Source organism: Amaranthus tricolor, chromosome 9, assembly GCF_026212465.1.
Source record: "Amaranthus tricolor cultivar Red isolate AtriRed21 chromosome 9, ASM2621246v1, whole genome shotgun sequence".
NCBI classification, from domain to species: domain Eukaryota; kingdom Viridiplantae; phylum Streptophyta; class Magnoliopsida; order Caryophyllales; family Amaranthaceae; genus Amaranthus; species Amaranthus tricolor.
In genome coordinates this window covers 20,676,372-20,748,460 of record NC_080055.1, presented here as the reverse complement: position 1 = coordinate 20,748,460, position 72,089 = coordinate 20,676,372, and the positions used below count along the sequence as shown (strand labels likewise).

Below are 72,089 nucleotides of genomic sequence, written 5' to 3'. Positions count from 1 at the left end.
ATGATTAGCTGGCATGACTCAACTGGATTAATCCGGTTGATTTAATAGTCCCCTAGGTGAGATCCGACAGGACCACCGTATGGGGGGTATGAGCATACTTTTGTCATTGGGCGCCGGGTGGCCGATACCGCCCCTTAACCGAGGTGTTACCATGCAGGCTTTGCAAACCCCAATATGGTGGCCTCTTCACTGGATTAGTACCCCAGTGTGTTAGTTTTTCCTGAGGTAGGACCCGAGAGGGTCAGTGGTAGGTGGTATGAGCTCATACTTTGCCATGGGTGTCGGGTAGCCGATAACGCCCTTGGCCGTGTCACTATGCCATGAGGTAGAGAAAAGATCCACTGATAGGATGTTACTCATTGATAGAAAGTTTATTCATTCATAGAAAGCTTACACATTAATAGAACGTTTACTCATTGATAGAAAATTTATTCAATGATATAGTAGTTTATGCTAGTGAGAAGTGCGCCTAAGTTAAATTACCTCAAGGGAGTTACCAGTCCCAAAGATAGACTATGATCACACTTACTTTAAGATAGACAAGCTTTATAGGGTATGTGTTAGGTAGTCTGTTAATGCCTTGGTTGAGTTGATACTACGCGTGTTTTACAAAAGTTTATGTTTTGAGAAGAGGAGTGTGAAGACCTGCATTCTACCCAAGAACACATGGTTCGGATTGGAAAGGACGTAATGAGATTAAGAAGTATAGGTGGATGATAAACGGTTACGATTTGTGCTTGTGTCTCATGAAATCATCTTATGTTGTTGTATAACATAATGTTATCTAGTAGTTGGCCTTATTATATTTGATGCTAGTCACTGACGTATATGTGTTTGTGTTTATGTTTGATTGTTTGATGACTTTTGATGATTGTCCTGCTATGACAAATTGGCCTTTAGTCTGATGTCGAGTAGCAGGAGGATCATAGACAAACATAGCAGGAATTGGAGCTTCTCTTGCATTGCATTGGAGAAGAGTGATGAGGGCGAAGCATTACCTGTGTCATACCTTTATCTTTTGATTTTGTAGTTCTTATTTATCTTTTTAAAACTTTGGTTGTATACGTTTTGTTATGAGGCCTGGTGTCCTCCTTTGTATATTTGTATTTCCGCTGCGTAGTTTATGACTTCGTATAGTTTTATAGAGTTAAGTCATTTTAAAATGCAAGTGTTGACATTGAATCACGATCCATGCTTGGCATGTTGATTTGAGAAGCCGAGGATGAATCATTCTGCCGTGGTGTGAGATTTTAAAGGCAATGATGCCTTAGATTAGTTTAATGTTTTTATTGTGCTAATTGCTCTACCACATGTTCGAGTTTTAGTAGAGATGTTGCCGAAATTTCCATTTACCTTTTTAAAGTTAATCTTTAACGTTTATCTAAATTCTTTTCCTTTTCTTTTTATGTAACACCCGAATTTCCTCCCATCCTTCAGAATTTTGGTTTCTTTTAAGTGGTTCAAAATTCTAGGATGTTACAGTGGGCTTCATTCCAATGGCTTTGTCCCTTTCCCAAGGTTTTTTATACCGACGGTCTTAGTATCGTCTATTTTAGTGTTTGGTTCTTCTTTCTTCTATGAAATACTTTGGAATTTTGTAAAAAAAAACGTTGTGATGCATATTCTGAATTTTTTATGTGGTTGATGATATTGTTTATTACAGGTTGTGGGCCTCATTTTCATTGGTAGTATCTTCTACTTTATGAAGTTTGGCTAGAGATTCTTCGAGAATCAAAGAATGCCATGAATACCTCTTGTTGCTTAAGAAACAATGTATGTTTGTTCTTTATTATCGCTCATGATTATGTGTTTACCTAATTTCAATGTGATGCATAACTTATGATTAGCTTTACTATTTTGGCGGTTAGATATGATTTCTAATTTTGATAAGGTAGTTATAATGCTCTATATTTAAGATATTGATTGAAGTTTGATTGACTTTTGGAGGGTATTCTTTTTTTTTTTTAACTTCTTTTGAACCCTTTTTGTCTGTTGTTTCCCATCTTCTTACTTCTCTCTTCTACCTAATTTTTCCCATCTTCTTGCTTCCCTCTTAATTGGTTCATCTCCAATTCCTTACTTCAAATGGAAATTATTGATCTTCAATTTTATTTTTCTGCTGATTTGTGCTGATTTTTTTGGTGAATCTGCAACTGTTTTGAATTTTCTGCAGACTGTGATGTTGTTTCTGATCTGTATATGGTCATATTGTGTTGTTTCTGATATAGGTAATGTTGTAAATGGTTAAATTTGATATTGTTTATCTATTTCATAAGTAGATTTAGGTTTTCGAACCAATTATTTTGTTTTTTCAGTTTTAGGCTTCACTTTTATTTTAAGGTTTTTGATCTAATCTGCTACTGTTTTAAATTTTCTACTGACTGTGATGTTGTTTCTTATTTGTTGATGGTCATATTGTTCTGTTTCTGATATAGGTAATGTTGTAAATGGTTAAATTCGAATTATGCTATTTTTTCCTTAATTTTGGAGAATTAATGAAAGGACAGTGATATATATTTTTATACTGAAACCCCTTTCTTTGATTATTGTGCAGATTCTTACTTCCTCATGTTGGTTGAAACTACTTTTTTAAAGATTTAGGATTCTTTTCAATTTGGAGATTAAGGTCAAATTCAGGGTTTTTAAAGTCAATTTTATAACAAATTCGATTTTCGAATTAGGTCTTTCTGTTACACTTATTCTTGCTTCCTCATGTTGGTTGAAACTATTTCTTCAGAGATTTAGGGTTCTTTTCAATTGGAGTTTAAGGTCAGATTTAGGGTTTTTTAAGTCATTTTTGTAACGAATTGGGTCTTCTAATTGGATCTTTCAAATAATAAGACTAAAAATATCAAAAACGTCAATCATGGCAAAAAAAAAAAAGAAAAACCAACAGTTAGAGCTTGACTTGTTGCATTGGTGTATCATTGGTATTATAACATTTTGGAAGAGTGAAGCATCATGGAAGCTCAAAAAAATTTTCTTGAAGGATCACAGGCATTGATGAAAGAAGTAATCTTGAAGAATTTGGAAGCAAAAAACCAATAAGGAGACCAAAGGTAGGCACATTCAAGGATGCAACAGATGTAGACAACTCATAATCAAGATCACTAATCACTTGATTTCTATTGAGTTATGATTGATTTTGATGATAATAAACAAATGATGATTATCAAACTAATATGTGTGTTAAGATGTGCAACAAGTTATAGGTTATGAATATGAAAGTTCCCAAGAACATCAATAACTTGAAGAGTTATTTCAAAGCATACAACAAAATAAATAAACAATTTGTTTTTAAGAGATCGTACAAGAAAGATATCTGATCCGGAGTAAGATTATTGATGAGAATACGTAAAGACTTGGTCAAGAAAGTTGTGATAATCTGTGATATCCAGAAAAGCTGAAATATGTTGAGGATGTTAAAGGGTAGACAAGAGGTCTACTATTCCTGGGTAATAGTCTGTTGTTTTCGTGTTGATAAGTCAGAGACAATGCAATGTTCCCAGAAATCAAGTCTGAAAGCTTAAAGCCAAACTGAGAAATTCTGAAGAGAAGCTTGGGAGTCGAAACCAATCACCAGAGACATGAAGATTCAAGTATGAGTATATTAGGCTTCATGTAAGTATGATGAAACATAGAATATGTTAATATACGTGAAGTTACAAGAGTCTGTCCTTGAACAAGTCGGTTTAGGAATGAGTCAGTTTAGGAACATGTCACTATCCCTAACAGAATGAGTATAAGTCAGTTTAGGAACACCTTAATATATGACTAACAGATCTGCGTAAAACACAATAAGGTATAAAATGATAAAAATCAGTAATTTAATAATTTATTTATTAATAAAATGATTTTTTTAAATAAGAAGTTAAAATGATAAAATTTGCTACAAATAGGCCACGTTTTATTAAGAGGTTTTTTATTTGGAATAATCAATTCCTTTAGAAAAACCGTCCCTTAAAAAGTGGAGTGAAAATAGGAGATTTTTACTCTATGTTTTACTAAGAGGTTTTTGTTTGAAATAATCAACTCCTTTAGTAAAATAATTCCTTAAAAAGTGGAGTGAAAATAGGAGAGTTTTACTCCACTAGAGAAAACGCGTGTGACTTGTTTAATGGAAATGTTTTAATTTTAGTTTGCTACTTTTTAGGAGAAAATATCTCATCTTTTTAATAGCTATTTTATCTAATTGTTTTATAAGAAAAAATATATCTTTTCAAATATGATTTTATTAAATATTTTTATGGGATTATTTGAAAAGAATTTATGTAAAACAAAATTATATTTTACGACGAAAAGATTTCTTATAAAACAAATTATGTTTTACGTAAATTAAAAAGCGGTTATTGGAAAAGTAAAAGTCATAAACACAACCCTTAAATTTAGGAAGATGGGTGTTAAGGGGAATTAATTAACCGACATTATATTTCCACTTTCTTAAATATTAGGGTCATAGAAGTTATATAACTAATGGGAAGTAGTGGGAAGTTAACTTGCCGAAAATAGCTTTTCTCATTCTTATATAAAGACTTCCTTAAATCAATTAGAAAGAGAGTCTCCACAACTCCACCATGGGGTTTCATTCTTCAAGAGCGTTTACTTCATTAAAGGATGCGCTTCATAAATATTGAATTTCACGTATTATCCTAAATACATATTTGAAGTCTATTTCTAAAGTTCTTGTCATGTAATGGTATGCTCCGTTTCACAAGTATATTAATATAATCTAAAGTACCGTTATACGTAGAGTTTTATGCTCATCCAACGATGAGTTTGTACTTTGACAGAAGTGTTGAGAGTTTGAGTGAACTCTTATAATTTGAAGAAGAGGGTTTTTGAGAAAATTATTGTAATTAAACATGGGGAAGTCTAGAGGAGAAGAGAGAAGCTTGAACATAAAGGAGACATACATTAATATTTCTAAAGACATAAATTATGTCTTGATATAACACAACCAGTATTGACCTTATTCTTCATTCTTGTATCTTTTATTAGGGGTTTGAAAATAAGTGTAAGATCATTTGTAAAGGCTTTTAGACATATTGTGTCGCTTAAGCTGTTGTCTTTTCTGATCAATCTCAATAGAATTTGGCATAATAAGTAAGCAAGGAACTTTCAATCTTCATACGCCAACGTTGCAGAAAATCAAGACAAAAACAGTTTTTTAAAGAGAATGCATATATTCACACAACAGAGGAAAATAAAATGAGACATAATCATGGAAGGTATTGCTAATGGAAGAAGATAAAAGAATAACATAGCAAGCTTATTTACATCCTTGATGATCTTAATACCGGCCTGTTGTGATTATGAGTGACTTATGTTCACCACGTAAAAAAGAACATGATTAAGGAAATTAATCATGTGTATTAGTGAAGGTTAAAAGAGGATAATATATCACATATTGGTGATTTGGTTTGTTGGGAATCAATAGTACATGGTACTATTGATCGGATTAGAGTGCAAAAATCAATCCTAGGTTCAAGTATAAGGGACACTGGAGACCGTGGGTATGGAAAGCAAGCAGCAGAGCTACACCACACTGCTGCCTTCTCTTTCTGATTTTTTGTAGTGGGCTTTTTTAAAGCCTTAGCTGCTGTCCCATAGTGTCTTTGAAGCCCTTATTTCCCTTATATATACACTTGTCTTAGGCCATAGTTTAATGCACCAAAGTCTCATTATAGTGGGCTACTTTCTTGCTTAAGAATACTCCCAATTTTAGCTCCTCTCTTCCCCACACACTTATACTCCATTGTAATTCCTTCAAGTTTGTATTTTCTCTTTTAAACACATTAATATAAATCTTAGGCTAGATGGTGGATGTAGCCAAAGATTGTTAAATCACCTTAAATCTTTGTTATTTATTTATTATTGTCATTCATCATTATATTGTATTATTTAATTCCTATACTTGATACAACACAAACACACGCTTAAACCTTAATTTAGTAATTCACGGCCTAACAGTAAGGCTGTCAAGGGTATGTTGTCTCAAATAAGTCAGATTAGTCTAAGCTACATCTACACGAATGGCGGCAAAAACAACAAGTATTCTACAATAGGAAGAAACATCTAGTGTATCTGTACAAAATATACTGCTATTTCTTAATGTTGATCGTTATGCATTATTTCCTAATAAACGAAAGTACTCGAACCTTCCTTTGAAAAGCACAATCAAGTGGCAAAGTAATCTTTTTTATTATCAAGTTTACTGGCGCATTGACACCACTCTATTCTATGTTGCTTCGTTATCCTCCTCACTGTAAGGGTAAGCCTGTTCCTACACGAATCCATCATACCACTAATTTTTTGTGTGCCCATAAAAAAAAGTGCAATAAAAAGAAAGAAAGTAGTTTATAAAACTACATGCCATTACCCGATGCTATTAAGTAATATATCATTGAAAAAAATGATCCAAGCACTTTAAGGGATGGGTTCTGTTAGAGTATATAACATATCTTGGGGCCTCAACCATCAGCTAAGCTTTTGGTTGAGTTGGTTCCTTGACATGTATCAGAAGCCAACGTGAAAGGTCACGGGTTTGAATCTCAACCACCCCTCATTTAAAGTGGAATATTCAGCGCCTATGCGCATCCACACTTCTAGCCCAATGGGGTCTCGTGTGAGGGGGCGTGTTAGAGTATATAACATATCTTGGGGCCTCAACCATCAGCTTAAGCTTTTGGTTGAGTTGGTTCCTTGACAGGTTCAAACTTCTGAAAAACCACTTGATGAAGTAGATAAACTTACAGTCATAGTTAGCCCATCCAATCCTCTGATGTGTTAGATCATAGACAATGATTTTATCTTTCAATAGCCAATATAGTGCTCCCGAGTAAAATTCAATCCATAGATATGTAATGAAGAAGAATGTAATGAGCTTGTTGACATTTATTCTTTTGGTATGTGTATGCTGAAGATGGCAACCAATAAAAGTGAAGAGTTGGATAACTCTCAGTTCAGGGTTTAATTTGTGTTTTTTATTTCTTCAGTTCATCTAATTACATAGAAATTAGTCCTTTTAAAGGACATTGGTTGCCATATTTACAGAGATTCAAATCCCTAATGAAAACGATGCTATTCGAACAATGTGTTTCAAACTCCAATATTGCCAATATCGAATGTATAAGATTTTGTGACAAACAAATTAAGCTATCAATGATATCGATATTGATATCGATATTTGTAGGAGAAAGTAATGCAATAAAACGACACAAACATTTAACGAGGTTCACCCAACTTAGGCTACGTCCTCCGGTGAGTAGTATCTCTTATATTATCAAAGGAGTTCAAAGAACTCTTAAATATGGAGAATTACAATAGAGAAGAGATATAGGCTAGTGTTTGGTTTGGGGTGTATTTTTGTGGATGATTACAATGTGTGATTGATAGCTCTCTATTTATAGGAGAGATCTCACTAAGTAACATTAAGTACATTAAAACTATGAATAAATGATAATGAAACATCCCCAAGAACTTGAAAAGTCAAAAATAGCATCCTAGGAGCATCAGTGACATCGCTCGACCAAAGCAGAGGGTCGCTCGGTCGAGCGGGCTATATGAAGTTTCTGGTTACATTCTGTCTGCTCGCTCGACCCATTCTGAAGCTCGCTCGATCGAGTGAGCTGGTTGAGCGGCACTTCAGTGAGCTTCTGACAGTTTTGCTCGACTTTGCATTGTAGAGCATCTTGAATTAAACATTTACACTTCTTCATTAGGTCCCATAACTCCCATGATTACTCATTAATTCATACTTTAATCATCATCATAAAACACAAATATTAAGACAAAACTTAATACACCCATTCATGACATACTTGTGGGATTCCATCCCAAGAGTCACCACATGAATGCACCCATCAAATGTGCACTCAAGTCACACCATTCATAACACCTAATATCCTCCTAATTATCTCCTAAATATTTGCTATATATAAATAAAATATACTGATTTTATTCTAATTTTATTCTTTCCTTCACTCCCCCTTCAGTTGGGTAGTGGGATCGCAAACTCCCAACTTGCATAGTGTCTCTTGAAATTGTTCTGTCCCAACAGCCTTGGTTGGAATATCTACAAGTTGCTCTCTGTACTTGACATGCGGAATATGAATAATCTTCTTTTCGAGCTTTTCCTATATGAAGTGTCGATGACTTCTAGATGTTTTGTTCTGTCATGTTGGACTGGATTCTCTGATATGTTAATTGCAACTTTATTATCACAATTTTGTTCACAACTGTTCTGTTCGAATCCAAGCTCTGTGAGTAACTTTCGAATCCATAGAACCTTTGTGATCCCCTTAGCTATTCTTCGAAACTCAGCTTCTGCACTGGATAAGGCCACCACTTTCTGTTTCTTACTTTTCCATGTTACCAGATTTCCTCCCACAAAAGTAAAGTATCCCAAAGTTGACTTCCTCTCATCTCTATCACCTGCCAAATCGGCATCTATGTAAGCCTGTAAATCAAGATGTCCGTTTCTTTGGAAGACTATGCCCCTTCTTGGTGTGCCTTTGAGATATCTCAGAATTCTGTTAACAACTTTCATATGTTGGGTCTGTGGTTGATGCATAAACCTGCTCACAATCCCAACAGCATAGGCAATATCTAGACGAGTATGTGAGAGGTAGATTAGCTTTCCCACCAGTTTTTGATATTGTTCTCGATTAGCTGCTCCATCTCCTTCTAATGTGGTGCATCACTCTATTGTTTATTGTCATAGTTAATTGGGGTGTTAAAAGTGCTTTATGGTGAGTAATTGAGAGGTTCTAAGAATGATACTCACCTTCCACTATAAAAGGGAGTATCATTCATAACAAACACACATATTGTTGAGAGGGCTATTATATTGTTAGAAACTTGAGAGTGTTCTTACTTTGCTTTAGTATTTGTAATCTTGAGATATTGTTCTCAAGAGAAGGGGGGTTTATTATACTTGTAATTTTTGAATTCAATATAATAAACTACATTTGAGGAGGGAGGTATCCAAGATACCTCATAAAACACTTGTGTTCATCTTTGCATTATATTTTTCATTTGTTTTTCATTATTGAATCTCTTTAAGGCTTTCATTTCACAAGTCAGAGTAATGGGTTCATTATACACACCCAAAAGAACACAATCAAAATATAAACAAAACGATGCAAGGTAAATAAAAGCAAACGACTAACTGATATTTATTCTCTCTATCCCATGAAATTTGCAACATTTTCCTTAGTTTCTCAAATGGAATTTGCTATGATTTTACTTTTGGCTATGGCCCCACACCCTCTATTATATTATCATTCATAGTCTTTTCATCTCATCCACACAGTTTCCCCTACTCTAATAAAGTACAACTTTTTCCCCAAAAAAGTTTACGCTTGGGACAAAGTAGTAACCTGTTTTTTCCTTGCACAAACTTGATCAAAACCTGTTTCTTTATGTTTAAATACTAAGTTCAGCTTTCTCAATGACTATTAACGGCAAAGCAGTAAAATTAATCTTTAACTTTCCTCTAAATCTGTGGAACTGAGGGTGGTTTGATCCAGGTCAAGTAATAGTGTTTTATGATCTATGGTTAAAACTTAATTATACAACCTGTTCCAAGTAAATATTCCACTTTTAATTTCTGAAGCAAGTCTTGTTAACTTCAAAATTTTCTTAAGAATGTGACCATAGAAATTGTTTCCTATCTTTACTTAGATCAGTTTTTTGTCCCAAAAATGCAATGCATACCTCTGCGTTGAATCTCTGGACTGCTGTTAAAGGAAAATATCGCCCACCATTCAGTTTTTTCTGCACAATATGCAAGTCACATCACATAGTGAACATGTATGTAATAATGGAACAACAATATTTTGTTCTGCCAATGTCAAGTGGCTCTCGCCTGAGCAAGGTTTGAAGGGTTATATCTATACAACCTTACCCTCGTAATAACAGAAGTTTTGGATTGACCCATATAATCTACTTCACATTAAAATTTAAAAAAAAAATAGGGAAATTGACTATATGAGTGATTTTACTGTAATCAACTAAAGTAAGAAACAACAACTATGAATCTTTCGCTAGATCTAAAAATAAACGACACAATGATGCAAGAGTAGTAACATGTAGTTAGAGTGGAACAGAGGACCCATATAATCTACTCTGAAGCTGTTTTTTCTTGGCCATCAGGATGTAGCTTCTAGGATCATGTCATTCTCTCAAAGTGGTCCAAGGGCTATCTGCATTCTTTCTGCAATTGGTATTATATCAAACGTGACCTTCGTCAGTCGGCGACCTGTGGAGGATCTGTGACATATGAGGTTTCATAATGCTTTTATACGCTTTCATTGTATTATATGGACCGGTATAGCATTAAACATGTTCGTAAACTTGTTAATTTCTCAAATTGTGCTCTCCATCATTTGGAAAATGGTTGTGGATGCTTTGTGAATTTAGATAATAGAAAAGCATGATCACGGTTATGATTGCAATAGTAGCCGTATTGTTGAAGAGGCATCTTGCTGGGTTATAACACTCTTCTTGTTAGATTACCAACTTAATAAAGATCTGTTTTCCACTGTAATTCAAGGTTTTTTGTGAAGTCTTTCTAGATTTCAGCTTCAATTTTACCTTTTAGAAGCTTACTTGGTTCAAATAACGGATTATATTGGGTAATATGGTAAAATAATTGCTTATAACAGATGTTATATACTGTTTTTAAAGTTGCAGTAATCCTTTTTGGAAGTGATGTTGTATGATAGAATTGCTTCATTTTTCATTCCATGATTGAGCTGAAGAATCTTCATTTTGAACCAAAATTGTATAACTATTTCACATAATAAACAAGTTGGACACTTGAACATGTACTGTAGTCGGATGCAAGTACCGAAGTCTGAGTAACATAGGCTGGATATCATAACTTCTGCACATTGACAAATGACAATATCTGAGCTGCTTTTAAGATTTTCTACAGTTTGAATGGTGTGAGCTTCATATGTTCTCTATTCATCTTCACCAGCTTCGGGGTCACACATACGCGAAGTATAGGCATTATGCAGAAGGGTGTAGATGCTGAAATCAAGGACCTGCAGATCATCATCGATGCTCATTGACAAAGCTGCACACTCACCAATCTGCTGCACAGATACACACTCAGCTGCTCAACACAAGATACTTGCACAAACCAGAACAACAGCATAGCTTGCATAACATATTTCAACAACAACCAAACATCTCTAGTTCTTTAAAATTTACTCTGCCATCCATTTTTATATATCCCCTAAGATATACTTTTGGATTAAAAGCTTCAGTCCATGCATTCTTCATCTCTTCTGACCACATCTCCGGTACCCCCTCTTTTATCATTTCCAAAAGCGCGAATCTTGTCACCTATCAGCCATTCACACAAACACCGATTAATTTAATAAGAGAATCGGGTCATGTTTTAGTTGAAACATGTACAAGCCACTTTCATCAGAGGAACCTGAATTCAATTCTTGATTACCCAATAAAAAGAAGAGTCCATGATTGCTTAATTACCTCAAAATGTTCATCAACAACTCCATATTTTAAGTGTTCATCAACAACTCCATATTTTAAGTGTGTAGCACCCAAATGCTTCAGAAACACAAATTTCAGAGTGAGACATACAACTGGAGTAGCAAGCAAAGTGTGCTGCTGCCAAGACTTCTTCACGGTCATCATCCGATTCACCTGAAAAAGAACACAAAAGCATGTCAATCATACAGTAAAAATGCTGCAAGCATCTTGCGAATTCTGATCATGATAAGGAAAAATGCAACCATGACACATTTGATATCTAAGTTACTCAATTGACTTATTTAAATCAGCAGCCTACTGCAATAGCTGCACACACTAACATGCTACTGATCTACACACGTTACTGATCTAATGATGCTTCCTGTCATTGCAGAAGCAAATAAATAACCAGAGCAACTAACAAGCTTAATTACACAACTTATTTGTAAATCACAGGTTAGTGACCAAGGAGAAACGTACCTGCTTACATAAAAACCAGATAGAAGAGACAGCTTGTCTAGTGAAATTCAGAACATCAAGAAAAATTACTGAAAAAATAATCTGAAATAAGTCTATGTTCCCTTACAAACATCAAAACCCACAAAAGTTCATAATCACTTCAAAAAAACCTTGATCTTTTGCCTACACAAACTTCATGCAGCACTAAAGAAAACCTGCCAAAACAATAAGAAAACAATATAAGAATCTTTCTTTGAACAATGAATGTAAATCAAAAATTAAAAAGAAATATAATTCAATTATATCACACAAAATCAGAGGGTTTTGATTTTGGTTTCTTTGAAAAAGTTGATAAGCAATGTTGATCAAGAATTACAATTGGTTTAGTGCATTATATAAGCAACTACATGCAAAAACACAATAGAAAAGGTAACCTACATGCAATCTATAACATGTGTAACCCCAAATGAAGATGACTAAGCAAAAACACTAACATACGTGCAAAAGCAACCTACATGCAATTCACTACATGTGTGTAACCCCAAATGAAGATGACTAAGCAAAAACACTAACATACGTGCAAAAGCAACCTACATGCAATCCACTACATGTGTGTAACCCCAAATGAAGATGACTAAGCAAAAACATGCAATCCACCATATGTGTAACACCAAAGATGAATTGGAAGATGACTAAGCAAAAACACTAGTCATTTCCAAATTGTGAATAGTAAAGAAGACTTAGACTCTTTATTTATAATGGATAAATCAATTCCAATGTATTTAGGCATTATTGAGAAAATTAACCAATTTAATGTATAAATTATTCAAATTACAATCTATAAACTGATCATAACAATTAATTAGAAACATAAAATGTTCTTGAAACTGTTCAAGTTACAATCTATAAACTGATCATAACAAGTAATTAGAAACATACAAGTGAACAGTATACTGCATTTGTACAAATACACCTAATGATTACGCTGGATTTTTAGGCGCCTTTTCAAGCAAACCCTTACCTCTTAAGCCTATCATAAATTGTACCTTCTTACTCCTTCTATTTCTTTCAGTCTTATTACTATCACCCTTCATATCTCTTCATCTTTCCTGCCTTTTTCATAAGTTCTTAAAATTTTTGAGTTTGGGTCAACTCATTAGTACTCGCCTTATAATGAGGTGGTCTCTTATCAGTTTTTGCTTTGTGTTTTTCTTTAAAAAAAATTAGCTATATTACATAGGTTTGTAAATAGATTTTATGTAATTTTCTTTTTTTTGTAAATAACTCAATATAATAACGGCAAAACGAGCGAGTGATATCTTACCTATACCCACCCACTAACCACCAACCTCATACCCATACCCGCTATAATTGAAATGGATACAATCAAAGGTGTCTAATAGGGCGGGACCCAACGGGTCAAGGGTTGGGTCACATATTAACGGGTCGAGTCAATAATAAGTCGAGCAGGATAATTATGGGAATTGGTTGTGAAAAAAAGTTTACTACTTTTTTTAGATTTTTATATGCTACTCCCTCCAATTCTTTTTAGTTGTCTCATTTTCTTATTTGGGCAATTTACCATTATTATCTCATTTCTTTTTTAATACCTACACTTAAAGGTGGTCTCTTTATTTTCTTAATATTAAAAATATCCAATATTGCATATAGATCTACTATTTTAGGTGATCTCTTTAATTCTTAAAATTAAAAACACCCAATATTGCACATGAGTCTACTATTTTAGATGGTCCCCTTATTTTCTTAATAATTGTGCCCAAACCAAATGGGACAACTAAATTGTATTGGAGGGAGTATTATTATATAAATAGGTGGAGCGACCAAACGGACCATAAAGCAGAATAAAAAAGCTATTTTATAAACTTTTAAAAAACAGTTTAAATAGGCTTTAAACGGCTTCGACTTGTTTAAATTTAACATGACTCACCTAACCTGGCACATTTTTTCTTTTACCGGGCCCGACCCGTTGAACACTCCAGATGCACCAGCACTACCAAACCCACTAAATAATCCCGGGCTGTCATCCGTTGATGTGATGGTCTATCATACTTCATGATGAAAAATAATGGGCAACGGCATAGAGTGGGACAGCATCCAAAAAGATAACATAAAATATGTTGTGATAGGTACTAATAGTAATACTAAGTGACATCAGCAACCAGCTCAAAACCGCACGAATTCCACATTTTATTGAATTATTTGTATTTCCTGTAAACAGTATTCACCAGTTATAGCTCTCCACGTTTCTGGGCTGAGGAATACCCATAAGTTCTAATGGGGATTCCTCCTGCTAATTCTATTTCAGACACTGAAAATCCACTTCTGGGAATTCATAAAAATGATACTCCTATTCCATTTCCCAAGCCTAAAAGGGCCAAATTTGTCATTTTATTTGCTTTCCTCATTCTTACAGGTTAGTTTTTGCAAATTTCTTGTATTTTTCCTGAATTTTTATTTTTGTTTGTTGGTTAGATTTTGAATTAAATATTGAAAATTTTATCTGTTTGGAGTTCAAGACAAACTTTTTGATTACTGTTTTAGAAGATTCAATTCAATTTGATTCTAACACAGGATTCAGCTTTGATCTTTTTGATCCTTATGGTTATATATATTCAACTTTTTTGACAATATATTTATTCTACTTTCTATTTATATTAAGGAAGTTATTAAACATTACCACCTCTTTTCATTTTATCGTCAATTTAAAAAAATTACAACTTTACTGCCCCTTAAAATTTCTTATTTATAATAATAATAATAATAATAATAATAATATAAATGAAATTAATAATAATTTTTAAAAAAACGAAAAAAAAACCCGGTTGCAGGAAAATATCAGTCCATGGTACACATTTTTAATATTTTTTTAATATTTATCTCTTTTTTTCATCCATAAAATTTATATCCTCTATCCAAAAAATTTTATTTTTTGTGAAAATTCCTTGTGAAAATTTGTTAGGAATAGAGGAAGTATTTTTTTCAGGTTGAGGCTGATAAAAGTTGGTCTACTAGCTCATTAGCATTGTCAAACTTTTTTCAATTTTATACAAGTTTCACAAGTAGGTGTGAAACATTTAACAAGTTGCAAACTTCAAATTGTTAAGCTTTATAGAGTTTGTATACACAGAGTATCTTTCAACCACTTCCTTGCCCCTCTGGAATTTTGTTCTTCGAATCAACCCACATTTATTATTGAAAGGAAATCCTATGACCTTCCACTAATCCATCACCAATAAAAGATCTCTCTAACAATAATGAAAATGAAATCTTTGGCCAATTTTTCAAAATGAGATTTTTATGTATAAATACATTTGTTTACTGACTAGTAATCATAACTTAAATCTATTTTCACCAAATAATGAAAGTTCCCATAATTGTAATCCTTCTTTTTTGGGAATGCCTAACCGTAGGCCTTGCTTTTGGGAGCAGCAAGACTTCTTGGTTGTCAAAAACACAGCAGAATTTCAATGGGGAAGTACATATTGGTGACCCTGAGATTGTGGAGTCAGCTAAAGGGGTTGTTGCAGCTGATGATGCCCGCTGCTCGAAGGTTGGAGCATCGATGCTGCGACGAGGAGGACACGCTATTGATGCTGCAGTTGCAACTGCATTATGTGTTGGAGTTGTGAATCCAATGGCAAGTGGGATTGGTGGGGGAGCTTTCATGGTTGTTAGGTCTGCTTCAACTTCTGAAGCTTTAGCTTTTGATATGAGAGAAACTGCTCCTGCAGCTGCATCTGAGGTTCCTTCTTATTCTTCTCTTATTATCTTTGTATTGTATTTTATGCTTTTGAAGAACTTGGGAGATTTAAAACGTGGGCGAGGAAGACCAAATAGGATATGAAAATTTTAGATTTAGAGGAGGAGATAGCAGAAAACCGAAATAAATTGGGAATTGATATTATTCACCAGTTAGTTCGCTTTTTTGATTCGCGATTCATAAGGAGATTAGTGAATCATGTGACAGTGATGTGGACCATCATTGGAATTGATATGTTAGTTCATATAACTTATCCCGATATTTTGGAATTTAGACTCTGACATTTTTATTGTTGTTGTTTTGATGATGTTGGAAACAACCTTTTGTAGAAACGTAAGGCATATATAGAGTATATAATATATATTAGGTTAAGGTTTTGGTTATAGTCGTAGTTTATGTTATATACTCTATCCAAGTTTGCCTACATTACACCTTTGTTATGAGATTCTTCGGCGGATCCTCTTCATGGGGATATCAAGCTCCAAAATAAAACCAAAAAAGGGAAATTCTATGTAATAACTTTGAATTTTCGGCTTTTCCACATGGTAGACAAACATTTTTTATAATTCATGTGGTGACCTTGACCTTCCACTTTTTCAATGTGGTAAACAAAATGGAAGTTTTTTATTAATTTTACACCATTTTTACCCAATATAATGACATTTTTTTCAGAAAACAAGCATCATGATCACCCTAATTCGCCATATATATTTCGAAATTTAGTTGAAATAAGTATTTATTTTAACCAAAACTTAACATTTTGTCTACCACATGGAAAAATTGAAAGCTTAAGGTCACCATGCAGATTTTTAAAAAATTATGGAAAAGCCAAAAACTCAGGTTACCACACAGAATTTCCCAAAAAATAAATTGATGGTCTTGGCTGTGTGCATTTCACCTAAGAGTTTGATCATCCGAACTTATTTTAGTTGATAGAACTTACTAGGACTTATACTGTTATACATATAGACACCTACTCTGAAAGATGATTGCATGCAAACTTGAAATCAATTTTGTGTTACATTTTGTTGGTCATGAACAGTCAGACGTAGATTAGCGTGTTAATTCTCACCACCCGCAAGTTGATTAATTCTCCCTTTCCCTCTTGTCTGTCGGGGATTTACCTTATCGTGAAATCAAAAAGTTGCTGTAACTTAGATAAGAATTGGCAGAAACTTGTGCAGTCTTAATCAAAATCAGAATAACTATAAGGGTGTTCTTGTATCTGTTTTGAAAAATTGATTGCCCAATAGTGATCTTGTGTCTATTTTTAACAAGTACAGAACATGTACAAGAATGATCCTAAGACAAAGGTTTCAGGCCCCTTGTCAATGGGTGTACCTGGAGAGCTAGCAGGTCTGCACGAAGCATGGAAAAAGTATGGCCGATTGCCATGGAAAACTCTTTTCCAACCTGCCATACAGTTAGCTAAAAACGGCTTCAAAATTCATGGCTATCTCGGGAATGACATCATTAAACACCAGAATACTATTAAGGCAGATCCAGGCTTGAGGCAAGTGTTTGCACCAAATGGGAAACTCTTGCAGACAGGAGATATATGCTACAATCTAAAGCTTGCTGAAAGCTTAGAGGCTGTAGCAGAACAAGGACCGGAAGTTTTCTACAATGGGACTGTTGGTGAAAGGTTGGTGAAGGATGTGAAAAAGGCTGGTGGGATTCTAACAATGGATGATCTCAGGAATTACAAAGTGAGAGTAAACAATGCTTTAACAGTTGATGTAATGGGTTATAGAATCCTCGGAATGCCACCTCCTTCAAGCGGAACATTGGGAATCGCCATGGTTAGTCCTCTTAGCTTTCTTGTGACGTTTGTGTGCGTTAAGTTATTGGGGTGTTTGGCAAAATAGCTTATTGGACAATTTCAGCTTATTTTGGTACAAATAGAGGGTTGGGTGGTCAAAGTATTTAACGCTAATGTTTGGTAAAACAGTTGGTTGAAACAACTTATTGTTAGGAATAAGTTGTTTTTCAACAAGTTGCTCATAGTAGCGGGTTTAAAATCAGTTAGTCAAACTTAGCCATTGTAATTTTCTATCAACTATTAGCTATTAGGTATCAACCATCTGCCAAACACCCCTTTATCTTTTGCAAAAGAAAATTCTTCCATTGAGTTATATGTCATGAATGAATTAAAATTTGCGGTTAGTAGGAAATTTGTGGGACAAAACTCTTAATAGAGTGGTTTTAGACGCTTAATTTGTTGAAAATTTGAGAACTTCTCTTTTCTTTTGCTGGTGTAATACAGATTTTAAACATACTTAGTAACTATGGAAGCACCAATGCGATTGAAGGACCTTTAGGTTTACATAGACTGATTGAGGCAATGAAGCATATGCTTGCTATCCGAATGAACTTGGGTGACCCTGCTTTTGTTAACGTAACTAAGTATATGTCCGACATGACTTCACCGTCTTTTGCAAAGGAAATTTGGCATAAGATATATGATAAGACAACTTTCCCTCCTGAGTACTACCTTAGCAGGTAAACAAGGAAGGATATTTCATTTGGCCCACAAATTGGTATACTAAAACAGAAAAAACTAAGGCAAGAAAGTCAGTCTTATGATTATATATTCTTGGATATTGTAGGTGGAATCAAGTACAAGATAATGGAACGAGCCATTTTTGCATTGTTGATGCAGAGAGAAATGCAGTATCAGTTACAACAACCGTAAACTATCCTTTTGGAGGCGGAGTACTGTCGCCTTCTACTGGGATCGTATTAAATAATGAAATGGATGATTTTTCGACTCCTACAGAAGATAGTCCTGACACTCTCCCACCCGCTCCAGCAAATTTTATACAACCAGGGAAAAGACCATTGTCTTCCATGACTCCCCTTGTTATTCTCAAGGTAAAATATATGATGACTTTATACATCAAATATTTTCCTCCTTTCATACTTTCGGATATTTTGATGTTGTTTTTGATTTTGTTAAAGAACCAACTCAATTAAAAGGTTAAGCTTATGATTGAGGCCCTAGTATAAGTTATATACACGCGCCCTTTCACATGAGAGCCCTTTGCGTTAGAAGTGTGGATGCAGCTAATGCCCTGCTTACGCCCGGCACTGAATATTCCACTTTTAATGAGGAGTGGTTGAGATTTGAATGCGTTACCTCTTGTCATGCTGGAGTCAATTAAAAGTTTAAGCTTATAGTTGAGGCCCCAAAATATGTTATATACTCTAACAAGTTTGTTTGATTGACAGGATGATCAATTGGCTGGAGTCATTGGTGGTAGTGGTGGGATGAACATAATTCCAGCAGTGATCCAGGTTTTCCTCAACCATTTTATTCAGGGAATGGATCCTCTTACGGCTGTTCAAAGTGCAAGAGTCTATCATAAGGTTTCGAATATCTTTTTTTCCTCAAGTATTAGTAAATTAGGTTAGATTTATTATGAATACCAGTTGCACACACTCCATAAGCCAAAGAGATACCATTTCAAAACCATGACAATGAGAGAAATAACTTTGATGACTTATAAAGTGTGTGCACCATCTTTAATTCATCGATATAAAATAAACCATCCCAAGATCTTTTGCTAAAATTTCCAACTTTGTGTTGTGCAGCTTATTCCAAATGTAGTGTCATATGAGAATGTGACTGTCCTTGACGGGGAGCACATCGAACTCCCCGAACAAACAAGATTGTTCTTGGAAAAGAGGGGTCATCAAGTGAAGCCTATAGGAATTGCAGCAATCTGCCAGCTTATTGTACAAACATTTGAAAGTTCTGTTGATTTGGGCCACAAAACGGGAAGGAAGTTTATTGGTGATACATATTTAGGAACTCTTACTGCAGTAAGTGATCCCAGAAAAGATGGAAGACCTGCAGCCATCTGATATATCATCATCATCGTATTCAGTGTATCCCATTCATATGAAACTAACACCTGAAGCCATGTGATATATGAAATCTATATCAGTGTTCTAAGGTTTCCTCTCTGTATTTGTGAATTTTGCTTAGTTTAATACTTCATGTTTTGTCCTCTGATTCAATGTTCTTTGGTTCAATTATTTCGATCATTGTAAAATGACCCATTGAATTGAATTACGTGTATTTCTTATTAATGTGAATTTGCAGATCATTGTTTGTTATTGAATGTCAATTAAGCCGTTTAAAAGGCAATTTAAATACTATATAGATTCGTGCTAATCGAAAATGATAAATTTATTATTGAGCTTGTATATGACAAGACTCACACTATAAGAGAATTAACGGCACATAAAATTGATAGGCTTTCATCCTAACACGGATTGGTGTATAGGACTAGTCCATCAAGATTATACATATATATTAGTCGATTTTTCTAATTTTTTTATGTAAGATCATATGTGAATTATTTTCCAACAGAGAATACATTTGAAATCTTGAACTCATTATGAAAAATTAGGTAAGGTATTAATCAAATTTAGAGTTTTTTGGCGCAGTCAAGGAATAATTTTTTTAATTCTTAAATGTAAAATCTTTAAATTATTTTTTCCTAAAAAATTTCAAAGTTTTATCAGAATGCTATATAAAATTACAATATAGTCCTTAACTTAATCAAGTTAATTTTTATTTAGGATTATATCTTTACCAAAAAAATAGTAAAAGTTTAGGTATTTAAAAAATATTTAAAACATCACAAATTCTTGTGAAAGATGTTATTTTTGAGAGACCATTTCTAATTTAGTAAGTCCATTATTATTTTTTAGTTTAATAATATTTAATAAATTGGGCGTGAGAGACTTCTTTAAAAAATTCAAAATGACAGTCTCTTAAAAGACTAGTTGTTCAAACATTTTTTAAAAATTAAATTACCTATATTATTTATTCATTCATCTATTTTATAGTCTTCTCGATTAAAATACCAATGAATCTAATGAATAACATTTATACCTTTTTTTTGGATAAACGTATATACCTTAAACTGTATCATATTTACAATTTATTTTTTTGTTTGAATTAAAAAGATATAGTATATACTTTCGTTACTTAGGCTTCTTGACTAACCAAACTTAAAATTTGGAGTGCACTTTTTTAGTGTAGAGAATAGAATTTTCTAAGGCTCTTCAAAACCCTAAGATTTATAAACCTAATGAACAAGATTTGATCAGCAATCTCCCAAATCTTGTTATCGACAAGATCCTTAAGTAATAGCCGATATCAGATGTTAGATGACCATGCTATCAAAACATGGAAGCATAATTGGTCTCCACAAATCTTTAAATGGCCCGATCCATTATATATTTTTAAAATATTATAAGTGAGCATTAAGAATGACATAAGTAGACATTTAAGATATTAAAAGTATGCATTAAGGATACAATAAGTAGGCATTAAGAATAATATAAGTAGGCATTAAGGATAATATAAGTAGGCATTAAGGATAATATAAGTAGGCATCAAGATTCGATAAATACGTATTAATCTTTAATGGGTTAGACTTATACGTCTCCTAAAAAATCAGTCTCTCAAAAGACTAGCTCATTGGTCTTTCCTATAGATCTCAGTTCTCAAGCATAAAATAAGAAGTAATCATTATGCGTGCAGCCATGTCATATGATTTCTATATCAGTGTTCTAAGAAAAGGTATTCGATTTTGTGTCAGATATCTCAGATCAATTTACAATTAGATTTTATGTTCATGTTAATTTTTTTATAATTTTAAATTTATTTTGAAGTTAGTGAAAATCAAATTTAATTAATAGATCAGATCTTATGCATGCAATTATGTATTTTTCTTGATTATACTATATGTTTAGCCAATGTTTCAACTTTCAATGTCCATGAAGCCAAATGTTTTTTCTAGTTTGATATTATGGACCATTGTAAAATAATTCAATAAAACAACCTAAAACTGTAGATAATATTAGTTATATTTGTTATTGAGTATCTATTTATTGAGTGTCTATTGTAAATAGGGGTGTTCATTAGCGGATATTCGATTAATTAGGTATCTTTTTTTAACGACCCGTTTTCCGGCCTAATTGATTCAAGTACTCGAATAAGTCGTGGGTACCCGATTTTATTTTTTGTTTTCCTTTGTAGATTTTATTTGTAATTATGTGGCAGGTTTTTGAACATAATTTGGACAGAGTTTAATTGTAAAACTACTATTCTACTAATGCTCAAAACTCAAAAACAACATATAATATCAGTATTGTCCAAAATCCCAAACAAACCGTAGACTAGACCATGTTTGATGGTTGAATGTATATAACATTTCCCATGCAATAACGAATAACTTATTTAACACAAATAACTTACATGAATACAATCATGAAACTTATATTTTTTTGGCATAGAAACCATTTTTAGATACTTATTTTGGTTAGTCGAGAGCATTCCTTGCGATAATCTTGTGGCATCTCCTACACGACCATAAGCATTAAAGAAATACAATCCAAGGTATAAACCGAATTATTCAACTCCGCTGTTACTCAAAACAACGGACATTTCCAAAATCTCGAAAACAAAATTGTAAAAGCCACTTTGTTACTATATAGATCCATTCACACCTGGATGTTGATCATCGACATGATTTTCATTCTCACTCGGCTTTTCAAAAGAATTGGATGGCATTATACTCTCGGTCGGCTTTCCACCGACAACGGTATCCTTGGGAGGATTCATAAAACTCGGTTGATTAGTTGAAGATAAAAGCCTAGCCCACATTCTGTCCGTGATCACAACCTTGTTCGGTTTCTCAATGATGCGCTGCATTTAACAGAAAGATTATAGTAACCATAAGTACTAGTGTTAACTAAGATGTTGCTTGATTTATTAAGAATTTCTGCTCTTTTAGCAAATTCAGTTCAGTAAATCTCAATAACCCAGTTTGGAATGTATTTTTCAAATTGAAATTCAAATGAAAAATACTTACATAGAAAGGTATATAGCATTGCCTTCCATTAACTGGCCCAACAGTGTAACCAGTGTAACCAGCCATGGCCCCATGAATGGCACTTTGAGCGAGAACTGTGCAGTATACATTGTCTGATGCATTTGCGGGAACTGCTCGGATCATATACGTAGGGTCTGAATATAAACCACAAAATCATACTCAATCACTTTACAATCAAGTATTTAGTACATACAACTAGTGGTGTTTAACGGGACTGGTCGACCCAACGGGTCAAGGGTCGGGTCACATTTAAATAGACCATTAGCGTGTCGGATCAATAACGGGTCGGTCCATTATCAGACCTTGGTGTAAAGGGCCGCGCCACACAAAAAAAAAAATTACCACTTCTTTTTTTATATTTTTATATGATATTACTATTATTATATACATAGGTGGATCGATCCAACGGGCCATAAAGTAGAATAAAAAAACTATTATATGAATTTTTAGAAAAGGGGTCAAAGTGGGTCAAGTTTAAACAGGCTTTGACCCGTCCAGTCCCGTTCCGTTTGAATTCGACGTGACACATCCGACCCGGCCCGTTGAGCACCTCTACATCCAACATACAATCTGGAAGCAAAACGAAGGACTGACCTATGTATTTAAGAGTTATGTTCAGATTTGTTTGGGCAAAATGTTCCTGTTACAGAAGATCAGAATCCAGTGAACATTGGTTAGTTTAAATCCACATTTTCACAATTGACTGTAGGCACTGTACATTGGATCAGGCGTAAGCCGAGGAATAAAATACCTTAATCGTGTGAGACAACCAGAGACCAACATCTTTAAAAGCCTTATTTCCAGAAGCATCTCGTTCTTCAAGCTTCTCACCAGCGCCTTCAGCTACGACAATAACCATGTGACCGTTGTCTCTCAGTTTTCTGGCAATGAACTCATAGAGCCCGCCAGGCCCTTCGAGATAGAAGGGTGATTCCGGGATCAAACAACAGTCAACATCTCGACTAGCAAGGGTTGCATACATTGCAATGAATCCTATAGCATGGATCTCCCGTTATTTCAAAAGTTTTTCCTATGATACTCTAGGGTAATGAGAAACCACTTCCAAGGATTTTTCTAAACTTGTAAGCTTACCGCTATCACGACCCATTAACTTGACAAGACCGATACCATTCTCAACACTTTCGGCTTCAGTGTGTGCTGCATTTATAGCACGTTGTGCCTCCTCCACAGCTGTATCAAACCCAAAAGATTTGTCGATGATCTAGAAAAAGAATATAAATTCATCAGGACAAGCAATTTCACTACAACAATTATACTACTACCGTTGTGATATCAAAAATGAGGGATGTCAAAGAAAAGCGGTATATACCGGGATGTCATTGTCAATAGTTTTGGGGATTCCTATGACCGAGACCTTAAGACCCCGTTTTCGTACTTCCTAATAAGCAAGAATGGAAAATATTAGTCATACTTTCCCTGTTACCATCTATAAGTTTAAGCACTGAAAGACTTTTTCAAACTAAGTACCTGATATATAACTGACGCACCCTTTTGAGTTCCATCTCCTCCAATTATGTACACCTAATCACATAAAACAGAGAACGTCATATCCTTACTGATCTTGATTTTCTCGATTCTGAGCATAGTCGCACTCGCGCACATTAAATCTCTACCTAATAACCCGATATTACCTGATTAATACGCCGGTCCTGTATGCTATCAACTATTTTGGAAAGCACATAGCCACCTCTTGATGAACCGAGGATAGTTCCACCCCGTTTATGGATACTGTCGACAGACTTAGGCGTCAATGTTATGGTATTTCGAGCGTAGAACCCTTGGTAGCCACCCTAGATATCCGAATTTAACCAAAATCCATCATATTCAAGTGCATAAACTAACAAGAAACAAGCAAATAAACCATGATTCTTGTCATTATACTTCGAATTTTTTTAACAAAAAAACTCACTTGAATTCCCAAGATGTTTTTCACTCCATACATGTAATCCAACCCACAAACTAACTCTCTGATTACAGTGTTAAGGCCCGGGCAAAGACCTCCACATGTAACAATACATGCCGTTACTTCGTCTGGTGAATAATACACCTAAATTATGATTCAGAATCAGAACAAGAAGTTAATAACTACACAATTGCTTATAATTTTCCTTCACACTTTCCAAAAGTTCAAAAATAATAATCAATCACCTTCTGTCGAGGACCTTGACGTCGAAAATGTAAGCCTCTTGGACCATCTTTATGTTGAACAGCCTATAAAATCAGAGAACATAACCTTGTCAATCTCAACAACAACAATCCAGTACCCCCAACGCCATTAAGTGGCTCCCACATACAGTTTGAGGGGGTCGAATGTACCAACCTTACCCTGTTTCCGTATCACCCTTGATAGCAAGTATTATCTGTAACTTTACATAAATAAAAGGTTTATATGATTTAATAAAATCATAACTTATTCGCTATTATGTATAATCCTTGATTTTGCCTATACTTTTATAGTTATAGTACTAAATAAAAACTTATAAAAATTCCTAATAACACAAATAATGGTTTGTGGAAAGGCATAAGCTGCAAAAAGGACTAACCTTTTGAACAACAGTGTCATCATCATCCACAAAGTATTGCCTGATGAGAAAGACATGAAATTCAAGAATTTAATAATTGTATTAAAGAATATGTGGCAAGTCAGCTAAATTTCTTCTCCCTCCTTTTTTTCTCTAAAAAAACCTTAGTTTTCACTGTTAATTTTGGAGCTACTATCAACCTTATGGTTCATGGTAAACCTAAATCTCTTATTTTTGCTTTTTTCGTTTTTAGTTACAAATAATATCCATTATTTCTATATATTAGAGAGTTATCCTATCCATTTATTAGGTTCGATCCAACCCAGGGTTTTAAAGTCTCACAGTGAGGGTTTCGAGTCTTGTCATCAATTTAATAGTAAATTATGACGTTATTACGGTGTCACTTCTGCTAATAAAGACCCCAAAGAGGAGATTGTATCAAATAGCCACGTGATAGAGGGAAGACTGTTAGATCTTTCTACGAAGATCGCAACTTTTTCTATATAAAATTTTATTTGATTAAAATCATTATATATTTCATCGATTTTTTAAGGTCCTTTTAAAAAAATAAATAAAATAAAATGGCAAGTCAACTAAAACAGACATGGCAGTGAAAACAACCCATAAAAATTAAATTAAAGGAGAATAAGTAAGGACTTTGATCAATTAAGCAGATAAAAATTGTTTACTTACTTGGTTACCGAATATGAAGGATTGTTTTGTAGTGGATTTGGGTATGTCTGCAAAATTCAACATAATCATGATACAAAAAAACATAAAAAATCAAACAAAATCATGATATAAAGAAAATTAAGCAATTAAAGATCATGACTTTCATTCACAAGAGTTGGATTCTTACCACCACCAAATAAAATTTAAGCAATTTAAGATCAACTCAAAAAATGCCCAACTAAAAATAAATTAAAAAAAATTAAAGGAGAAAGATTACAGGAAGATTAGAGAGATAATCAGACAAGTGAGGAACATCATCAAGAGTATAACCACCATTTCCAGTAACGATTTTGGGTTCCATTGATTACCCTTTGTAGTGATTGAGAAGATTTAGCGAATAAATCCAAGAAATAATCAAAGCTATAATAATCCAAGAATATGTAACTAGATTTATGGAAGGAATGATAGATCTTAATCTTAAGATTTGGTGGGTTTTCAACCCTTGGACAGTGAGAGTTGATGGTTTTGAATCGGCACAATGTTTTGATCCTTCAAACTTTTTCTCAGCTTTTCGGTTTCGGTTCAGTTAGATTAGAACTTTCTCAAAGGGCCTTAAAATATGATTATATGATTCTCAATATGAATTTCATAAATAAAATGAAACTTACTTATAAAAAATTTCAACTTTTCAAGATTTAATTATAAAATTCCCAATTATGAATTATTATTTAAAAATTTTAATTTTGGACATTTTTTTTAGTTTAAAGTTTAAAGTGACCTTTAAACCTTTAATTAAGTAATGAAAGAGCGGGTCCCAACTATATTTAGTACAACCTTTTTTTTATCAAGTATGTAAGCCTGTCATTTACCCCGATTATTTCACTGTATTTACCTCTTATTTCTCCTTTCCTCATGACCTCTATTGTTGCAACAGTATACGGCTCGAAATAAGGTATGATTATTTATTTTTAATGGTGTTTTTTTTTCATTTTACTATAACTTAAGAGTTATGCAATTTTGTGATTACAACAATTTTTTTACAACATTTTCAAATTTTGTGATTTGATTTTATTTGTTTAAGTTGATGATTGATTCGGATACATTAGAATAATGCTTGATTTTCGTTTTTAATTTTATTGTTTGAATTAAGTTAATCTTTGAAATTTCTAGTATGAAGATGGATATGAATATTTTCTTAAGATTTTGGTATGCTGGAAAGTTTAAAGAGTCTATTCATACTAATATTGAATATGTTAAAAGGGATAAAAAGAACATTTTTAGTTGCATCTGATGCTATATTTTGGAAATTTGTTTGGGAGTTGGGTGAAAAATGTTGTGTTGGTAAGAAAGTATTAGATTTGTGCTACATGATTCTCTGGAATGACATTGAAGGATGGCTTAAAGAAGGTTAGTTATGTAGGTTACATTAGCAATTGAATACAAAACATTGGATTTGTATGTTGTACATCAATTGCCTTCATCAGTTCTAAATATTAAAGCAAATGTCGGGAATGTGAAGGCCCAATCAAAGTTACTTTTCCTACTGCAACCCAAAAAACCAACACCTAAGAGAATCCCACCAACAAATGATTTAATGAGTGCTATAGAAGGTCGGAGTTCATCAAAAGATGAACACTATGTTGCATCTGAACAAGAACCAAGTGAGGACTTTGAGTTAGATGATGAAGAGTTTGATGGTTTAGACGAGGATGTTGATTTCTTCGAATTTAATAAACTAAATGAAGTTGGTGTTAGGAGTCTAGTGATGAAGAATTAGAGAGGACATAGCAAGATTGAAAGATACTTGCAATGAATTGTTTAGAAGCACAATGCAACTACAAAGGAAGGCAACTACTTGTTAGTTTACGGTTGACAATGCAATTCCAACTGTTGATGTTGGAGAAACTATTAACTTTTCTAAGTATGAGAACAGTGAGGATGAGTTAAATACTACTTCAAGTTCTGATGGCGAGGATTGTATAGAAACAAGAAAAACGAAGAGAGCATTATTTGTCGGAGATGCACGGACGGACTTTAAAATATTCACCTGGAATGTTGGTCAACGTTTTTCTTATAAGGAAAAATTTAAGGCAGCACTTGCAAGCTATGATGTATTACAAGGTAGAAATGTAGCCATCATTTCTGGTGACAAGAATAGGCAACAAAGAGCAAATGTTACTAGTGGAAAAAAACGTATCTGCTGCTAATCATTTGTTGCGGTTTTTACATACGCAGCAATAAATAGGAAAAAGAATTAGGAAAAAAAAACACTCAAATGTTGCGATTTTACGCTTGCCCGCAGCATATAAGCTATATTCACATCATATGCTGCGGTTTTTGTCCTGCCAGCAGCAAATAATCCTTCCCAAAAAAATTAAAAACCCGAGTTTTAACGTTTATTTGGTTAAACCCTCATATAAACTACTGTATTCCTAAAACCCACGACTACCTACTGTCTTCTTCTTCAAGTTCCTCAATTTCTTCAAGCTAAGTTTTCAAAAATCTCTGCAAAAATCTCTTCAAGTTCTTCAAAAACAACCCAAGACTACAGCTATTGTGTTCTTCTCTTCAAAAATCTCTACTGTGTTCTTCAATTTCGTTCATGTTAATTTACTGTGTTATACATAAGTAAATTAGTATAACCACCCATTACACGAATTTCCTTCTCCATCTTTTTTTAAGTTATTAAACCCACCATTGTTGTTTTTCCTTCAAAAAGCCACGACATTAGGGCTAAGCTTGTTCTTCTTCAAGGTATAAATTTTTCAATCTTTGTTTAAGTTCTTCAAGAATAGCTTCATTGTGTTTTAATAAGGATTTAGTCTTTTTTTATACTAATTTTGATTTTGTTTTACATTGTAGGTTACATAATCTTATTGTAGAAACAAAATTATCATATCTCATTACCAAGGTATGTATTTTATATTTGAATGTGAATAATTTACTTATGTATGTATTTGAATATTTGAATGTGAGTAATTTACTTATGTATATATGTAGTTGTATATTTGAATGTGAATAATTTACTTATGTATGTAGTTGTATATTATTAGTTTCTTATTATTTTGATTATGTGTATTTGATTAAAGAAAATGGTTTTTTTTTAGTTATATATGTTTTGTAATTTAAAAATAAAGAATTTGATTACTTTAAATAATATAAAGGTTATATAGGGTTAAATAGGGTTAATTTGGTTTAATTATATATGTTAAAAATTGTGTATTAATTTTGTTTTGAATTAATTTATCACACTAATTAGTATGACAAAAGATCGTTCTTGGATGTATGGAAGCATTGAATCGTCAGAATTTATTGATGGCGTATTAGAATTTTGTAGTATTGCGGTTGAACATCAAGTTAGGACGGGGGGAGTGGGTTTTTATTGCCCATGTGTCACTTGTGGCAATGTATCAAAGGTAGATAGTGTTGATATCCTTAGGGAGCACATACTTCGACGCGGGTTTAGGCCTCAATATCATGTTTGGGTTTGGCATGGTGAGGAGAGAGTTTACAAAGAGAAAAGTGTTGTTGAGGACGTCAATAATGTGGCTGATGTCAATGAGGATGTAGTAGATCATGTTAATGGGTATGAGAAAGATGAAGAGAATGTCGATGAGAATGTGGATCGTGTTGATGAGATGATGGAGGGAGTCGAGCATGAGTTAAGAAAACGTCCTCGTGTTTTGACTTGTTGACAGAGGCTTCTCAAAAGCCTTTGTACCCTGGATGTACAAAGTTCACCAAACTAACAGCAGTGTTGACAATTTTCAACATTAAGTCAAAGTTCAATTGGAGTGACGCTAGTTTCACAATGTTATTAGAAGCGTTAGGTGAGATGCTTCCTCAGGGAAATGAACTTCCAAAGTCGACATATTAAGCCAAAAAGCTCATGTATCCTTTCGGCTTAGAGTACCAGAAGATTCATGCATGTCCGAATGATTGTGTATTGTATCGGAATGAAAACGAGAACTTAGAAGAGTGTCCTAGGTGTGGGTTAACGCGCTACAAGCGTAAAAGGGGCTTGGGATGCTAAAGGGCCCCCGGCTAAGGTATTGTGGTATCTTCCAATAATACCTAGATTCAAGATGTGGATTTAAGAAAGATGTGGGATGAAGGCATTTTCGTGTTTGATGCATATGCTAATGAGGAGTTCACCTTGCGTGCAATGCTTTTATGCACCGTTAATGATTTTCCGACATATGACAACTTATTGGGGTATAAGAAAAAGCATGCCCAATATGTATCGATGACATGGAATCCAAGTGGATTCCTAAGTGCAAACACATATTCATGCACCATCGAAAGTTCCTCCCACGAGATCACCAATATCGTAAGAAGAAGAAGATGTTCAACAGGGAGGTTGAGGACCGTGTAGCTAGTCGACCGTTGACTGGTTATGAGGTTTATGAACAGGTTAAGGGAGTTGAGACTGTATTTGGTAAAACAGGGCAAGTGCAAGGGGGTGAAGATCGATTATGGAAAAAAAGAATCAATCTTTTAGAAGCTTCCATATTGGAGAGATCTACAGGTTAGGCATTGTCTTGACGTTATGCATATAGAGAAAAATGTTTGCGATGCCATACTCGGGACTCTCATGAACATTCCGGGTAAGACAAAGGATGTTACGGCCGTGCGAGATTGGTTTGAATCTAAGGGTCTTCGTCCAGAGTTGTGGGCACATGTTAAGGTGAGTAAGAAAAGAAATAGAGCTGATGAAGTTGGTGGCAGTAACAAGAGAAAGGGCGGTAAGAAGATGAGTAATGACAAAGTTTATTTGCCTTCAGCTTGCTACACATTGTCCAAAGCAGAGAAGCAGACATTTTGTGAGTCTTTGTATGGCATTAAGGTTCCGTCCGGGTACTCATCCAACATGAAGAGATTTGTGACCCTAAATGGTGAGCTGAAGTTGGGAAGCATGAAATCTCACGATTGCCATGTAATGATGCAAGTGTTCTTACCAATTGCAATCCGTGGAATACTGCCAAAACATGTAAGATATGCTATTACCAAGCTATGTTCGTTCTTCAACACAATTTGTAGTAAAGTTCTTGATCCCTTTAAACTTGATGCTCTTCAAGTCGACGTGATTGTAACTTTATGCAAGTTTGAGATGTATGATCCACCTTCTTTCTTTGACATAATGGTTCATCTTATTGTCCATCTCGTTCGTGAGATCAAGCTTTTGGGTCCAGTTTTTTTAAAGTGGTGTTATCCTTTTGAAAGACACATGGGTGTTTTACAAAACATGGTGAGGAATCCAGCACAACCCGAGGGGAGTATGATTCAAGGCACTGTGAGCGATGAGATTAGTAACTTTATAGCCGAGTATTTAGCCATGGCAAAGCCTATTGGACTTCCCACCTCTCGACATGAAGGAAGGCTTGAGGGAAAAGGAACAATTGGCTCCAAATTGATCACACTTCCTCGAGACAGTCTTCTACAAGCACACTTGTATGTGTTGCATCATATTCCTGAAGTCCATCCTTTTTTGAGTGAACATTTAGATATATTGCGCGCAAAATATCCTTGTAAAGGGGATAGGGGATTGATACAGTTGCATAACAAGACGTTTATTGATTGGTTTCATAATCGAGTAATAAGTGAAGAACTCAAGGGTGTATCAGAAATTGTTAAGTGGTTAGCTTTTGGTCCTCGAGATGATTTCAATAAATATGAGGGTTACGATGTCAATGGCTTCACATTTTTGACTGAGGTTCAAGATAAGAAACCATCTTATCTACAGAATAGTGGGGTTTTTATTTTGGCGTCATCTACATTTTACGCGAGTGCCAAGGATCAAGCGCCGGTTGATGCTAAATTGATATACCATGGTAATAATCATTTGTATCTTATTTATTTTTATTTTTTTAATTGCATGTAATTATATAAGTTGAAATAGCAAAAGAGTCCAAAGGGCTCTAGGAGAGAGATCGATTCTTTATCAAAGGTGTCGACTGGGTCAAAGTCGATGGCAATCACTCCAATTTTGACTGATGCGGAGCTAAAAGATCTCTCTCAAGATTGCAAATGGCTGCACACATGTGCATCTCGCCTGCATGAGGAGGACCCAATCGTTCTAACCCTGCAGAAGGAACAATTCTGCTTTGTTGAGAGCCCATTTGTAATTATTGGTCCTAGTGACATTGGGCAATTTTTGAGAGGAGAAATGTTGAATGTAGCTCTTATCATGTCTACATGAGGTGATGTTCATCATCTTACAATTTAGGCATTATTGTTTAATTGTATCAACAACCGAATTACTGACAAAATTTTCTTATTCGTGAGTTTAGTGCGGCGTACGAGGAGCTAAATTCTTGCGAACCTCCAATAAAAATTGGATGGTTTTGTCCTGAGTCGATTTCGGGTACTAAAAGCGTAAATGATCCAGATGACGTCAAAGCATACATTGAGACTACTTTGAATAATTCCCTTGCATCTACACACATGTTCATTTTGGCTCTATATGTGGAAGAGTAAGTTTTATTTTTGAAATTTAACTTATCTTTTGATTTTTAAGTTCACATAATCTCTAATTTGTTGATTTTAAATTTGCGTTTGTAGTTTGCATTGGATAATTTTGGTCATATGTCCTTTAACGAACGCTGTGCACGTCTTCGACTCATTACAAAAACCTCAAAGCCCGCCTCGCAACACAAAATTCAAAGCCTTGTTGAATGCGTACGTAATTTTATAAATTTTACCAATTTTTATTTAATTAAAGTGTTATATATATATATATATATATATATATATATATATATATATATATATATATATATATATATATATATATATATATATATATATATATATATATATATATATATATATATATATATATATATATATATATAATATATATATATATATATATATATATATATATATATATATATATATATATATGTATATATATATATATGTATATATATATATATGTATATATATATATATATATATATATATATATATATATGTATATATATATATATATATATATATATATATATATATATATATATATATATATATATATATATATATATATATATATATATATATATATATATAGTTATACTTTTCCGATGCATTTCAGCACAATGAAGAAAGTGTGTGGAGAAATGGGATCTATATCCAGAGCCACATTTCCGAATGGACAGCAGTAAAGATACACAACACTATTTGATTTTATGGGTTTTTAAGCTTTTTTTGGACTTTCGCGCATAAAGTAGCTCAAACTTGCTTTCTTTTGCACAAAACTTCTCACACAACACTATTTGGTATATATTATTGTGTTGAAGTGGTTAGAATTGAAAATAATAGTCGTATGCTAGAAATTACGTGCTAAGTTGTGATTTTATGGGTTTTTAAGCTTTTTTGGACTTTCGCGCATAAAGTAGCTCAAACTTGGTTTGTTTTGCACGAAACTTGGCACACAACACTATTTGGTATATATTATTGTGTTGAAGTGGTTAGAGTTGAAAATAATAGTCATATGCTAGAAATGACGTGCTAAGTTGCGATTTTATGGGTTTTTAAGCTTTTTTGGCACTAACATCTATTTTCTGTTAGTACTTTCGACAAGCTGATAATATTGTTGATTGTGGCTACTATACTCTCAAATACATGGACGATATCTTACAATCCGTGAAGGAGGTTGGAGTCGAAAACATTGACGCCGTAAGTATTTGTTACGTTCTTAAATTATAATATTATATATTTACTATTGGTAAAATCTAATAATGTTTATGTATCATTTAATTTAATATTATATTATAGGTTTTATACGACATTCCAAGGGAAACACGCCCTTTGAGAGATGGAGAAATGCGCCAATTGAAAGACAAGATTGACGCGTATCTCGCTAATTTTTGTTCTTGGTAAATAATGTAATTAGTTTAGATTTAGGACTTTAATTTGTATATATACATATTATTATATATACGATCGAGAGTTTACAAAGAGATAATTGGTGATTATCATTGGATTATTGGATTAATCATTATTTATATTGTACATTATTGGATTATTTATTAGTATTAAACGAAAAAAGCAAAAAAAAAAAAATATATGTGCTGCGGTTTCCATAAAACCGCAGCATATAGTACAAAACTATATGCTGCGATTTTGTGGAGGCCCGCAACATATAGTCTTGCACTAGATGCTGCGGTTTTAGGGAGGCCCGCAGCATATAGTGCACTTTTCTGCTGTGGTTTTAAACCGCAACATTTATAATAGGCCATCTGCTGCTATCACTAATGCTTAGGGCCAAAACCGCAGCATATTATGGCCAAAAAACCGCAGCAAATGAGGTTTTTTCCACTAGTGGGTGAAGTGTGTCCTCAAATGTCCCTTTTATTTGTATGTTTCATGAGATAGGAGGAGAGCTGCTTACGTGGTGAAGTCAGTGGATAGCGAACACGTGTGCACAAGAAACATGGAGAAGAATAAACTACTATAAGCTAAATGGGTGGCACGACAATTCTTGGATGTTTTAAAGACAAGACCTCACTTGCCTACTAAGGAAATAAGTGACTCAGTGAAAAAGGCTTATGATTATCTTGTTAAAAAGCCTTTTGCTTACCATGTAATGTACAATGCCTATAAAATGTTACATGGGAGTATGCTTGATTACTATAATAACCTTGGGAAATAAGTGACACAGTGAAGAAGACTGTGGTTATCTCATGCATTTCTTTTTTACATTTGGAAGTTGAAGACTATTCGCTCTACAGAAAAAAGAATTATCTTAAAAGTTACTCAAGCTCAATTCCACCAATTGATGGTCAAAGGTTCTGGCCATGATCAGATGACCCTCTTACTCCACCACCAATTAAAATAGGTTCAAGAAGACCATGACTGAATAGAAGAAAGGATCCACATAAAAAAACTAAGAAGCCAGGGAGATTGACAAAGCATGGTATTGTGATGACTTGTGGCTTATGAAAGTCTCAGGGGCATAATAAGAAGGGATGTCCCAATAAGGACAACATTCTTGTACAAATAAGAGAAACCTCTAAGAAAGAGGGGAAGACCTAGGAAGGATGGACAACCTCCAAGATCTTCACAACCAATGCAAAAATAAAAAAACATGACAACAGAACATAGGGCACCTCTAGTTCAAGTTTCACAATCACAACAACACTTAAAAGCTATAGCACAACCATCAGAATTGGAAGGAATGGTAGATAAATAAGAAGTGGGTAGGTTTTAGGGGAGGAAGAGGCGTAAATAAAATATGAGGTAAAGGTTCTATAGCAAGAGGAAGGGTGAGTAGTAAAGATTACAATGTTTTCATTACACCACTGAATTGAATAATCTTATAACTCTTTCTTATTTTAACATTGCACAAATTCCACGAGATTTTGATGTCATCATTACACAAGATGGTAATGTTATAGAAAATTTAAGTTCTCATAAATTTGATATGAGTAATCAAAACTTGTCTTAAAAGTACCTTGCAACTAATTTGTTATTTATATATGTAGCTGTTAGGACAAAGGGATGGAGCAAAGTTTATTGGTTCTAACACTAACCCTCTTTGAAGAACAACCTGCCAAGTCAAGAACAAGACTATTATTTTGTCTTTTTTATAGTGTAGTTCTAAATATGTTTAATTAAGAACTTAAGTTACACCACTGAATTGAATACTATCTATATGTTAGTGTTTCTCCTTGTAAAGAGAAACCATTTTTTTGCCTCTTAACAATGTGTTGTTATGAAGTTATAAACAAGAAACAAATTTATTTATGGAAGTTATGTGGTGTAGTTGTGAATCTTATTTCAGGAACACATATTATGCACAAATGTTGACATTTCATTCATCGTTAAAAGTCACAAAATTTACAAGAGTTTAGGTGCTCTTCACCTATTTGATCAAGGTTACTAATAGTTGCCACTAACAAATAGCATAACATTTAACATTGCCTACATTCGATATATAAGGATACAAACAAATAGGACGTAAGAAATCAACATTGAAATTAGTAATGAACCATCCCTCTAAATTGTTACCATCCTTCTCCCACTCAAAAAAAAACCATTCACAATTCTTCACAAATAATAAAACATGACATTAGTAATGAACACACATAAATAAAAAAAAAAAAAAGAAGAAGGTAATTTCAGCTTACGTACAGGCCAATACGGACAAGACCATAACTTTTATCCAAATTTGGGCCTTTTCTCATTGTACAACAACTTAGCCTGCAATTTATGATGACATTCAACCACCTCAGAGTTCACTATGTTCCCACGATTAAATAAAGAGCCAGAATTAGGATGTTGCATCTTAATTGTTGAAGACCAAGGAAAGAATAAGAGGAAAGAAGAAAATGTGAGTTTAAATAAGAATGAATGGAGAGAGAGGGAAAGAAACATGAAGACTGAGGAGAGAGAAAGAGAAGTAAAAGAAGAGGGTTCTTGAAGAAAAAGACGACAATAAATAGATACAGAAATGGTCAAAAGTCTTAACTAAGTAATAAAGATGAATTTTCTTTTTTTTTTAAAGAAAAAATTACAAATTACAATGCTTTAAATTTAAAAAGTGTCTAAAATTGAGAGTTTTAATGATGATCCATAGTTGGCAAAAGTTAAGATTTTTTATAGTAAATTTTTCATAAAATAAAATAAGAAACATTTCACAAAATAATGCTCAAAAGAAAATTAATTTTCACTTTGCAATCTAAAGACTTAATTCCCCTTATAGATTATGACTTTTTATTTTTTTCTTCTAAAGTTCACATAAACTGCTATGTCACATAGTGATTTACTGTAGATAAAAAAACGCTTTGTGACATAACGATTTACATTGTATTTGAAAAAGATATTACACTACTACATTAACGAGCAATGGCGACGCTCTATTGCGACGGTTAGTTTTGAACCGTAGCAATAGATACTCTATTGCGACAGTTAGGACCCTATTGCTACGGTTATTTTTAAACCGTCGTAATAGACCACTTATTGCTATGGGACGGATACCTATTACTACGGTTGTGTATAAACCGTCGCAATAGACCTTCAATTGATGAAATTATATTAGGGCAGTGTTTGCCGGGAAATGAAAAATAAAAATTTCATTTACTTTCAACTTTCCCACCTTCACTTACGAGGATCTGAATTTGATTTCACAAAACCCTATTCACCGTCCCACCTTCAGCTATCTATTCATTCACTCTTACTTCTCAAAAAACCCTATTTCACAAACTAAATTGTAATTTCCTCTGAAACTGAATTTGATTTCCTCATTCTTCTTTGCGAATTTCGATCTACTGTTCATTGGTTGCTGCGGGCTGCCGTAAGTGGTTGTTGTTGCTGCTGTTGGGTCGTTGTTGCTGCTGCTGTTGGACGGTTCTGTTGGGTCGTGGGACGGTGCTGTTGCGTCGTGGGTAGCTGCTGGTTGGTCGTGGGACGGTGCTGCCGCTGTCATTCTATCAATTGCTGCTCTGTTGTTGGCCGTCCTGGAGGTTGTTTGCATCGCTACTGCTGTTCATTTTTTTGCTTACGATTACAAACCATTTAATCCTTGTATTTACTGTATAGATAGTGTGCTGTTCGCTGGATTCTTGTCAACTAAATCCGTTACACCCTCAAAATAAAGGTACTAAAATTTGCCTTTTCATTCTTAATTCATTTCAGTTCTTAATTTTGCTTGATCCTGTTATACCTGATCTTTTTATTTTTCCTAACTGTGAGGATTTCGTTGTTTCTCTTAATATACTGTTCATGTACTGCTGATTCTTGAAGTCTGCGTTATTTTTTTTTTTTGATTGAATCATTGGTTATTTAGATTGCCCATGTATCATTTTCCTGCCACAATGTGTTCATTTAGTAGTTGTTGTTTTTGGTTGTATTTGTAAGTACTTGTTTATTATATCTGGCCTCTGGGTAAGTTTTCATATTGCAATTTCTTTAGAATGGAGTTTGAAGGTGTTCCTGTCTTGTTTAATCCGCCCTCTTTGTTTTTGTTTTTAGAATTGGTATAAGAGATTAGGTAGTATTTCTATTTTCAATTGTTAATTATTTTTTATTTGACTTATTGTTAGTAATATAATCATAATTCAAATCTCTGATTTCTTGATACAAGTTGATTAATTGTTAATTGATCTAGTGTTTTTGCCTTTAGTATAAAATCTTATAATACTTACTTTTAGGAAATGGATAAGTGGTGGGAATTTCCTAGATGGAGTTATGATTATCAAAAAGGAGCGGATGAATACATTGAAAAAGCTTTTGCTACAAGGTCCCAAGGAAATCAAATTAGTTGCCCATGTTGTATGTGTTATCATCGATATTGGTATGGTCGGAATGACGTGAAAGATCATATCATTTGCAATGGTTTTGTACCAAGAAGTGATGAATTTTCTAGGTTTGGGAAGATGGGTGATGAAACAGAATTAGAGGCACATGATGAACCATTGAACATGAATGATGGTATACAAGAAATGTTTAACGTTACTCTGAGAGAAGGGCCAAATGATGAGGCAAAGAAGTTTCTTAGTCTAATAGAAGAAGGCCAACAAGAATTATATCCTGGTTGCAAAAAATTCTCTAGACTTGCGTTTACAATTCGCCTTTATATATACAAGTGTGATCATAAGTTGAGTAATGTTGCATTTTCTGCTTTGCTAGCATTGTTGAAGGAAGTTCTACCCGATGATTCTGTATTGCCAACATCGTTGAATGAGGCAAAAAAAGTGTTGAAAGTTTTAGGTTTAGATTATAAAAAAATCGATGCGTGCCCTAATGACTGCATGCTATATTGGGAGGAGCATGCAACTACAACAAGTTGTCATGTTTGTAGGGCCTCAAGGTGGAAATCGAAGGAAAATGATCACACTGAATATACCTCAGAAAAGGCACATAAAATTCCAGCAAAAATTCTAAGATACTTTCCACTTAAGAAAAGGTTGCAAAGGTTATATATGTGTGCCGAAACTGCTAATTACATGAAATGGCATGCAAATGGTCAAGGAAAAGACGGACTTGACTTTTGCAACATCCGGTGGACGGTGAAGCTTGGAAGAACTTTGACAAATTGTATCCAAAATTTGCTCAAGATCCTCGTAATGTGAGGCTTGCATTAGCCACAGATGGGTTTAACCCATTTAATTCAATGAGTATTGTGCATAGTACATGGCCAGTAATTTTGGTCAACTATAACTTGCCTCCATGGTTGGCCACAAAGTTAGAGTTTCTAATTTTGTCATTACTTATTCCCGGCCCATTGTCTCCTGGAAAAGATATTGATATCTACTTGCAACCACTTATCAAAGATCTTAATGATTTGTGGGAGTTTGGCCTAGAAACATATGATGCGTCAACAAATACAAGGTTTGACATGCAAGTAGCTTTGGCGTCTACTATTAGCGATTTTCCTGCTTATGCAATGGTATCTGGTTGGAGCACAAAAGGCAAAACAACTTGCCCATATTGTCATTATGAAATTGATTCAGTGTGGTTACCATATAGCCACAAGTATTGCTACATGTGTCATCGCAAATTTTTGGATACTGATCACCCGTGGCGTTTTAATAAAAGAAACTTCAATGGAAAAATTGATGAACGAATTGCACCCATGCCTTTGACGGGAATTGATATTGAGGAATTGCTTTGTGATTTTCCAAATCATTATGAAAAAAAGCAACCTAAGATGAAACAAGCAGAGGATGATCCTAATCCGTGGAGAAAGATGTCCATACTTTTTAAGTTGCCTTATTGGAAACATTATTCTAATCCCCATAATTTGGACGTCATGCACATAGAAAAGAATGTGTTTGATAATATTGTTGCGACATTGTTAGCCATTCCTGGGAAGACAAAATATAATTTAGCTGCTCGTCAAGACCTAAAAGACCTCCGAGAAAAGAAAGACCTACGTTGGGTTCCTGAGTTGGAGATTAAAGAGTTAGAAGATGGAACTGAAGAGGTTCCAACATCAAGGTTTTGGATGAATGTCAATGAAAGACGATTGTTTTGCCAAACCATAAAAAATGCAAAGCTACCACAAGGTTATGCCTCAAACATTGCTCGTTGTGTGCAAGTAAATGAACGAAAAATCACAGGATACAAGAGTCATGATGCACATTTTATGATGCATTACTTGCTCCCAATTGCCGCAAGAGTTACCTTAAATAAAGAAGTTGCAACGCCTTTGATAAGGCTTTCTAATTTTTTCAAGGGTATATGGAAAAAAACAATTAACCCTCAAGATGTTAATAAACTTAATTCTGAGATAGTTGAAACTTTATGTCAATTTGAGGGGATTTTTCCACCAGCTTTTTTTGATGTCATGGTTCATTTGCCGGTTCACTTAGTAGAACAAATTAAGCTTGGTGGACCTGTTGCATTAAGGTGCATGTATACAATTGAGAGATATTTTCGGGAATTGAAGTCAGATGTTCGGAATAAGGGTCGTCCGGAGGCTTCAATGGCTGAAGGCTTCTTGGCCAAGGAATGTGCTAGATTTGTTGCTCGATATCTAATTAGGTCAAAAGGTCCAAGTGCACACGTCAGTGAGCCTTCTATTTCACAAGAATTTCTTCCAAAGCTTGGACATCCTATCAGGGGAAGAGGAAAAACATCAAAGAAGAAACAGGTTGGGTTTGTCATCGATTAAATCACATGGAGTCAAGTGCACCAATATGTCTTGTTCAATTGCAATTGTGCAGAAGTTGAGAGATACATTAAGTATGACTAGTAAACCTTTAAGCTAAGATTTATTATTCATTTTTTATCTCTCGTTTATTGTTTAACGTTTTCTATTCTTCTATCATAGTGAGCACAAAGCAACAGTAGAGACTCATCGAAAGAGAAAATGGGATACGGCTCAAATTCATTGCAAGGATTTCAAAGATTGGTTTAAAGTGGCAATCACATTGAAGGTTGATGAAGGTCAACCTGTCTTAGACCATGTCAGGTGGCTATCAAAAGGACCCTCTTCTAAAGCAAAAATGTACAGTGGGTACTATGTCAATGGTTACAGGTTTTATACTATGAAACGAGAGGCAAATTATGCCACACAAAATAGTGGAGTAACTTTAACGGCGTTAACACATAGTTTTGCTAGTAGTAAGGATAAAAATCCTTCAGTGGGAAACGTCATGTATTATGGTTCTGTGGAAGAGATTATTGAGATATCTTATCATGATCATTTTAGTGTTGTCTTGTTTAGATGTGTTTGGTTTCATTCAGAAATAAATGAACATCAACAATCTTTAGTTAACAAAAATAAAACAATATGTAAAGGAGAACCATATATCTTGGCATCTCAAGCGCATCAAGTTTTTTATGTAGAAGATCCAACCAAAGAAGGTTGGCATTTTGCCATACATAACAATCCAATGGAATTGTCTGATGGTACCCATATATTGTTATTGTATATTATTTTCCTTAGTTCTTATTTGTATGATTGTTTACATGTATTTATCTAACTTGATTGATGTTTTATGACTTGTACATGAAAGGGACTAAAAGAAAAGTTGTTGCACAACAAAGAGAAGTAAATGAATATGAAAGGAAAAGAATGGAGAACATCAAGCAAAATGCAGAATTTATGACAGCTAAAGGATGTGGAACTGTGGCAGCAAAGATTCTTCAAGCTAATGCAAAAACTTTCTCAAAAGATGTTAGAGATGACACATTATCTCATAGTGATGATGAAGACTACATACCTATTGATTATGAGGTTGATAATAATGAGGAAATAACTAGTTCAAAGGTATACAAAATAATGTTGCATCAATTTTAATTATAATGTATCTAATTTTTTATATGTAATGTATGCATCTTATTTTGTTTTTCCAGTTTCCAATGAAAAAATCCACAAAGAAGCGATCATTTTCAAATAGAGGGTGTATGTCTACCTTTTTATCTCCTTCTTGCCAACAACATGAACAACTCACGGAAGTAAAGGTTGCACAACATAACAGACAAAAACATCAAGAGGGTATGGAACAAGAACAACATCACCAACAACATCACCAAGAGCTTTCTGTGCAACAACCTTTGTTGCAGCAGCCTATGCAACAACAAGGTATGCAACCACAACAACCCAAGAAAATGAACACCAAGTTTTGCCCACCAGGGGCATTGTCTGACTATCGTGATCTTCGAAAGAAACAAATGCAAAGAAAGGATCCTGTAAATGAAATTAACAATGCAAATGAACTAATCTTTTCGAGTGAGCATCAACCTTCTCCCACAAATGCAAACGAAGTTGGCTGTACCGTAGATGATATTGAACCAATACATGAAGAACATACAGAACAAGAAGCAGAAGAAAATAGAATTGTGGTTCAAGGTTTGATTTGCAACACAACTTATTTTTTTAAAAAAATATTATTATGCTTCAGTTTTAAAGTCCATCACATGTCAATGTATTTCTATTTTTTTCAGCTCCAAAAAAGAAGAAGCATCGAGGTCCCACAAAGCTAGTTGAGGTTCATGCTCGTACAATGCATGAACGACCAGTGATCGTCCTTAACGCAGTTGGACAACCAATTGGTCCTACAAAAAAATTATCAATGAATACAGTCGATTTCTAGGGACTGTGGCTAGGAATCCTGAGTATGCACCGCTGAATTATTGTGATTGGCCAAGCTTTCCCACACACGACAAAATGTGGATGTATGTCCAAGTAAGTGCATGAAATTATTATTTGCTCAATTCTACTTTAATTTATATGTTGACTAAGTAAAAATTAAATATATAGGAGAAGTATGTGGTACACGATGTTGGCAAAACATGGGCGTTGACCACTATGAATGCCATGTGGAAAGATTGGAAATGTAGGTGTAAGAGATTATACTACTACAATTATAACACTTATGCTGAAAGATGGAATAACCGTCCACCAATAATTAGAAAATCTTATATTAGAAAATCTAAAAAAATATAATGGAATAATTGTTTACAGTAGCGTTGGCAATTATTTTTTCCATCCAATAGAATGAAAGTGAGAAGAATAAATCTAATCGACAAGTGGCTGATGACTTTCACACTATGGGTCCTACATCCTACGCAATGTTGCGTGAAGAATTGGTAATTATTTTTTCAGTTTTTTATCTATTTATACAAAATAACCTTAACTAATGAAATTATTTTGAATAGAAACAACAAGATCCAAATAAGGAAGAACCTTCAAATGCAAAAGTCTACATCACTTCTCGAAAAAGAAAGCCAGGAAAGTCATACAAAACAAGCTTCGATGTTGCAAAACAAAATATTGTATGTTCCCGTACATATTTGCCCTTATTATTTGTGTACGAAAGCCATGATATCATGGCTCGAGTTTTACAGTGTATTTTTGACTTAATTTGCATACACTGGTGTTTTAAAATGTTAATAGGAGAAAATGAAAGCAATAGAGTCGCAAGAACATCAAGGTTCAAACTACAAAGATGCTTATAGTGAAGTGATAAAGAAACCAGAGCATAGTGGACGGGTGCGAATGTATGGAAAAGGTGTGACAAAAACTTCTCTAAGGAAAGTGAGCACTAACTCGAGCTACATATTTCCTCCCGAGTTCTTACAGTACATGCAATCGCAAGTTATGGATCAAGTACTTGAAGCTAATCCCCAACTACAGAAACTACTTGAAGCCAATCCCGAGGTCAATATTGTGCTTCCAGATCTATCAAAAATAGGAAGTATTACTACAACTCCACCTACTGAGTCAAATGGACATTCTTCTGTTGGAGCGCACTCTAACAATCGATCAGTACGTTATTTTCTTCTTCCCATTTTACTACCATTAAATTTAGTGAATCGTCATCAGTTTGCATGTTTGGATCTTGAACTCTCCTTTATCACTCAAAACTTCAAAATGATTGACTTGTACGCTATTGTATTATATAAGAGTTATTGTTGGAAAGCCACCTGTGAATTGTGCTAGTGCTAGTTGTGATGCCTTATATTAGACAACTTGTGAATTGAGTTAAAAGTTCAATGTGCAGGTTTTGTTTGTACGTTACATTTGGGTGGTTTTAATCAATTTACAAAGGAGACTTTGTCGAATTTTTTAGTGCTTGTGCTAGTTGTGATGCCTTATATTAGGCAACTTGTGAATTGAGTTAAAAGTTCAATGTGCAGGTTTTTTTTATACTTTATACCCTATATTTGGGTGGTTTTAATCAATTTACAAAGGAGATTCTGTCAAAATTTTTACTCGAGTTGTTCTTGCTAATTAAAGAGTCTATCTTTAATAATTTTGATCTATTGAAACATTACATTTCAACTTCAATTTTAAATTTCAAAAATAATTGATGTCTTTGTTTATGCAATATTTACATTAATGATATCTTTGTTGTACCTTTTTTATTAACTTTACATAACCTTTCATGTAGGCACTTGATGGAGCTAATGAAGAAGAGGAATTATATCAAAGTTGAAGTTCTTTATTGATGTTGAAGTCCTTTTGCAATGTTGCATGTATCAAAACCACTAATTGAACTAATTAGAGTTGGTGCTTTATTTTGTATTAGAGTTGATGAATTATATCAAATTTAATTATATATATATATATATATATATATATATATATATATATATATATATATATATATATATATATGTATATAATTTATATCTTTATCAAGGCGTTGCAATAGAGAGCCATTACCATCGCCATAGACCCATTGGAACGGATAAAACATGGGGTTGCAATAGGTTGCAATGACCGTCGCAAAAGACTTATTATAACAGTTGCAAAGTGACTGTCGCAATAGGTCTATAGCGACGGTGATAAGAACCTATTGCTACGGTTATAGTGAGACCGTAGCAATAGATCTATAGCGACGGTGATAAGAACCTATTGCTACGGTTAAAGTGAAACCGTCGCAATAGATAGCTGAACCGTTGCAATAGACCTATACCTACGGCCACAAATGCGACGGGTATGGAACCGTCGCTATAGACCTATTGCAACGGTTATTGAACCTATTGCTACGAGTATTTGGGGTAGTAATAGCTCATTAATGTAGTAGTGTTAAAAAATTATATGAATTGCTATCTGACATAGCGACTTATGTTATTTTATAAACTTCTATCTAACATAGTGTTTTATGTTATCGTAAACCGGTATGTCAGATAGCGGTTCATTATGAAACAAAACCGTTATATCATATAGTAGTTTATGTTTTATTATTGAGACGTAATTATAAATTATAACTCCCCAAAATTGCAAAAATTACGTACATGAAACCAAAACAATATCCAATTTTCACTTTATTTCCTACACTTAAAGTGTAATGATAAACCACTAGTCATCTATAACTAAACTCACACAGTAGACAAAATAAATAAAGTTAATATATACATAACACAAAAATAAATTGTTTACAATTTTAAGTAATACATAAAAACCTAAAAGCTAAGGTTAACATTTCCGTTTGCTTGAGCCAATGGGGGAGGAACTCGACGTGGATCCTTCCCTAATCCATTCAAGTGATGGTGCTCAACATCGATATCACAAAAAATGCGGTGCATGAGGTGGAGGAGATACATGTGTAGGCAGAATGAATTAAGGTAAGCATATGGGGACGACATGGATAAGGAACTCGCAATCTGTAAGAGAAGGATTACTTCCTAATGAAATGGATGCTTGCATAGATGTGGTGTAAGGTGGGACAAGATAACCATGTTCAACTTTTTCAGTGCATCTATCATTAGAGCATTCATGCTCTATGTCGTCTGGGCATACATCAGACACCCCATCTATGGTGATAAATAAGCTCACGCATCTCATGCTGTTTGTCCATGTTACACAATATCATCCATTATAAGTGCCTACATAGAAACAAACAAATATTAGATGAGTGCATTAATTATTTGATCGAAGAGAATACAATTTTACAACTATTACCAAAAATAACGTTGGTATGTTGGCTGATAATGAGTCATACGTGGTCAAACATGAAGATTAGTGATATGCTAACCTCATAATGTGGTGGTACCCCCTCATGTACTTGACCAAGGTCTGACCCGTGTATGGATACCTTGAACGATATGTTCCTTATGTTCATTCCAAGCCTACATGTATGCGAACTCGAGAGGGGTAATTTATGTTCCTATGGTGACGATCAATCCCATACAACTCGACGCTCTTGTCGATTAGGTCGGGAAATGACTGCTCGTACATGAACTGGCGCATAAAACAACTAGAAAGATGGAACTCTACAATGTCATAGCACATTAGTGGGCTACATGTGCGCTATGTATTGGTCATCCGTAAGCTGCTATTTTGTTGTTGATCAAGTGCATCTCGATACACGATGATGAACACTGCAACATCTCACCTAGAAAGATGTACTCGTAACCAACTGCACACAAAGCCAATCATTTAATACATGTAGGGATTCGGCTACATATTCCTCATTTTGTACCATGTAAGGAAAGTCACACACCCTAAATACGACGGGTCGACCAATGTGAACATGCTCTCTTGCCTAAATTTGATGGAGCACCACAAATCCCCCTAAATCCTTCTCCCTCATCCGACATGCACAAACACAACTGAGGTAGGCTAACATAGCACTACCCCAAGTATAACTAGATGCAGTCTGTTGTGATTCAACACAATTGTTGTATAAGGCAATTTATCTATGAGATACACCTTATATGAGCTATACAACTTACCTAATACAAAATATAATGATATAAACATTTTATTTTGAAACCGTCTCATTGAATATCAGTCTCTCACAAGAGTAGTCGATAATTCAAAGCAAAGCGAGGTAGTTGGGCCAACAAATTGATCAAACCGCCGAAGCATTCCCTTGAATGAGGCCCAATATACAAACGTCTCCCATTTTGTCTCCCTTCTTTCTTGGACCGCCGAAGTTGTTCCTCTTTCTCCCCAACGATACTCTGATATCTCTAACAAAACGCCGATCAAAGGAGAGGAGAGAGAGTTCAATCCTTCGATCAGAAACTCAGAAATTAATCAGAAGTTTGAGCTTGATTTTCAATTTTTTTCCTCAGCAATCAAATCATGTACAGAATCGCATCTTCTCGTCTTAGAGCCATCAACAAGGTCATTCTTTTCCCCCTCTTTTCTCTTTTTTTTTGTCTTCCATGGAACCCTAATTTTTGACTCATTTCATTATATTAAATTGATGCTTTTACAAGCATAGTGTTAGAAAACTGGATGCAGATAATCGGAAAGTATATTGGTTTTTATTGTAGATCTGTTCGAGGTTCCTTTCTTCATCATAAAGCTTTTTGTTCTTTTCTATTGTATTATGATTGGATTTTGATTTGGGAGAATGAACCACCTTATTTTATTCTTTTGAATGTTAATTGAGCTCAGTTGCGTATAAAGTTGTATTTTTAGTGGGGAATAATCACAGTTTCACAGGAGAAATGCTGCAAATTTCATTGTTATTGGTAGGATACGTGGGGATTTTCATGTTATGTACTGATGTTGACCATTTAATGTTGGCATATGGAATGCGATGCAATGCCGGATTTGTCTTAGAGCTTGTTGTAGAATGTTTGTTGAAAAGTTGTCAATTTCCCCATGATTAATTGATTTTCATTAATCTTCATTATGGAAATGGTTAAAACAAAGTAAGTAAAAACGCCGTAGCTGTTAGTAGTTTGACTTGAGCGGTATGTTGTTCAAGGTTCATCTGTATTGATTTTGATTTGCTAGCAACATTTGTTGTTTGAGGCCGAGTTTTTTTTGTGGCTGTTCTAGTTTTCTTTTTTTCTTTGCTACAGTAATTGTTTCCTTGTTTCGTAATTAAGATTTCTTTTCTTGGAAAGAAAGTTTTTCTTTGTTATTTTGTCAAAATTATTTTGTTAGTCTTTTTAGTTACGATTGAGAGGCATTTTATGAAGAAAAATGACTTTTGAGGCCGAAGAATTATGTTGCTACATAAAAATTGATTTTTGATTGTGTACGAGGGGGTTTAAATCTTTAAATATGGGACTGAGAAATGGAAATTTGTAGTCCTTCTAAGTCTGAAGATATAGTAGGATTGGTTATTGTAAACTGTGCGTAATATAATAGATTCTGATTTTTTGAAGTCAAATTATTGGTGTAGGCTCAGGCAGGGAGCAGGTATCTGGGTAGGTATGCCAGTTCAAGTGCTGTAGCTGCTAAAACTAACTCTTTAGGGGGGTTGTTGAGCTGGATTTTGCCTGGAAAATCCAAATCTCTTCCTCCGCTTGATTTCCCTCTTGAGGGAGTAACAGTGCTCCCACCGTTGCCCGATTTTGTTGAACCTGCAAAAACAAAAATAACTACTCTTTCTAATGGAGTCAAAATTGCATCTGAAGCATCACCTGTAAGTCTTGATGTTCTTTTACTTTGTAAAAACTTCATTTTTTGACACATTCTGTAAAGGGTTTGAATAAAGGTTTTGAGTGATGAAAATCCTTTTTTGGGAACATTTTTGCAGAACCCTGCAGCCTCTATTGGTCTGTATGTAGACTCTGGCTCAATTTACGAGACACCCTTCTCGTTTGGTGCAACACATCTTTTAGAGCGCATGGCTTTTAAAACCACCACAAACCGTAGCCACCTTCGCATTGTACGTGAAGTGGAGGCCATTGGAGGCAATGTGACAGCCTCAGCTTCTCGGGAACAAATGGGTTACACTTTTGATGCTTTGAAGACCTATGTTCCTGAAATGGTTGAACTTCTTGTAGATTGTGTAAGGAACCCTGCATTCTTGGACTGGGAGGTGAATGAGACGGTAATTTCTTGATCTCAGGGCTTGAGTGTACATATTTATTTGTTATTAAAAACAATCATGTTGAATGTCTATTGCACTCCTGCAGCTTCAGAATATGAAGCTTGAGGTAAGTGAAGCTGCTTCCAACAACCCTCAGGCGTTGCTTGTGGAGGCAATGCATTCGGCTGGTTATTCAGGTGCCCTGGCAAATTCTCTAATGGCCCAAGAATCAACTATGTTCAGATTGGATAGTTCTGTTTTGGAGCAGTTTGTTGCTGTAAGTAGACTATTCGTGTAAGCTTTGTGCTCTGTGATATTTATATTTTAAGCTAGTCATGTAGAATTTCACTTCTTTATAATGTTTTTTAAACTCTCCTGATCAAGGATACTTTGAATATATCAGGAGAATTATACTGCTCCTCGTATGGTGCTTGCTGCTTCTGGGGTTGAACACGAAGATCTGCTGTCAATTGCGGAGCCTCTTTTGTCAGATTTACCTCGTGTACCTCGTCCCGAAGAGCCCCAATCAGTTTATGTTGGAGGGGATTACCGTTGCCAAGCAGGATCAGGGGTTTGTGTCTCCATCTTCATGAATTTTTATGTTTCCAGTTGATAATTAGGTTGCTGTTTAAATCTCAAAAAATTTACTTGTTTAGGTGACACATTTTGCTCTTGGTTTCGAACTACCTGGTGGCTGGAAAAAGGAAAAGGATGCAATGATTCTTACTGTTCTTCAGGTAGATTAGTTGGTGAAATATATTTTTGTATCCTGTCTGTTAGGAACTAGAGCCTATGTATACAGTAGGTTGATGATCCTCTTTAGTTCTAGCTTTCTACATATTCATACTGGTTTGTGTTTACTATTGGGAGAACTAATTTGATTTTTAATGTGTTTATTTGTAGATGCTTATGGGAGGTGGTGGATCCTTTTCAGCTGGTGGTCCTGGAAAGGGGATGTATTCACGATTATGTGAGTAATCTTGTGTGAGATGGTTGTACATATTTATTTCCTTTAGTCGTTATGTAGGTCATTTCAGAAAAGAGATTACTTCATTAAAGATTTAAAGTTATGTATATTTCACTGATATTGACTTTCCTATGTTTTGCCAATTATTTGTATAGACCTGAATGTCTTAAATCAGTACCCCCAAGTTCAATCGTTCTCTGCTTTCAACAGCATCTACAACAACTCTGGCATCTTCGGAATTCAAGGGACCACTGTAAGCAGATTTTCACTTTATTTGACTACACCTGTCTTTGTTTTTGCGGGTGTTTTAGATAGACATAAATTTCACTTTGCACGGTCAAATTCGTTATTTTTTGATGAGATCCTAGATCGTGTATGATTTGGCCGTCATGTTTTGAAAAAATTTGTTAGGGAGAACCCACCAACTTTCCAAAAGACGATCTTTAATCTAAGCCTTTTTTTGCGCCTTTTTAGCTTAGCCTTCAAGCCCCATTTGTGCCTTTTTAAATCTAAGCCTTGGCGCCTTTTTGAACTAAGGGAGAGATCAAGGATTTCATAAGACAGATAGTTTAGCTTTGGAGTGTTCACGAGTATATGATTTGTTAGTAAGTTAACACGTGGAATAGAAAGCGTAAAACAAAATGGTGACTTATAAAAGTGTAATGGTTGCAACTCAACGATATTACTTCTTACTTAGATAAGATACAAGAAAAGCTGCCAAAACTCCTTTTTCTCTGTGTCTATATGCAATCAATCTTGTTCAATCTAGGATTAGAAGAATTACATGGTGGAGCCTCAACGAAGGAAATGTTTAATTATTTGGTGCCAAGTTTGACAAACGAGGAGGATGTAGATATAACTTGACCGAAGAGTAAAATTGTATCCATTGTATGGCTAAGGATATCCTATAAAAAGTAAAGTTTTGCATGGTAGTAAAAATGAAGATTAAGAATGCAATTTAGTTTTAGTAAAAATATAAGAGTGAGATAGATATTATAAAATACAATACGAGAAAGCCAAAATGACAACAAAACATGCGCTATGTGAGACGAACCAAATATTAGAAGAAGCAATATACAAGTCAAACTCGAGAGTTGGTGTTAATGATCTTATATGATAGCCATAAGAAGATGGGTGGTTATAAAAGATCTTAGTGGGGTGAAATGTGTCAAGGATAAACAACATAATATTCTTGTCTAAGATAAGCATAGTGATGGCCACGGTCCGGGTTGGGCCGGTTCCGTTCCGGTTCCACCCGGTTTCGGGCGGTTCCAAACGGTTCCTTGGCGGTTCATAAGGCGGTTCCAGCGGTTCCAACTCCCAGGTCGGGTGGGTCGGACCATCCGTTCCATTCTTATTTTTCCTTTAAATATAATATAAAAATACTATAATAATGCGGATGTACTTTTGATGATTACTTGATTATTAGCGAAATTCATTACTTGTCATCGTTATTAAAATATTTACAAAAAAGAAGGAATAAAATAAATTAATAAGAAACGATAAAGATGATTAATAAAAAAAGAGGGAGAAAATGGACTTGAACCTAGTACCTGAAGGAATACTAAGCTGCCTACGTATCCCGAAGGAATCAAAGCCCACGTAGTTCTTTGTCATACCTTTTATTTGTAGTTGTTGAATGTTGATTGATCGTTGTCCGATATTCATGATCCTATTCGTCTTTGTCATCATCATCTTGTTGGTTAGATGCTTCCGCTGACTCTGACGATGATGCAGATGTATCCATCATCATCCATGGATCATCATCGTCTTGATCATCATCTTTCTTGAGTCCTTGTGTTTGGAGCTCCGCTTGATCCCAATCTTTCTTGCAAACACATATTTGAATAGTATGTGGAGCAATACGAGATCTCTTTCATCTAGAACTCTTCTACCTGCACTAAAAGCAGACTCCGACGCAATAGTAGAAGCAGGAATTGCAAGGATATCCTTTGCAATTCTCGATAATATGGGGAATTTAATTGATTTTTTTTCCACCATTCTAAAATATTATAACTACCTTGTTCAATTTCAAAGTGATGTTTAAGATGATTATCTAGTTCTAAATATGAAGTGGAGGGTGAAGAAGAAGATGGTCCTACAAAACTATCATCTTGGCTTATTATGTTGGCTATTATGAGATTATAATAAGTGGGACATGCCGAGACGCTAGCACGCCTAGACGTATCGCCACTTGGGTTATATACACTAGAATAGTAATCATAAAGTTCTGCTAAAAGTTTTTTACAATTTCCAACATAATTATGTACATCACTAGGCGGCCGATCTAATGATTGGTAGTAAAATCCAATTAATTTAGTAAGGTTTTCCATCTTAAAACATGGGTCTAAAATTGTCGCAATTCCATAAATAAAAGAAAAATTAGTAAAATACGTCTTCCACTTGTCCATCTTATCTGCAAGAATCGGCTTTAAAAATATATTAGTATCATTATGCGAATGTTTAAGATGATAAAAAATAGTAATACATTCACTTATTACTAAGTGGATGTTTGGTTCGTAAACATATGAAAAAATCTTAGTTGCGTGGACATACGCTTCTAATATTTTCTGTACACCTATAGCTAGTTCCCATGTTTCATGACTTATATGGCTATCCGTACACTCAATATACAGTTGTGTTATAACCGGACGATAAGCAATAGCCTTTTTTAATAAATCATGGGTTGAGCCCCAACGTGTAGGAGTATCTAATGACCAATATACTTTTTTTAGTTGATAATGGTCACATAATTGCTTATATCTTCTCTTTACCTGTCCTAATCTAAGCGACTTAACTATGTCTCTAATGGGATCTAATAAATCACTTAGTTGTCTAATACTTGCTTGGCCAGATAAGTTAACGATATGAGTACAACAACGTACGTGTAATAATCTACCACCAAGGATAAAACTAAAAGCAGGTTCGTTATACAAAAGTTCGATGCATTTAATGTTGGCGGTGGCAGTATCGGTAGAACAACAAAATATCTTATCTAACAAGTTCCATTCTTTACATATTTCTATTAATCTATATTTTATGTTATCACCTGTTGTCTTTCGAGCATTAACTCAAAAGCAATTATTCTTTTTTGAATAAACCAATTATGATTTATCCAATGTGCTGTTACACACATATAAGGTTCTAAATGTGGGGGAGCAGACCAAATATCAGTTATGCTAACCCTACCATTAAAAGATTTAAACATTTCTACTAATTCAGAGTGCTTTGATTCATATAATTTTATTGTGCGTCGTTTAAGAGTGTTCTTAGGGATTCCTCTATATTGTGGTTGCAAAGTTTTTCTAGTGTAATACTCGCATGCCTTACTTTCACCATGGTTAAATGGCAATTCATCACAAATTACTTATTTAGAAAATTCATCAATCATTTCATTACGATTATATTTAAAAGGCATACCTCCGCCGGGAATGTCCCACTGTCGGCTTCCACTTGTGGTCCCACTGTCACTTGCTGCATGAGTTTCTTTTGTGATTCCATGCTTCTTTGCCAAATGTTTGTTGAAAGATCTCGTACCACCACCTAACACGTATTCACAAAACACAAAAAATGAATTTTTAATATATTCTTTGTTTACGAAGTATAAATATCATGTATAAACTTAAAAAGTATTTACCTCTGCTGAAATTGAATGAAACTAAGGGCTTTACCCCTTGACTTTCACAAATTTGACAAGTGCATAAGAAAACATCCGAATTGTCGGTTGGTTGTTTTGTAAAATATGACCACATATGTGAAATAATTCTACCACTAGGAGGTGGCATTGCCGAAAAAGGTAGTCTTACTGGTTCATGTTCATCTAAATTTAAATATAAAGACATACTCAAATACCACAATATATAAATAAATAATAATTTAAAATTTAATCAATTTGAAGAATAGAATTATAAAACTAACTGATACTTTGATAATTGACTCGTTTACCACGAGCTTGTCTTTGTTGTTGTTGTTGTAGTTGTTCTTCATGTGATCTCGTTGATGACTGTCGAAATATAAGTATCCCAATAGGAGTCATTGGTTCCTCTTCTTCTTCAATTTGTATTTCTCTTTCCACTTCTTCTGCATAATTGTGTAATTCTTGGTCGTACCCTTGTGGATAATTTGGTTCAAAATTATAATTACTAACCGGGGTTGTTATTGATACCGACAAAGTTGAAATGACCTTTCTTTTGGAGCTAGAACTTCTCAATGATTTTGCCATTTTAGTAACTTTTTTAGAGGCTTTTTTCAAAAAAGAAGACATGATAATATTGAGATAATAATGGAATTAAGAAAGAAATAAATAAATAATTAAAAGACTAATTATGTATTTAAGAAATAATTAAAAGACTAATTATGTAATTAAGAGAATAATTGCGTAATTAAGTAGAGAGTAGGAGAAGAGATGAATAGTAAATGAAAATGATTGAAAGTGTGGAGTATTTATACAAAAAATCCCAAACGGCTAGTTTTTTGACTGTTTCCAAAGAACCGTTGGGTCGGGTGAACCGCCCGGTTCCGGTTCCAAGGAACCATTGGGCCAGGTGAATCGTTCCGGTCCGGTTCCCGATTCCGGGTGAACCGGTTCGGACCGAGTGAATCGGCCTGCGGTTCTTTGGTCCGGTTCAAGCGGTTTTTTTCGGCGGTTTCACGGCTCCGACAACTTTTTTTCCTGCGGTTTCACGGTTCCGAGGTTCGGAACCTGTCGTGAACGGTTCCGATTCCGAAACGGTTTCAAGCGGTTCGGGACCGGTTCGGTTCCGGGTAACCCGCTTCGTGGCCATCACTAGATAAACATAAGTTTGATAAGTTGTTAGTTGGATTTTAAGGGAGGCATTACAAGATACATTTTGTTGCAACAAGTGAAAGTGGATTGGGATATTATGAGATGATGAAATGAATAAACGATGTGGAGGTGTAAGAAATTTTAAAGAACATGAAGCAAAATCAAGCACCAGCGTCATGGCTAGGAAATGTTAAGGGTAAATGAGATTGAATTGGTTATCATTCTCTTTAACAAAATATGAAAAAAAAAACGAGATGCCCAAAGACTATGGAATGCATCTTCACAAGATTTTGATTTAGAGATGACATATGTTCGAGTATCAAGGGAAGTAGTTTGATGGTTTGTGACAAAGAAATGTATGCCACTTAAGTATATCAATGTCATCAAGAGATGTATGATGAAGTTTATACCACATTTAAGGTGTGTGAAGGTGAAACTGATGATTTATCCTGTTGTTCTACAATATTAGTTTTGCTTAAATCAATTTTTGTTCACTGATCTTGTATGAGATAATAAGACCTAGGGGATAAGTTTTAGGGGGCATATTTTTTGATAATGACATCATATCATATGAGCATTAAAGTTAGAGGTTAAGTCATGGCTAGTTAGAGATGTTGAGTTTGGTGTTAGAATCAAGATGCTTAAAATTAACTCGGGAGTAAGATGAAGTATATGGAATGTTGTTTTGATTCTACATATACACTGAACATAAGTTTATACTGTTGATCATAGCAAAATCGTTACTTTATCTTACTAGATATTCTGAGGAAGTTTTATGTCCACTCCAAATCGTGGATCGTGATTTGATTGTTATATCTTGTAACTATACAAAGAAATCATCATTATTTCCTTACCAAATATTCAAATATTGTAGAGGTGTTGCTTCTGTTAAGGTTGATGTTAGTAAGGTTTATTTGTTGGAGGATATGTTGGAGATGATGTCAAGCTACGTGTTGAATTAACTTTGTTGTATTCTAAAGATGTGAAAGATGCAATGATTAGTGTTCCACCATATTGCAAACATAGTGGAGAGAAGTGATTCAAAGAGCTAAATTCATTGTGTTAATGTGCTGTTTTTGATCAATGGATATTTTGGAGTTTCTTTGTAGTATGGATTTGATAAGAAATTTGCAACAAAATTTTGCCACTTGGATTGCAAATTTTTTCTTATTAAAATATCATTATTTGAAAATTTCAAATTTAACCCTTAATTATTGATTGGAATTAGTATTCAGTGGTTCCACCAAAGTTACTGTTGATAATAAAATAAGAACCTCACGAACTAATTAATCAATACTCATCTACCTGAGATTCTTTATCTTAATTTCTGCTTGGATTCTATGTGAAATTAATAAAAGGGAATGGAGAGAGTATAAGATTTAGTGCGAGTGGCTCAAATAGAGTTATGATAACAATATTTTGTGAATGATGTGTTCCACCACTAACTAAGCTTTTCATGGAATTTTTATTGAAATATTCAATACATGTAGGGTTCTGACTTTGTATCAAAGGCAATTGAGATTGCTGCTACAGAACTCATTGCAGTTGCAACTCCTGGACAAGGTTTGTGTCATAGTTTGGGATGATATTTGTGATTTTCAATCCTTTTGGTTAAGGAGTGGAATTTAAATCCTTTTTGACCTTTTTTTTGCAGTCACACAGGTGCAGTTGGATCGTGCTAAAGCAGCAACAAAATCAGCTATTCTTATGAATTTGGAATCACGAGTATGTTATTTTAGTGTCTTTTTCCACATTTGTTTTGGTAGTTTATTTTATTTTATTTTTTTTCATTTGTCATTTACTGGATATATATTGTGAAATATCTTACAGATGGTTGCATCTGAAGACATTGGTCGTCAGATTTTGACTTATGGAGACAGGTAGTCCTATGACTTAGTTTTTGTTCCTGAAAGTTTATTCACTCATGCTAATTTTTGTATGAACATGCCTTGTGATTTGCTACTCTCGTTGCAATGTTTTCCTGATGGAAAATATCACTTGTGATTTTCTACTCTCGTTGCAGTGTTATTGTGTCCTAGTATATAATATATCAGTAAAGCCATCTTGTAGATCATACTAAAAATATACATTTTTCAGTTTGCGTTATGCATATTTTAGTCACTAGTCATTACGTATGTTTAGTACCTCTGCTTCCTTTACAAAATAAAAAGATGGGATAACAAGTTGGATTATATATAAACTAATAATAAACCCAGAACTCTAGATTTATAGTGATTTAATAAATGATTCTTATGTTTGAAATTCCAGACAGCAGTGAAGTGCGATTTAACACCTGCAAAAATGTTGCTTATTATGCGACTGCAACATGATTTTTTTGTTCAATGCTGCTAGCCTTTGATTAGCTTTGTTGCCAAGGTTGTGCATCTGATTACTATTGGCAGAAATGATTTGAACACGCAGAATATCATTACTCATTACTCATTAGTGATCAATAGTTGCTGCTTCACTGGTCTTACTCTTCCTCGAGCTTTATCCTCTCCATTTTTCCTCCGCTCATCTGTTCCGTCCTGAAAACTAACGTCATAAGAACTTTTTTCATACCTGCCTAGGTCTGGGGTTGGTAACCTGCCTGGGACCTGATAACTTTATAGATCAAGTTTCCTGATGATTGATTGGCTTGGTAGCCAGATTTCGTCTTGCTTGTCGTCTTGGTTTGTGCTTGCCCTACAACTATCAAGTCTAGTATGACAGTCACATTTATGAACAACATTGTGGAAAAACTTGTATAATAGAAATTTTTGCTTGGTTGGACCGTTTTAGTTGTTCATGAAGTTACTGTGAACATTCTATCCTCATTTTCATGTATTTTACACAAGAATTCGTGTTGTGTTGTTCGTTGATTTTGTTTCCATGTTGCAGAAAACCAGTGGATTATTTCTTGAAATCTATTGATGAAATCACAGTGAAGGACATTGCTACCATCTCCCAAAAGCTTTTGTCTTCTCCTCTTACTATGGCTTCTCATGGCGATGGTAACCTTATTGAAATAGATTTAATTTTTTGATATCCTTGCTTATTCTCAATTTCATGTATGTAACTTTTTTATTGCTCTCACTCACATATGCAGTTCTTTATGTTCCAAGCTATGATGCTGTAAGTAGCATTTTCCGATCAAAGTAGGGAAGTCTCACGGAACTTGGCCATCCTTTACTTCAATTTCCTGGATTTTATACTTCAAGAAGCTTTTACAGGCAGAAGGTATATGTTCAAAATAAAAAGGATATTGAAGACATAATTTTTGGTGTCCTGCATACGCAGTTTTTGAAGAGCGAAATTTCCATGTATTTGTTCTCTGCTGGCGGTGTTTCGCAGCTCAAAGATGACTATTTAAGCAATTTATTGTTGATGTTGTAATCTTGGAGAACTTTGGCTATACAAAATGTTCACATTTCTTGGTATCAGGCAGTTATCAACTTATCATATAGAGAAAATCTATAAACCGGAGTGTAACCATTGCCATGGTTCAGTGCCTTCTTCTAAAGCAATGCTAATAATGGAGTTTTATGATTTCTCCATTGAAGTAGAGCAAGGATAACGTTTGTTCGAATTTCCTTATATTTGGAAATTGAACGAGTATTGTAGGGATGTTCCATGGTTGTGAATTTTATGTTAGGAGAGAGCCACAGAAGGCCGAGTGTAGGTTGATGATGTTTAAACTTTGATTTTGAGTACTATTCCATGGGGCACTTGCGATGTGATTAGGCAGAGCGTAAATGAGATTCAGATTTTGGTCTTTAAGTACCTACTACCTTCCCACAAAACCAACAAGCTATGTGGAACGACCTTATCAATCCTTATGGCATAATTTTGCTTGGAGTTTAAATTCATCCTAAGAATTGTTATCTCAATCAAGAGTATAAATTCATCTTAAAAGTTTGAATATTATTTTTAGGACTTGGGTCTCGGTTGAATCTAATAAAAAATAAATGAATTTGGCTATTAATGAATTTGTTTCCTGTATGAATCTCATATTTGACCTGTTTGGACTTGATAAAGAAACAAACATAAAGGGATTCAATTAATAAATCAATTTTCTGTATGAATCTCATATTTGATCCGTACTAGCTCGAGCTAGTATGATTCATTTGCTCGAAATAAATGAAGTAAGAATATCAAGATCATAACCAATTCATATAATTTGGACTTGATAAAGAAACAAACATAAAGGGATTCAATTAATAAATCAGTTTTCTGTATGAATCTCATATTTGATCCGTACTAGCTCGAGCTAGTATGATTCATTTGCTCGAAATAAATGAAGTAAGAATATCAAGATCATAACCAATTCATATAATTTGGACTTGATAAAGAAACAAACATAAATGGATTCAATTATAAATCAGTTTTCTGTATGAATCTCATATTTGACCCGTACTAGCTCGAGCTAATATGGGTTAAATATGAGATTCATACAAAAAACTGATTCATTTGCTCGAAATAAATGAATTAAGAACATCAAGGTCATAACCAATTCAATTAATTAGGACTTCATAAAGAAACAAACCCTTTAAATAGTGAATAGTCATAACCAATTTTATTTAGAGATATTTTTTATCCATTTAATTTTAGACCCATTTTATCTTCAAACATGACTTGTAAATGAATTTTAGACTCACGAGTTGTTTGGAAAATTATTGTTATTGGTTGTCAATTTATTTAATAAATTTATTTTGTTGGAGGGATAGACTTTTTTGTTGTTTTTTAATCTAATTCTATAGGTTACTTCGTTGTTTATAGAGATACTTTGTAAAATTAGTTTTTCATTGTTGTCACATATTTGATAAAGTAATCCAACAAGCCAAAAGTCATTAAGAAAATTATCCAACTTAGTTAATTTAATTATTTTTTTATTTTGGTATAACTAAACCTTTTAGCAACTATAAAGCAAGTCTAAACAAGTTTTTTTGGCTGTTGAAGCAACCAACAATATATTAGTTAATTTGCTCCAAATAAAAAAGTTTGGTTGAGTCAATCAGACTCTATCTATAATCGATCTATTATTACCTCTGTCCGAGATTAAGCACCTAATTCGCACATTCACCTTTCCTTTCGAATAAGATTTTTAATTTTTGATATTATCTTTGAGAATTGATTGTACCATGAACATGAAGCTTTAATATGAGGTTAACCACTATAACTAGTGTAAAATTGTATTTTGAAAGATATATGAATCAATTATTTGACAAATGTCCGTTGGCTTTTTAATGACTTGTTTGATCCACTGAAAGTGTTGACCGTTAATTTTAAAGCTAATTGGAGAAGTCAATTATACTAATACGCATAGTACTGCACTAATACGACTAATATAATGCTAATACAACTAATACTAAACCAATATGACTAATAATCTACTAATACAACCAATAAAATAATAAAACATCTAATATTATACAAAACAATGCTGAAACAACTAATATTATATTCATACACTGGATACTACACTAATACAATTAATATTATATTAATTTGCCTAATACTACATTAATATGACTAATATTATGCTAATACAACTAATACTACACCAGTACGATAAATAATATACTTATACAACTAATACTATACAAATACAACTACTAATCTAATACAACTAATATTCTAGTAATTATATATTAATACGACTAGTATCATAGTTATACGACTTGTAGTATACTAATATGACTAATACTATACTAGTTATATACCATACAACTAATAGTATACTAATACGATTAATATTATACTAATAATGTACTAATACAACTAATGAAACAATTTTACGACTAATATCATAGTAATAATATACTAATACAACTATTATTTTAATAATGCGATCAATATTATACTAATATTATAATAGTACTACACTAATAATACGAGTAATATAATAATAATACAACTAATAAGAAATCAATAATGCAATAGTATGCTTAATACTAATCTAATAGGACTAATATTAAAGTAAAAGCCATTAGTCTATATGCATATGTAGTTCAAAAAAAATCACTATTTAAACAACTTGTGGCTAGTAGTTAAAGTATAGTATGTTCCTTTTGTTTTAGGATGTTTAGGGTTCAATTTTTAGCTCTTTCCTTCGGGTGTAGCATTAGAAAGTTTTACACGTAGAGGAAAATTGATGTCGTATCTGAGTTTCAAACATGGATTTCAAGTAAGGGTTAGTGGGGTTAGAATGATTTATAATCTTTTTACGAGTAATTTGCCTGATAGTTGTTAAAAAATAAAAAAATTTCAACTTTGGTATGTTTTAAAAATTAATTCCCAAAATGATGTTCATATAATAAAATAGTTTTACTAAGCTACTTTTTTTGATTTGATATTTTCAAACCCGCAAGAGGATAAAGTTGTTTTATCAAGCAAATATAAGCGTTAAACAAATTAAAAAAATCATACAAGTCTTACAGAAAGAGTAAAATATCCAAAAAAATACTTCTACATACAACCAAAAATCTCAATCAAGTCCAAAAGTCAAAATCAATAAAGATGTTTGTCGAAAACAACGTATCCTTATGATCTGTTGTTAGCATCATATATCCTTGTGATCTATCATAGAAAATCAAATGAGTTTTTAATGTAAAAAATAATACATTGAATACTGTAATACATTTAATGTAAAAAACGATTTAAGAGGTTTGGAACTTCCCAAACCACTAGAGTTGTTCAAAAGTGACCTGACTCGAAAATCCGACCCGAAATCGAAAATAAACCGACCAGAAAATGTGTTTCTTTTTTAGGTTTATCAAACCGATATTACTCGAACCGGTTGACAATCGAAAATGAGAAAACTGAACCCGACCTGTAACCAATTTTTCTAACCGACACGTAACTATTAACCGAGATTACCCGAACTTAATAGTGACCGACCCGAGTCATATCTGACTCGAATCATGCTCCAAATCGAACTCGATCCGGCTAAAATCGACTTAAACCGAACGAAGTTTAGATCGAACTGCTGTAAACCTAAACCAATTTTTTACATAGAAGTATGATTGACTCATATTCAATCATCTTATTAGTTATTCTAATAAAGTCATAAATATTTTAATAAAATAAATCTTATAAATACATGGTTTCATATATTTAGAGTTAATAATCAATGGTCAATGTTTATTTATCTACTTTTAATCAAATTATATGAAAATTGATAGAACTTTATAATTTTAATTTCCGGTCAAACAAGTAAAAGTAACAATGTAATAATGATCACTAATTGATTTGCATTTTCACTTTTTTGCTTTAAGTAAAGGAACCTTATCATCAATTAAAAAATGACTAACAACTTAATCTGATACTGACTCGATCAATAGTAATTAGTAATTCGCAATTCGTAGCCGAATTCTACTTGAAAAATACCCGAACCCAATCTGCATCTGGTAAAGCTGAACCAATTATTAACCAATGACAACCCGAGACCGATATAAACTCGACATGAACTTCAACCGACACCGAACTGATGCTAACCCGATAGCTCGAATGACCGATCTTCAACCGAACCGTGACTAACCGAACCGACCTGACCCGACCCGAGTATGACCTGTCGCAACACGCATCCGAAATACATCCGAATCGAATGACACCCGTTCGAAACCGACCCGATTACCCGAATGAACACCTCTACAAACCACAATCAAATTGATTTAATTAATTTTTTTCTTAATGAACACTAGTTTGGAAAATAAATTTTAGTAAACCCTAAATTGAGAATTTTTTTTATTTTCCAACACTACTTAGGCAAATCATTCCTTTTTCATTGATTTATGGCTAGATTGCTACTAAATGTGTTGGTTGCATTAGGTGACCAGACTGTGGTAGCAATCTGGTTGCCATTTAGCTACCATTTTAATACCACATGTTTGGTCGCCAAATGCAACCAAATGGCTATTGGATGTTGCTTGGCCGCCAATTACGACCACATGATTACCATTTTACTGTTGCGATAATCTATTTAGCGACCAGAGTAGAATGATAACAATCGGTCATTTGATCAAATTGCTATCATTTTATCTGGTCGTTATTCTATATTTTTTTTATAGTGAAGTTAAATTAGATTGTCAAAATATTCAATCACGTACACATAAAAACCAAAATTGATCCAATTAAAATAACATGTCCGCATTAAGAGTGGTGAAAAATGGTAATGAACAAATTTTATGGATAGTTATAATAAAAGATTTGAGTCCTTTATATATCTCCTCTTTAATCTCTTCCTTTCAAATCTATCATCATTAAATTTTAATTTCATTTATCCATTATTCTCTCAAACCAAACAAGTCTCAAGACATACATAAAACAAATTCAAAAGGATTTTAATATATGAGATTTTGTTTTGGTGGTTCATCAAAGTACAATGCTCATTTGCCTTGCATATCAAGCAACTCTTTCCTTCTCCTATGTTTTACTCTTATACTCTCTTTTCTTTCTCTCTCTACTCCTTCCTCATTCTCTCTTTCTACTAAAAAAAAAATATTCATAGCAAAAGAATCATGATCACCACACCAACTCAAAACCCATGTGAGTTCCTTTCCTTCTTTTCATCTTTTCATTTTTCCTTCTCTTAATTTCTTAAATTTTGCCCCCAAATCTCTTCTTTCCCTCCTTTTTCTCCTCCGCTCTCTGAAAAAGCTTGATTCTAGGAAAAACAAAGTTTTTAATATGCAAAATAATTTGAATTTTTTTAATTTCCCTTTTTATTTTCTGTTTTTCCTACTTTAGAATTGGGCATTTTGAATTTTACTAGAATTTCCAACACCCCACCAAATATTCCATCAATATTACTACTCTAAGTCTCTAACCCAATTTGCCAAATTCAAAAAAATAAATAGTTGGACATTTTATATTACTTTAAATCCCTACATATTTTTCACTAATTTTATAAAAATAATTTTTAATATTTGTAATTATCATATCTTTTCACTAACTTTCTTTTAATATTATTCTAATATTTATAGTGTCACTTTACTCCATAAAATTTTTTACTTAATAAAATAATATTTTCACCATTTAAAATATTCTATTTTTTTAATTTTGGTCAATATTTCTTATAAATAGTTGTTTATAAAACAGAGTAATTAAGGATCTATCATTCTCCAGCGTATCCACAAATAATATAATTTTTTTTTTCAATTTCCTAATATTTTTTATATCTTTTATAATGGTTAAAGGAGGGGTATGTGTCTCTCTCTAAAGTCTAGAGTGTTTTTTTAGCTGAGTTCCATCAAAACTGTCAATTTCATCCCATTTCCCTCCTCTTCTTATCCCTTATACTCACTCCTCCAACTCTATCGCTCTAGAAATTCCTCTTGGGAAATTTAATCATTTTCCATCTGGGTTTTCATTTTTCTTTCCTGGGTATTAAAAATAATTAGCTATTGAATTAATTTCGTCATCAAATTTCCATCTATTTCATGTTATATATATTGATACAAAAAAACCCTTTTTCTTATTCATGGTGCAGTTTCATATTGGAAGAAATTTCAAGAAATGATTGGTGGTGTATACAGTTTTAATAATAATTAGAAGTATACTACCTCTATTAATTAGTGTTTAGTATATATAATAATATTAACATAATTACAAAAAAGAGCATACAATTAGGGAAAGATCTAATTAATTAATTAAGATTATATTAATTAAGAGTTACTATAATTAGTATAGCCATGAATAGCAGCAAAAAAAGGCACTTAAGCTCCAATAGCAGTGCAAGTGATCTTATAATAGATGCAAAACTTGAAGAACATCAACTTAGTGGATCCAAACACTGCCCTGGATGTGGTCACAAGCTTCAAAGATCCAAACCCGTATGTAATTCTAAACTATTTTTCTCAAATTTGATCATTTTGGGATTAGTTATGTGAATAAGGGTCACAAAAGTCATAATCTTTAATGATTTTAAAGGAATAATTTACTTTTCCCTTTTTACATTCCATTGATGGGTTGAATTTGAAGGTGATTTTGTTTGAAATAATGGGCTTATGACCATCACTATAATCGTTTTTACTCTTCTTGTATGAGACCATCTCACGGTGAGATGACCTCAAAACGAGAAGTCTATAAGCTAAAAGTTTTTATTATTAAGCTATTTAACTTAAATATTAGGCATATTTCATTGTGAAATCATTTCATATAAGAATTTGTTTAATCAATCCCCTTTAAACTTAAAACTCAATATATATATATATATATATATATATATATATATATATATATATATATATAAAGTTTCTGGCATGATAATTTTGTGCATTAATAAAAATCAATAGTTATTGAAAAAACATATATTAAGACAAATCACTTTGGACACAAATATAATTTTTCAAATAGATCGAAAAAATTTAATAGTATTCGAAACACGAATATATGTTTATGTGGTATAAGTAATTTGTTGAGTGTTTTGTGGTAGGATTGGGTAGGTCTACCAGCTGGAGTGAAATTTGATCCAACAGATCAAGAGTTGATAGAACATCTTAACTCAAAAGTGGAAGAAAAATCTTCTAAATCTCATCCTTTAATTGATGTATTTATCCCTACTATTGAAGGAGAAGATGGAATTTGTTATACTCATCCTGAAAAACTCCCAGGTAACAATTTTTTTTTTAAATTTTTTTTTAAAATATATATTTTGTATTATTTTAATCGCAGAAAGAATTAAAAAAAATTATTTCTTTGAAAAAAAATCCATATTGTTTTATAAAAAAGATACCTATAATTTTTTTGTTAATCCCTTTTCTTGGTCTGTACAAAACACCTTGCTTCCTATAGCTTAAACCAAAAACACAAAAAGAAAGTTGTTGTAAACATGTTTCTCAAAGTCTTAACTTGAAACACACTGACCAAACTCACCATCACTACAAGTTAAATTTGGGAAATTTCCTTCTTATCTAATTTTTTTTGTTATCAGTGTTTGAAAAGCACAACAATATCAAATCTATTTCCTATCATCTAGATTTCGTTTCGAGGCGAAATATATACATGGGAATTATTTAAATATAACAAGAAGTTAAATTAGGTTAAAATTTTTGTAAACGTTAGCATTTCACCCTTTTTAATTTATTAACTATCCAATATCTTCCTCACATGCGAACTCCTATTAATTTTGCATGTGGGAGTAATCAATTAAGGTAGCTATGTCATTTCTTCGAACCTATCATTTTAATTTTTTATCGAACCATCGGCTTTAATATCATGTCAAATAAGGATCCACTTATTTTTTAGGGAAACACGAAGTACATACACTCCATAAGCCTAGAATATATCATTTCAAAACCATATGACAATAAAAGAAGAACTCTAATAATTTATCGATTTGGGATAAACTATCCCACACCCGGTACATTTACAATTGTCTAGTTTGTTGCACCTAAGTGAACCTAAATAACGTTGAATATTTTTTATGTACCATTTTATCTCATCATTTCTCAATTTTCCCAAATAAAAAAACAGGAGTAACAAGAGATGGATTGAGCAGACATTTCTTCCACAGGCCATCCAAGGCCTACACAACAGGAACAAGAAAACGAAGAAAAATCCAAACAGAATGTGATCTTCAAGGAGGCGAAACCCGTTGGCACAAAACGGGCAAAACCCGACCCGTAATGGTAAATGGGAAACAAAAGGGGTGTAAAAAGATCCTAGTCCTGTACACAAACTTTGGAAAAAATCGAAAACCCGAAAAGACGAACTGGGTAATGCATCAATATCATTTAGGACAAGATGAAGAAGAAAAGGAAGGTGAACTTGTAGTGTCAAAAATATTTTACCAAACACAACCTAGACAATGTAATTGGTCGTCGGAACGAAGCCCGACGACCGGAGAAGGGAGTGAGGCTAGTGGAACAAGGGAAAGTGGAAGTAATACATCTTCATGTAAAGAAGTGATGATAAATCATGATAATAGAGATTATCAAATGTGTATTTCTGCTGCTTCACTTTCTAGTTTTACTGATTTGGATATGCAACATTTGAGAGCTAGTGGTGATGAACAATTTAGCTTTGTCCCTTTTGGTAGAAAACCCTTTGATGAGGTAATTAAATTCTATTTTTCTCCATATTTTTTGTCATTTATTATATGTCTTTTCTTATTTCTCTTCTTGAATACTTGTTTGTTCTTATTTTGTATCTAGTGTAAATGGGTAAAATTTAATAGAATTGAGAAGTTAGATTGGAAAATGGCATAAAAACAATTGCATTGTAGAAATAAGTGGTTAATATGGGGGGAGGGTATAAGTTTGTGGCTGATATTAAAAAAAACGAGAGTGAGACTATTGTCTTAAGAAAGGGTGCAAAGTCAATAAAATAAATTAAAATGAAAAGTTGTCCAAAATAAAACAATTTTAAAGTTAAGTTTGACTAAAAATTTTATTAATGTACAAAAAAAAAAAACAAATTTATGTAAGATCATAATATATATATATATATATATATATATATATATATATATATATATATATATATTGAGATTTAAAAAAATTAAATGTAAATAACAAAAGAGAATTGACATATTATATTTTGAAATATTTATTTTCTTATTTTACCAAATGGGTGGTATTTCTCTATTTTAATCATTTGGTTTAATGAATTTTGTACATTTTCTTTGCTAACAACAGTACTCAATCAAAAATAAACTTTGTTTAGATGGGAGCTTAATAAGAAATGTTTAAACAAAATTGTGAATATAAGAAATGTTAATATGGACTGCCCTACTATCACCGTCAATTTAACTAATGTTCAACTCTTTGTTTATAACCAATTATTATTTAGAATAGCCAATATAATGATACAAAATCTTTGACAACTTTGTAAAGTGAATTAACTTGGGTCTTATTGGATACAAAGGCAAAACAAAGTAGAAACACCATGTTAAGCTAATCAATAATGATGAATTCTTTTAGAAAAGAATCAATTCATCTGAAAGCTTAATTATTTGTATAAATATAATTCGATTTTTAAATATTTTTTTAACTTAATGTTTAATATGAGAGATAAATGTAATTCGAACCCATAACCAGCATCTAATACCATGTTAAGAAATCAACTCTATCATTATGTAAAGCCCTAGCTTGTTGTATACTTTGGTTTAGGCCGGAATGGGAGATGCTACAATAGTAGTAAGGCGGGAGACAGACGCCATACGAGCTACAAACGACGACGACCATAATGACCAAATGTCGAAACAACAACAGCAACAACATCAACTTCATCAACATCAAAGCCAACATCATCATGTTCATAATCCTCATCCCATGAATGTTTCCCAAGATCATCATCATTATCATATACAACAAGCCAATTGCAATGCCACGAAGGCTGGTTTCAATATTAGTACACCATCACATTCCATCTCCCAAATTATATCTCCACCTCCTCATCATGCCTCTATAATTCTTGATGATCACTCATTTCAACATGTTTCTAGAATCATGCAGCTTCAAAATCAAACTTTAATGCAACAGGTATGAGATCTCCAACTCTATTCTTATATATGTATGATAATTGATTCATGAACAGCTTCGAAGTAGGGATGAACATGGGTAGGATTTAGCTAGATCCAAATCCAGACTTTATATTTTTAATTGGACCCAAATCTTGACCTAGATCTATAAGGTCTGAAAATTTTGGACCCAGACTCTTAGGGTTGGTGGATCTAGGGTCTAGATTTGGGTCCAAAATAATTTTTTTTCCTTAAAAATTTTTTAAAATTTATTATACAATTTTCGTCCAATCAAATTAAATTATTTAAACACTTTCAGCTTACAAGGATCTTCTAATACTTTATACTAATTCAACGATCAAATATATGCAACTTTCTAACATTTTAAGTTCTTAAAATGAAATATTAATCAAGTCTTTTGATTTTAAAAATATAGATACAACGACCATATTTCAAATTACATGTATAGACAAAGTTCCAGATCACATCATGTTCCAAAATATAACAAAGATTCAAATCAAACAATTAAACACACATGATTAGATAATATGTGATTTTGAAAAAAAGATATAAATGAGTCTATGGGTCGAATCTAGGTCTTAAACGTGTGGACCTGAACCTGGACCTTAAGGTCATGGACCCACATCCGACACAGATCCATAGTATTCAAAAACAGGTGGATCAAGACCTTTAAATAGGGTCAGGTTGTGTCTAGAATCTTACGGTCGAAGACCCATATCCATCCCTGCTTTGAAGGCTCTAATACCATGTTAAGGAACCAACTCAATTAAAAATTTAAGTTAATGGTTAAGGTTCCAGAATATGTTAATACAATTAACGTTAGCTGTAAAGTTAATTAGGATCAACTTCTACGCATAACTTGAGCATGGGGCTGGGCATCCATGCACATGCTTATGTTTGAATATGAATTGTCCAAATAATTTGTTCTCACTTGTATTTAATTTAATGGATAATTTTATAGTGATTAACTTTAACTTAATTTTATGAAAATATTACGGTATATAGTCTAGTGTCGTCGTAAAATATTAAAAATGTTATAATATATTATTACACAATGTTATTAAGTGGCATCCAATTAGAATGAGGGTAAAGATCCGATAAATGCAATTTTACTTTAATTAGTGCCAAAATTAAATGTAATATTATTTTGATTAATCTTTAGTAGAAACATACTTTGAGAAGGTCTCATATAATCAAACACAATTACATTAGGAGTAGTTAAACATATAAGATGGACATGCTATACCATTAATCGGATTATTTAGAATAAAGTATGTTTGTAGGCATATTTAGTATCCAAATCCTATTATTCACGGTTATAAATTTAGGATATTAGTATAAGACGTGCTATAAACACATATCTCTGTATCTATGCTAAATTAATTCAAATGTCATACTTCTATATTATGTTTTAATTAATTCATTATGTTAATTAGGTTTTTTAATCAAATAAATCACACCATACCGTAGACATGCCCATCACCCGGGTCTAGATAGATTAGCCCTTAATCGTATATATTGTTCTTTTAAGATTACTATAAATAGTGACATATCGAAAGGAGAATTATAACCATCTAACAATATTCTCAAAGTGAGCTAAATTATAACTTTTCAGATTATATAATAATAGAAAATGATAAATTTGTTTGATAATGGCATGCTCACATATAAACCTTTCCAAAACAAGCTTTTACATTTATTGTGCATAATTATGTTTTAAGCAGGAGCAACAAGAAGAGCAACAACATGATAAATTAGTAGCAAGTTCTGCAGCTGATTTGGAGGAAATCATCATGGCCTGCACTTCTGCTTCTCATTCTGCTGTTGTTACTGATTCTATCAAGGAAGTAAGTTTTACCTTTTTGACTCTGCATTCCATGTCATTTATTTATTTTATTTATTTATTTATTTTATAAAGTTGGAAAAAGAAAAAGGAATAAAAAAGTAAACAGGATTACAAGTTGCAAATATATAAAAAAAAAACCTACATCTTTACTTGGAGTATAATATATACTCACAACATTTCAATGACTTTGTCTCATTTCATTTGGACACGTTTGCCAAGACATATATTGAAGTTTTAATATTTTCGATAATGCATAACTAAAAATTATAAAAAGTTGATATTAATAATCCTTACGATGAGACGCAAATAAGATCCCACTTGATTATGTTTTAACTTATACATTTAGAATAAAATACAAATTAAAAGTAAACTGTTAATATTATAAAAAAAACTAAATGAGACAAAGTCACTAAAATTGAGGGTAGATATCAGTTTTAAGGAGGTGTAGTGAAAGGATTATGCTAGTTAGGATAGTAGTAGGGGAAGAGATAATATCTATTGACAGTGCGTACGGGCCCCAAGTAGGGCTCGATGAGCAGGTGAAGTACGAGTTCTGGGATAACCTAGGAGACCTCATGAGAACTATCTCGGATGATGAGAAAGTTTTTTTAGACGGAGACTTTAAGATGCAGACAACTTTAACTCGGTACATGGAGGGTTTGGTTAGGGGGCAAGAAACGAGAGTGGGGAGAATTTACTGGAGTTTACGCTAGCAAAAGATTTGGTCATAGAAAACTCGATCTTTAGAAAGAAAAACGAGCATTTGACCACTTATAAGAGCGGTGGCCATGCAATCCAAGTTGATTATTTCTTAGTGCGCAAGGGAGATCGGACCTCATGCTTGGATTGTAAGGTGGTGTTGGGTACAGAGATGCCCACCCAACACAGGCTTCTAGTACTGGTTTTCAGGATGAGGAAGAAAATCACATAAAAGAAGGTCAAGTCCAAGGGAAAGATCATGTGGGGAGACTCAAAGGAGATATGGTCACAACCCTAGCAAGCGAGATAAATTTGTTGGGCTTCCCAAGCCAGTCAGAAGATGCAAATGAGATGTGGGTGAACATGGAAAAAACCATAAGAAAAGTGGCAAAAGAGACTTTGGGGGTAGCGTCGGGTAAACCAAAAGTGTTCAAAGAATCATGGTGGTGGAACGATGAGGTGGAAAAGAAGATAAAAGATAAAAACAAAAGATTTAAGGAACTTATGTTATGCACGGAAGAGGAGGATAGGATTGAAAAGAGAGTGATCTGAGCTATAAAGAAGCAAAGTGGGCAGCCAATAAAGCGGTAACGGAGGCAAAAAACCGTGGTAATGAGGACTTATACCGAAAGCTTGATACCAAAGAGGGGGATAAACAAATTTTTAAGTTAGCGAGGACTAGGGCCAAACAGCAGCAAGACTTAGAGGCAGTGAAATACATCAAGGATGAGGGGGGACGAGTTCTCCTGAGTCAAGAGGGGATCAAAACTAGATGGCTCCAGTACTTCTCCCAACTGCTCAATGAGTCTAGGGGACCAAAGGAGGCATATAATCATATTTTTGATGTCCAAAAACCACTGGAATATGAGCCAGCGAGGAATATTACCACAAGAGAAGTAGGAGAAGCTCTCAAAAAGATGGGGAGAACAAAGGCAGTCGGGCCAGATAACATCCCGATTGAGGTGTGGAAGGGTTTAGGAGAAGAGGGCATTTGTTGGTTGACAAACCTTTTTAATGTTATTTTGATGACACATAAGATGCCAGAAGAATGGAGGAATAGCACACTAGCACCTCTGTTTAAGAATAAAGACGATGCGCAAATATGCGCTAACTATAGAGGTATCAAACTTCTAAGCCACACAATGAAATTATGGGAAAGAGTGATAGAGGGGAGACTTAGACAGGAAACGGTGATTAGAGAGCACCAATTCAGTTTTATGCCAGGAAGGTCAACCACTAAGGCAATTCATGTTTTGAGGAGACTAATGCAGAAATATAGGGAGCGAAAGAAAGATCTCCATATGGTGTTCATTGACTTGGAGAAAGCGTATGATAGCATACCACGACGTGTCATCTGGGATAGCCTCAAGGCTAGAGGTATTTCTTCAGTGTACATTGAGGCCATACAGGATATGTATGATAGCATTTCGACTAGCATTCAAACACCGGTGGGAATAACAGAGCCGCTTCTGGTTAAAGTGGGACTACATCAAGGATCGGCTCTAAGCCCTTTCATTTTTACTGTCATAATGGAAGAGATTTCTAAATCTATTTGGGAGACGGTATCGTGGTGCATGATATTCGCGGACGACATAGTGCTGGTAGCAGAAACTAGAGAGGAGGTTAGTAACAAATTGAATGAGTAGAGGGAAGCTTTTAAAAGTAAAGGTTTGCGCATTAGTCGTACGAAGATCGAGTATTTACGTTGTGACTTCAGTGGGACATCATCGGTAGGTGAACCAGAGGTGTCCATCGATGATACAGTTAAGAGCA

General features: G+C 33.7%; 5 protein-coding genes across 8 annotated transcripts in view; 3 read left to right on the top strand and 2 right to left on the bottom strand.

Moving 5' to 3' along the window:
* Positions 1–9,924: 9,924 nt before the first annotated feature.
* On the bottom strand, positions 9,925–13,058 carry LOC130823365 (leghemoglobin 29-like). Its single transcript, XM_057687985.1, has 4 exons — positions 12,986–13,058; positions 11,986–12,086; positions 11,506–11,679; positions 9,925–11,355 (listed from the first exon to the last, which is right to left on the bottom strand). Exons 1-4 carry the CDS (start codon positions 13,056–13,058, stop codon positions 11,182–11,184), a joined length of 522 nt encoding a protein of 173 aa, XP_057543968.1. The 3' UTR covers positions 9,925–11,181.
* A 1,084-nt stretch (positions 13,059–14,142) lies between these two features.
* Positions 14,143–19,763, top strand: LOC130823794 (glutathione hydrolase 3). 2 transcript variants are annotated; one of them, XM_057688571.1, is made up of 7 exons: positions 14,143–14,398; positions 15,396–15,727; positions 17,029–17,547; positions 18,012–18,247; positions 18,355–18,619; positions 18,977–19,114; positions 19,340–19,763. In XM_057688571.1, exons 1-7 carry the CDS (start codon positions 14,260–14,262, stop codon positions 19,610–19,612), a joined length of 1,902 nt encoding a protein of 633 aa, XP_057544554.1. In that variant the 5' UTR covers positions 14,143–14,259; the 3' UTR covers positions 19,613–19,763. The 2 variants fall into 2 exon arrangements, with proteins under 2 accessions (XP_057544554.1, XP_057544555.1); XM_057688572.1 differs by having other exon boundaries at positions 14,261–14,398; positions 15,415–15,727.
* A 2,127-nt stretch (positions 19,764–21,890) lies between these two features.
* Positions 21,891–26,603, bottom strand: LOC130823793 (ATP-dependent 6-phosphofructokinase 6-like). Its single transcript, XM_057688570.1, has 13 exons — positions 26,152–26,603; positions 25,896–25,942; positions 25,224–25,263; positions 24,829–24,891; positions 24,590–24,727; positions 24,312–24,470; positions 24,148–24,201; positions 23,990–24,058; positions 23,752–23,881; positions 23,411–23,652; positions 23,254–23,299; positions 22,639–22,793; positions 21,891–22,472 (listed from the first exon to the last, which is right to left on the bottom strand). The coding sequence occupies exons 1-13, from the start codon at positions 26,233–26,235 to the stop codon at positions 22,254–22,256; spliced, it is 1,446 nt and encodes a 481-aa protein (XP_057544553.1). The 5' UTR covers positions 26,236–26,603; the 3' UTR covers positions 21,891–22,253.
* Positions 26,604–46,592: 19,989 nt separating this feature from the next.
* LOC130823792 (mitochondrial-processing peptidase subunit alpha-like) lies at positions 46,593–57,728 on the top strand. The gene is made up of 13 exons (XM_057688569.1): positions 46,593–46,908; positions 47,924–48,166; positions 48,281–48,577; positions 48,663–48,833; positions 48,960–49,127; positions 49,213–49,293; positions 49,460–49,526; positions 49,679–49,776; positions 55,800–55,872; positions 55,964–56,034; positions 56,140–56,189; positions 57,190–57,302; positions 57,398–57,728. Exons 1-13 carry the CDS (start codon positions 46,867–46,869, stop codon positions 57,448–57,450), a joined length of 1,527 nt encoding a protein of 508 aa, XP_057544552.1. The 5' UTR covers positions 46,593–46,866; the 3' UTR covers positions 57,451–57,728.
* A 5,000-nt stretch (positions 57,729–62,728) lies between these two features.
* LOC130823791 (NAC domain-containing protein 75-like) overlaps positions 62,729–72,089 on the top strand; it is a 16,905-nt gene continuing 7,544 nt past the window's right edge. The window contains exons 1-6 of one of the 3 annotated variants that reach the window (XM_057688566.1): positions 62,767–62,835; positions 63,779–64,121; positions 64,724–64,901; positions 65,764–66,344; positions 67,401–67,772; positions 69,496–69,618. In XM_057688566.1, coding sequence (XP_057544549.1) covers positions 63,981–64,121; positions 64,724–64,901; positions 65,764–66,344; positions 67,401–67,772; positions 69,496–69,618 — 1,395 coding nt within the window. In that variant the 5' untranslated portion in view covers positions 62,767–62,835; positions 63,779–63,980. Of the gene's footprint in view, positions 64,122–64,723; positions 64,902–65,763; positions 66,345–67,400; positions 67,773–69,495; positions 69,619–72,089 lie in introns of all 3 variants that reach the window. The other 2 variants (XM_057688565.1, XM_057688568.1) reach the window with 2 other exon arrangements.

What these genes read in the sequence shown, in the direction of transcription:
- LOC130823794 (XM_057688571.1), top strand. Translation starts at nt 14,260, where the DNA reads ATGGGGATTCCTCCTGCTAATTCTATTTCAGACACTGAAAATCCACTT. An exon ending in TGCTTTCCTCATTCTTACAG is followed by an intron (nt 14,399 to 15,395) that starts GTTAGTTTTTGC and finishes GCCTAACCGTAG; the next exon opens with GCCTTGCTTTTGGGAGCAGC. An exon ending in GAACATTGGGAATCGCCATG is followed by an intron (nt 17,548 to 18,011) that starts GTTAGTCCTCTT and finishes GGTGTAATACAG; the next exon opens with ATTTTAAACATACTTAGTAA.
- LOC130823792 (XM_057688569.1), top strand. Translation starts at nt 46,867, where the DNA reads ATGTACAGAATCGCATCTTCTCGTCTTAGAGCCATCAACAAG. An exon ending in GTCTTAGAGCCATCAACAAG is followed by an intron (nt 46,909 to 47,923) that starts GTCATTCTTTTC and finishes TTATTGGTGTAG; the next exon opens with GCTCAGGCAGGGAGCAGGTA. An exon ending in TCGGAATTCAAGGGACCACT is followed by an intron (nt 49,777 to 55,799) that starts GTAAGCAGATTT and finishes CAATACATGTAG; the next exon opens with GGTTCTGACTTTGTATCAAA.
- LOC130823365 (XM_057687985.1), bottom strand. Translation starts at nt 13,058, where the DNA reads ATGAAGGGTGATAGTAATAAGACTGAAAGAAATAGAAGGAGTAAGAAG. An exon ending in ATTTATGATAGGCTTAAGAG is followed by an intron (nt 12,087 to 12,985) that starts GTAAGGGTTTGC and finishes GATGTTTGTAAG; the next exon opens with GGAACATAGACTTATTTCAG. An exon ending in TCTGGTTTTTATGTAAGCAG is followed by an intron (nt 11,680 to 11,985) that starts GTACGTTTCTCC and finishes GTTCTTTTTCAG; the next exon opens with GTGAATCGGATGATGACCGT.
- LOC130823793 (XM_057688570.1), bottom strand. Translation starts at nt 26,235, where the DNA reads ATGGAACCCAAAATCGTTACTGGAAATGGTGGTTATACTCTTGATGAT. An exon ending in ATGACACTGTTGTTCAAAAG is followed by an intron (nt 24,892 to 25,223) that starts GTTAGTCCTTTT and finishes CTGATTTTATAG; the next exon opens with GCTGTTCAACATAAAGATGG. An exon ending in CTATTGACAATGACATCCCG is followed by an intron (nt 23,882 to 23,989) that starts GTATATACCGCT and finishes TTCTTTTTCTAG; the next exon opens with ATCATCGACAAATCTTTTGG.